The sequence below is a fragment of the Bos javanicus genome, chromosome 2 (assembly GCF_032452875.1).
Source record: "Bos javanicus breed banteng chromosome 2, ARS-OSU_banteng_1.0, whole genome shotgun sequence".
Taxonomy (NCBI): Eukaryota; Metazoa; Chordata; class Mammalia; order Artiodactyla; family Bovidae; genus Bos; species Bos javanicus.
Genome location: NC_083869.1, coordinates 98,277,742 through 98,349,830, shown reverse-complemented (window position 1 = coordinate 98,349,830; position 72,089 = coordinate 98,277,742). Strand labels below are relative to the sequence as shown.

The 72,089-nt window shown below is 40.6% G+C and overlaps 1 protein-coding gene across 2 annotated transcripts; it reads left to right on the top strand.

Annotated features, from left to right (window-relative positions):
* Positions 1-14,794: 14,794 nt before the first annotated feature.
* Positions 14,795-64,245, top strand: LANCL1 (LanC like glutathione S-transferase 1). Of its 2 annotated transcripts, none has more exons than XM_061383804.1 (10): positions 14,795-14,874; positions 15,187-15,283; positions 18,658-18,775; positions 36,587-36,794; positions 48,943-49,078; positions 49,490-49,636; positions 52,720-52,902; positions 59,904-60,080; positions 60,534-60,606; positions 61,201-64,245. In XM_061383804.1, exons 2-10 carry the CDS (start codon positions 15,203-15,205, stop codon positions 61,275-61,277), a joined length of 1,200 nt encoding a protein of 399 aa, XP_061239788.1. In that variant the 5' UTR covers positions 14,795-14,874; positions 15,187-15,202; the 3' UTR covers positions 61,278-64,245. The 2 variants fall into 2 exon arrangements, with proteins under 2 accessions (XP_061239788.1, XP_061239789.1); XM_061383805.1 differs by having other exon boundaries at positions 14,869-14,978.
* The last annotated feature ends 7,844 nt before the right edge of the window (positions 64,246-72,089 follow it).

Below are 72,089 nucleotides of genomic sequence, written 5' to 3'. Positions count from 1 at the left end.
CTTCCCTTGTGGCTCAGCTGCTAAATCCACCTGCAATGTGGAAGACCTGGGTTCAATCCCTGGGTTTGGAAGATTCCCTTCTCCAGGGGAAGGCTACCACTCCAGTATTCTGGCCTGGAAAATTCCATGGACTATATAGTCCATGGGGTCACAAAGACTGAGCAACTTTCACTTTCACTTACATTCTACACAGTCATTCCATTCTTAAGTTTTAAGCCAAGAGAAACAAAAAGAGTGTACTCTTATAAAGACTTGTACATGCCCCTAGCACCTTCATTTGTAAATAGCAAATAACTGGAAATAGCCCAAATAAATGTTCATGAAAAATTACACTCATCTCACATGCTAGTAAAGTAATGCTTAAAATTCTCCAAGCCAGGCTTCAGCAATACATGAACAATGAACTTCCAGATGTTCAAGCTGGTTTTAGAAAAGGCAGAGGAACCAGAGATCAAATTTGCCAATGTCTGTTGGATCATCGAAAAGGCAAGAGAGTTGCAGAAAAACGTCTACTTCTGCTTTATTGACTATACCAAAGCCTTTGACTGTGTGGATCACAATAAACTGTGGGAAATTCTTAAAGAGATGGGAATACCAAACCACCTGACCTGCCTCTTGAGAAACCTGTATGCAGGTCAGGAAACAACAGTTAGAACTGGACATGGAACACCTGATTGGTTCCAATTGGAAAAGGAGTACATCAAGGCTTATATGCAGAGTACATCATGAGAAATGCTGGGCTGGAAGAAGCACAAGCTGGAATGAAGATTGCTGGGAGAAATATTGATAACCTCAGATATGCAGATGACACCACCCTTATGGCAGAAAGTGAAGAAGAACTAAAGAGCCTCTTGATGAAAGTTTAAGAGGAGAGTTAAAAAGTAGTCTTAAAGCTCAACATATAGAAAATGAAGATCATGGCATCTGGTCCCATCACTTCATGGGAAATAGATGGGGAAACAGTGGAAACAGTGACAGACTTTATTTTTCTGGGCTCCAAAATCACTGCAGATGGTGATTGCAGCATGAAATTAAAAGATGCTTACTCCTTGGAAGGAAAGTTATGACCAACCTAGATAGCATATTCAAAAGCAGAGACATTACTTTGCCAACAAAGGTCCATCTAGTCAAGGCTATGGTTTTTCCAGTAGTCATGTATGGATGTGAGAGTTGTACTATAAAGAAAGCTGAGTGCCAAAGAATTGATGCTTTTGAACTGTGGTGTTGGAGAAGACTCTTGAGAGTCCCTTGGACTGCAAGGAGATCCAATCAGTCCATCCCAAAGGAGACCAGTCTTGGATGTTCATTGGAAGGACTGATGTTGAAGCTGAAACTTCAATACTTTGGCCACCTGACTCATTGGAAAAGACCCTGATGCTGGGAAAGATTGAGGGCAGGAGGAGAAGGGGATGACAGAGGATGAGATGGTTGGATGGCATCACCGACTGGATGGACATGGATTTGGACGGGCTCCAGGAGTTGCTGATGGACAGAGAGGCCTGGCGTGCTGGGGTTCATGGGGTCGCAAAGAGTCAGACACAACTGAGCAACCGAACTGAAATGAGGAGATGAATGAAGAAGCAAATTGTGGTATATCCACAGACTAGAATAAAACTGAACATAAAAAAAAGATATTGATATTTTCAATGTGGATAAATCTTAAAACAATTATTTTGGGTGAAAAAAAAAGGCAGAGTATATATGATACAATTCCATATGTATATAGTATAGGAAATGCAACCATTCTAGACTGAAATGATCACCCCTGCTGATTTTTATTTAGCGTATTGTTACACTTCCTTCCAGACTCAGTTCAGGTATCACCTGCCAGGAAACCTCCCAGGCTGCCCCAGGTGGGGTTAGGTGCCTCTCCTATGAGTTCCCATAGGTGCCTGCACATCTTACAGGATAACCTATATGCAGATTGCACTCGTCTCTTTACTTGTTCATCTTCTTACTAGACTGATACTTTAGGTAAAACACCACACCGGTTAGTTTTCTATTCCCAAAACCTAGGAAACAATAGATGTTCCAAAAACATCTACTTGAAACACCTATTTGAAAAGTAAAGAGGTGAATGAATAAACAAAAGAGCCAACCCAAATGTATCAGAGAATATAATTTGGAAGCATTATAGAGGTCCAGCCCTTTACCAGTCCCCACCCCCTACCCCCAGGCAGGGCTAAATCTGAGTACAAATCAACTACACGGAAACAGATAAAATGTGATTTTTGCAGGCAAGTGTAAAATTTTACCTCCCACCACGTACATCTGCATCAGTTTATTTGAACTCAAATATTCAAAGCACCTTACCTTCCTTCTAAGAAACCTGTATGCAGGTCAAGAAGCAACAGTTAGAACAGGACATGGAACAGCAGACTGGTTCAAAATTGGGAAAGAAGTACATCAAGGTTGTATATTGTCACCCTGCTTATTTAACTTATATGCAGAGTACACCATGTGAAATGCCAGGCTTGATGTAGCACAAGCTGGAATCAAGATTGCCAGGAGAAATATCAATAACCTCAGATATGCAGATAACACCACCCTTATGGCATAAAGCAAAGAGGAAATAAAGAGCCTCCTAAAGAAGGTGAAAGAAGGGAGTGAAAAAACTGGTTTGAAACTCAACATTCAAAAAACGAAGATCATGGCATCCGGTCCCATCACTTCATGGCAAATGGATGGGGGAACAATGGAAACAGTGACAGACTTTAGTTTCTTGGGCTCCAAAACCACTGCAGATGGTGACTGCAGCCATGAAATTAAGACATTTGCTCCTTGGAAGTAAAGCTGTGACAAACCTAGACAGCATATTAAAAAGCAGTAGGTTTTTCCAATAGCCATGTATGGATATGAGAGTTGAAACATAAAAAAGGCTGAGTACCAAAGAATTGATGCTTTCTAACTGTGGTATTGGAGAAGACTCGAATCCCTTGGACAGCAAGGAGATCCAACCAGTCAATCCTAAAGGAAATCAACCCTGAATATTCATTGGAAGGACTGATGCTAAAGCTGAAGCGCCAATACTGTGGCCACCTGATATGAAAAGCCAGCTCATTAGAAAAGACCCTGATGCTGGGAAAGATAAAAGGCAGGAGGAGAAGGGGATGACAGAGGATGAGATGGTTGGATGGCATCATGAACTCAATGGACATGAATTTGAGCAAGCTCCAGGAGATGGTAAAGGAGAGGAAAGCCTGGCATGCTACAATCCATGAGGTCACAAAGAGTCAGAGATGACTGAGCAACTGAACAACAAATTCAAAGCAAGAGAAAAACAGATTTGGAGCAGGAAGAATAAATAGGAATTTTTAAGGAATGGCAGGGATAATGAGTAGCTGAGGGGCAGCACTGGAGCCCTAATGTCAGCAGAGGGCAAGGGTGGAAGTGCTGAGGGCTAGAGCTGCCCGAGTCCAAGGACAGGGATCATGTGGGAGCATAGTGGTTCTCCATTTGAAAGGTCCAGGACCACCCCTTGCTCCATGATGGCCTTGGGAAAGTGTCTTCACTTTGTAAGTTTCATCTCCTTCATATGCAAAAGTGGGACATTAATAGTAGTGACAACTCACAAGACTGTTCCAAGTATCAAAGGAAACTCAAGGGAAGCCCCAAGAATACCGGGTCGCCATTCCTTTCTCCAGGGTATCTTCCTGATCCAGGGATCAAAGCCAGGTCTCCTGCATTGCAGGCAGATACTTTACCTTCTGAGCTGCCAGGGAAGCCCAGTAAAGTTCCCAGCACACAGTATAAAGGTTTTGTATACAGTAGATATTATTATTAGAATGGGACTGTGGACCAGTCTCTCTTCCTTGGCCTTTTTATAGCCCTATCAGCAACACCAAATGCTCCAGCAGGTTTATGAGTGGCAGCAACCTCCTGCTCCCTTCAGCACTACCTGCCTGGTTCCCAGCTTGATGAGTCAGGGCTTTATTAAAGAGCTCTTAGTTAGCCCCAATATGAAAAGGTGTAAAACGCAATTATGTAAAATGCTGCCTGAAGAAAAACAAGCTAAAGTTTCAAAAAGACTTGTCCTGACAAGTTGTTCTCCATCTTGCTCAAGACATGCTTAAACTTCTGGTTGAGAAATATGTAGGTTAGATCTAAGAAAGAACTCCTGGAAATACGTGTTTGTACTCAGTTGCTCAGTTATATCTGACTCTTTGTGACCCCATGGACTGTAGCCCACCAGGCTCCTCTATCCATGGGATCCTCCAGGCAAGAATACTGGAGTGGGTTGCCATTTCCTCCTCCAGGAAATCATCTTGACCCAGGGATCAAACCTATATCTACTGCATTAGCAGGAAGATTCTTTACCACTAACACCATCAAAGATGTTTAAAATCCTAATTGGCTGTCAAAAGAAGTTATGATCTGGAAGGTTCTAGGGTGAAATAGCTCCCTCTAAGTGCAGTTTGTATTAGGTTAAAATGAACGGACATTTCTTTTTCCTTTCTGTTTTATTTTTTAAGGGAGTTAGTGGGTGTTGTTTTTCTATTTTTTAACAATAGCCTCAGGAAATACTTTAGTGTTATGATATATCGAATATAAATTGGAGAATATGATAACTCACAAAATTTCAGTCTAATTGTTACCATTTAGAACCATAGTTTTTCTATTCTTCCTCCCTCTTTCTTTCCAGCATTTTTCAAATTTTAGTCTGCAAGAGAATCTATCAAGAACTCATTTTTTAAAAATGCAGATTCAACCCCAAACTCCTGAATCAGTCTCTGGCAGTAAAGTGAGAAAAGCTGCATTTTTAGTAAGTTCCAGAGTCAGACACAACTGAAGTGACTTAGCAGCAGCAAGGTGACATAATTGTATCAATTGCTCTAGAATTTGCAATTACCTGGGGGAAAAGTAACTCCTTAGGCTCCAAGTCCTGTCCCTCAGGGGTCAGGAAACCTGCCTGAGAATTTGCCCCTGGCTTTCTCAGCCACTTCCAAAGAGCAGCTTTGGATCTAGGCTTCAAGGTTCAACCCAGATGTTGTGACAGTGCTGAAGGAGCCAGCCCATCCCCGGACTGCACTCTTCTCTGGACCAAAGCCACTGGTTGACCAGCAATGTGGTCAGTTCCAGATAACCCCACGTGGCAGTGGCAGGGCAAATCAGCTGAATTGTTGTTTACTTTTTATTTTATATTGGATTATAGCTGATTAACAATGTTGTGATCGTTCCAGGTGCACCCCGCTGAATTCTGGAAGTTTCCTTCTAAATCTGTAAGTTGTACAGCAAAGTTCATATACCCTGAAGTAGCAGTTTCTCCCATCTCTTTTTATAAACTAATCTACTCACATAGTTACTCCCCGATCCATCTGAACTGTCACCTCTTATGGCAAATACAAAGGAAAGACGAAGTACAAGTAACGTGGCTACCAGGCAAGTCGGGAAATTGTGAAGTTTCTCTTTTAGATGATTGAAAAGTACCTGCTGTGAGGCAATTCTGGAGCTTAAAATGAAGGACTGTATGAACCAGAGTGTCTCTCTGTTGGGAAGCAGGACTGCCAGAGATGCCAAAAGAACACCTTGAAATGGGACAACATTTTCCAAGGCTTTGGTAATAAATCATTTCATTCCATAGGTGAGTTTTACATGCTTGAGTGGGGATGGAAGCAAATATAAACCGCCTGATTAATGATTCATTGTCATCAGAAGGCTGCTCATTTCTACCTTCCTTATGCATATTAAGCATATAGAAAAATGGAGATCTGCATAATTTTAACAACCAGTAAGGGTTCAACAATAACAGAGAAAACCTCTTTTTTATTTTGCTTGTAAAGACATGAACTAACACTGTTGATCAAGATCCCTTCTCAAATGTGAAGTGTAGAGAGGAAAAGACAGTTTAAATGTTTGTACTTTTTTATCAACTTTCTATACGTAGTCTTTAATCTCACAAGGAAACCCCAGCACATCTGTCTCACATAATAGCAGTTCTCACCCAGCAGGTACATTTAGAGAAAAGAATCTGACAGCACACTAACAACACTCCTGACAAGGGAGGGAGGAAATGCTACCTTAGGAAATACTATCTCTGGGAAATTAAAAGTGTACCGTAGTGCATGTGGTGTATGACTGTTTATGTTCTTGTTTCCTCCTCTGGCAATATAGTTCCTGTCAATCCATGGATTCTGTACTGTAAATAAAATAGAAAATTGTTTTAATATTACACAGTCCCAGATGGATGTTAAACCAATAGCATAGTGATATTAAACTCCAACTTAGATAATGCTTGCTTTATACTTCTTTGAGCTGAAATGAAAATAGGGTACTCTCCACAGAACAGATGATACTTAGGAGAAAAGTAAAAAAAAAAAAATTCATAGCCATTTGCCTGATTTTGTGCATATGTTTCAACCTGTTTTGTTTTGAGAGGGGAGAATCTTCTAGAAAAAAAAAAGATATGGAGTCTTACAATTTGTCTTCTATCATAAGTCAGTGACCCAGTCAATGACCCAGAAAGTTCAAGGGAATATGCAGCAGGAAACACAGATGATGTGGTTGCTAGGAGGTCAGAGGAAAAGGGAACACCACAGAAATTTAAGCATGTTGCCCCTTTGATGGGAGACACAGAGTATCAATAACTAGAATTTCCATTCTGCATTGAAGATCAACTGTCCACCACAGCGAGTCTTCCCTTTCTTTTATTCTAGGTGGGCATTTAGCAGCTCAGCAAAGGACTTCATCCCACAACCACCCAGGCAGCTGGAGGTAGCCATGTGCCTGGATCCTCACAGATGGAATACTGTGGGAAGTGATTGGTTCCACTTCCTGCTGAGGGTGAAGGCATCGGATGGGTACTTCTCTGTTTTCCTGACCTTCCCACAACCTGGAAGAGACATGCCTATGGCCAGCATGGATCCTGCAGGTGAGGATAGCTCATTAATGGTGGAAAAAACAAGAAGGAACCTAAGATGATAAATGGCTACAATGAGCTAAGCTACTCTCAGGTAAGAGAAAAATAAATTTCTAGTTATGTCAGTGATTGTGTTTTTAAGCCTCTTTATAACTGTAACTTAGTGTTCACCCTAATACACATCATAGCATTTTGAAATTAAGATCTTAGAAGACAACTAAGGAGCTGACTGATGATACATGTTTTCTCAATAATATAACTTCCCAGATTTCTAGAGGTATTCTTTTTTAAAGGAAATAATACAATAACTGTTCCCTAAGGGTCCACACAAAACAGATTCACAAATTAAGAGAAAGAACACTATAATGATTTTTTAAAAAATCTAAATTTATCAAAAATGTATGGTCCTTGAATCATTCCAGTATTAACCACAGATGTATCCAGACACCAGTCAGTTCAGTCCAGTCACTCAGTCATGTCCAACTCTTTGCAAACCCATGAATTGCAGCACACCAGGCCTCCCTGTCCATCACCAACTCCCGGAGTTCACCCAAACTAATGTCCATCGAGTTGGTGATGCCATCCAGCCATTTCATCCTCTGTTGTCCCCTTTTCCTCCTGCCCCCAATCCCTCCCACCATCAAGGTCTTTTTCAATGTCAGCTCTTAACATGAGGTGGCCAAAGTATTGGAGCTTCAGCTTCAGCATCAGTCCTTCCAAAGAATACTCAGGACTGATCTCCTTTGACTAACTGGATCTCCTTGCAGTCCAAGGGACTCTCAAGAGTCTTCTCCAACACCACAGTTCAAAAGCATCAATTCTTCGGTGCTCAGCTTTCTTCACAGTCCAACTCTCACATCCATACATGACCACAGGAAAAACCATAGCCTTGACTAGACGGACCTTTGTTGGCAAAGTAATATCTCTGCTTTTGAATATGCCATCTAGGTTGGTCATAACTTTCCTTCCAAGGAGTAAGCGTCTTTTAATTTCATGGCTGCAATCACCATCTGCAGTGATTTTGGAGCTCCAAAAATAAAGTCTGACACTGTTTCCACTGTTTCCCATCTATTTCCCATGAAGTGATGGAACCGGATGCCATGATCTTTGTTTTCTGAATGTTGAGCTTTAAAGCCAACTTTTTCACTCTCCTCTTTCACTTTCATCAAGAGGTTTTTTAGTTCCTCTTCACTTTCTGCCATAAGGGTGGTGTCATCTGCATATCTGAGGTTATTGATATTTCTCCCGGCAATCTTGATTCCAGCTTGTGTTTCTTCCAGCCCAGGGTTTCTCATGATGTTCTCTACATATAAGTTAAACAAGCAGGGTGACAATATACAGCCTTGACGTACACCTTTTCCAATTGGAACCAGTCTGTTGTTCCATGTCCAGTTCTAACTGTTGCTTCCTGACCTGCATATAGGTTTCTTAAGAGGCAGGTCAGGTGGTCTGGTATTCCCATCTCCTTCAGAATTTTCCACAGTTTATTGTGATCCACACAGTCAAAGGCTTTGGTATAGTCAATAAAGCAGAAATAGATGTTCTTCTGGAACTCTCTTGATTTTTCAATGATCCAGCCAATATTGGCAATTTGATCTCTGGTTCCTCTGCCTTTTCTAAAACCAGCTTGAACATCTGGAAGTTTACGGTTCACGTATTGCTGATGCCTGGCTTGGAGAATTGTAAGCATTACTTTACTAGCATGTGAGATGAGTGCAATTGTGCAGTAGTTTGAGCACTCTTTGGCATTGCCTTTCTTTGGGATTGGAATGAAAACTGACCTTTTCCAGTCCTGTGGCCATTGCTGAGTTTTCCAAACTTGCTGACATATTGAGTGCAGCACTTTCACAGCATCATCTTTCAGGGTTTGAAATAGCTCAAATGGAATTCCATCACCCCTACTAGCTTTGTTCCTAGTGATGCTTCCTAAGGCCCACTTGACTTCACATTCCAGGATGTCTGGCTCTAGGTGAGTGATCACACCATTGTGATTATCTGGGTCGTGAAGATCTTTTTTGCACAGTTCTTCCGTGTATTCTTGCCAGTTCTTCTTAATATCTTCTGCTTCTGTTAGGTCCATACCATTTCTGTCCTTTATCAAGCCCATCTTTGCATGAAATGTTCCCTTGGTATCTCTAATTTTCTTGAAGACATCTCTAGTCTTTCTCATTCTGTTGTTTTCCTCTATTTCTTTGCACTGATCACTGAGGAAGGCTTTCTTATCTCTCCTTGCTGTTCTTTGGAACTCTGCATTCAGATGCTTATATCTTTCCTTTTCTCCTTTGCTTTTCGCTTCTCTTCTTTTCACAGCTATTTGTAAGGCCTCCCCAGACAGGCATTTTGCTTTTTTGCATGTCTTTTCCATGGGGATGGTCTTGATCCTTGTCTCCTGTACAATGTCACAAACCTCCGTCCATAGTTCATCAGGCACTCTATCTATCAGATCTAGTCCTTTAAATCTATTTCTCACTGCCACTGTATAATCATAAGGAATTTGATTTAGCTCATACCTGAATGGTCTAATGGTTTTCCCTACTTTCTTCAATTTAAGTCTGAATTTGGCAATAAGGAGTTCATGATCTGAGCCACAGTCAGCTCCCAGTCTTGTTTTTGCTGACTATGTAGAGCTTCTCCATCTTTGGCTGCAAAGAATATAATCAATCTGATTTCGGTGTTGACCGTCTGGTGATGTCCATGTGTAGAGTCTTCTCTTGTGTTGTTGGAAGAGGGTGTTGCTATGACCAGTGCGTTCTCTTGTCAAAACTCTATTAGCCTTTGCCCTGCTTCATTCCGTATTCCAAGGCCAAATTTGCCTGTTACCTCAGGTGTTTCTTGACTTCCTACTTTTGCATTTCAGTCCCCTATAATGAAAAGGACATCTTTTTTGGGTGTTAGTTCTAAAAGGTCTTGTAGGTCTTCATAGAACTGTTCAACTTCAGCTTCTTCAGCGTTACTGGTTGGGGCATAGACTTGGATTGCTGTGATATTGAATGGTCCGCCTTGGAACAGAAATCATCCTGTCATTTTTGAGATTGCATCCAAGTACTGCATTTCAAACTCTTTTGTTTGATGGCTATTCCATTTCTTCTAAGGGATTCCTGCCCACAGTAGTATATATAATGATCATCTGAGTTAAATTCACCCCTTCCAGTCCATTTTAGTCCACGATTCCTAGAATGTCAATGTTCACTCTTGCCATCTCCTTTTGACCACTTCCAATTTGCCTTGATTAATGGACCTAATACTCCAGGTTCCTATGCAATATTGCTCTTTACAGCATCAGACCTTTCTTCTATCACCAGTCACATGCACAGCTGGGTATTGTTTTTGCTTTGGCTCCATCCCTTCATTCTTTCTGGAGTTATTCCTCCACTGATCTCCAGTAGCATATTGGGCACCTACCGAACTGGGGAGTTCCTCTTTCAGTATCCTATCATTTTGCCTTTTCATACTGTTCATGGGGTTCTCAAGGCAAGAATACTGAAGCGGTTTACCATTCCCTTCTCCAGTGGACCACATTCTGTCAGACCTCTCCACCATGACCCGCCCGTCTTGGGTGGCGCCACACGGCATGGCTTAGTTTCACTGAGTTAGACAAGGCTGTGGTCTGTGTGAGCAGACACCATTGCCATATATGAAAACGTAAGCACCATTATGGGTTGAATTGTGTTTCCCCAAATTCATTTGTTGAATTCCTGAATCCCAGTACCTAAGCACATGGCTAAATTTGGAGATGTAGGCTTTTCAAGGAGATAATTAAGGTGAAATGAGGTCATGGGGTGGGTCCTAATCCAGTATGACTGGTGTTCTTATAACAAGAGAAGATTTGTTCGCAGACACTTACAGAGAGAATACGTTAAGAACACGTTAAGACACAGGAGAAAACAACCATGTGCACGGAAGGAGAGAGGATTCAGGAGAGATCAAGCCTGCTGGAACACTGTCTTGGATTTCCAATCTCAGAACTCTGAGATGATAATTCCTGTTGTTTAAACCAACCTGTCTGATTGTACTCTGTTATGGCCACCCCAGAAGGTTATACAGTATGTCAGTGTCAATCACTTTTCTTCTGAGTCAGAATCAAGGAGAAATTCTTTGGGTTGCTTCTAAAACAAGACACATGAGTTCTATTTGATTTCTAGTCATTCCAATCTTTGGTTTTTTTCTGATTAACAAAGAGAGGACTTGTCCTGCTTTGACTATATCTGAACTTTCAAAACAATTCTATACCCTTCCAAAATAATTTTGGATCCAGGCTTTACACTATATTCATAACTTAACTCCAGAGAGATTAAAGACCTAAACATAAAAGTAAAAAACTAAAAAAAAAAAAAAAGTAAAAAGCTAATAAAATAAAATGTAAGTCACCTTTGAAACTTAAGAATGGATAAAGACTTTTTGAGCATGAAGTTAATCCTGAAATTACAATGTTAAAGTTGAATTGGTTTGCCTTCATTCAAATGAAGAATTTTGATTCAATGGAGAAAATCTTAGAAAAAGTTAACAGATGAGAAGATATCTGTAACATCTAAAGCCAAAGGAGATTAATAACTGGAATAAACTCTCCCTCCATCCAAAAACACAAAACAAAAACAAAAAACAGCTGCTGTAAATCAACAAGAAAATAATACAATGCCCAAAGAAAAATGGGTAAAATATGTAGGTAGGTAAATCTTAGGGAAAGGTCAGATTGTCTAACAAGTATACAAAGAACTCAACACTATTAGCAATAAAAATCCTGAAAGTTTAACAATCAATGAGATTCCACATTGCCCATTGGAATTGCAAAAAACAGAATACTAGATAATATCAAGTCTTGGAGAGGACATGGGAATCTCAGAAGCTATTAGATACTGTTGGAGGGAATATAAACTTGTCCATTAGTTCTGGAGAGCAATCTAACAGTACTGGGAAAATTAAGTATGAAGACATCCTATGATCTAGAAATCCATTTACGGTACATATCTCAGAAAAAAATCACAACCAGATCCTTTTAAGCACAAGTGCTTGGATATTCCTGGCTGTATTATTTGTGATACGGAAGTTAGAATCAATGCTTATCCTTGAGGGAAAGGATAAGTAAGATGAGTTGGAGACATGTCATAAAAAACCTGTATGCAGGTCAGGAAGCAACAGTTAGAACTGGACATGGAACAACAGACTGGTTTCAAATAGGGAAAGGAGTACGTCAAGGCTGTATATTGTCACCCTGCTTGTTTAACTTATATGCAGAGAACATCATGAGAAACGCTGGGCTGGAAGAAACACAAGCTGGAATCAAGATTCCCAGGAGAAATATCAATAACCTCAGATATGCAGATGACACCACCCTTATGGCAGAAAGTGAAGAGGAACTAAAAAGCCTCTTGATGAAAGTGAAAGAGGAGAGTGAAAAAGTTGGCTTTAAAGCTCAACATTCAGAAAACAAAGATCATGGCATCCGGTCTCATCACTTCATGGCAAATAGATGGGGAAACAGTGGAAACAGTGGTTGACTTTATTTTGGGGGGCTCCAAAATCACTGCAGATGGCGATTGCAGTCATGAAATTAATAGATGCTTACTCCTTGGAAGGAAAGTTATGACCAACCTAGACAGCATATTCAGAAGCAGAGACATTACTTTGCCAATAAAGGTCCGTCTAGTCAAGGCTATGGTTTTTCCACTGGTCACATATGGATGTGCGAGTTGGACTGTGAAGAAAGCTGAGCGCCGAAGAATTGATGCTTTTGAACTGTGGTGTTGGAGAAGACTCTTGAGAGTCCCTTGGACTGCAAGGAGATCCAACCAGTCCATTCTGAAGGAGATCAGTCCTGGGTGTTCTTTGGAAGGACTGATGCTAAAGCTGAAACTCCAATACTTTGGCCACTTCATGCGAAGAGTTGAGTCATTGGTAAAGACTCTGATGCTGGGAGGGATTGGGGGCAGGAGGAGAAGGGGACGACAGAGGATGAGATGGCTGGATGGCATCACCGACTCAATGGACGTGAGTCTGAGTGAACTCCAGGAGTTGGTGATGGACAGGGAGGCCTGGCGTGCTGCAGTTCATGGGGTCGCAAAGAGTCGGACAGGATTAAATGACTGAACTGAACTGATACAGGTATCTAAAACAACCAAGTATACATAGAGCAACATGAATAGATATAAAACACAAGTTGTTATTTATAGCACTACCCCACTTATTAAAAATGCATACGTACACAACCCCTGACATATTTTCCAAATATTATCTAAAGTAAATATAATGTTGTGACTGCCTCCTTAAGGAGAAAAATGAGTGAGAAAAGGAAATTAAGGGAAAAATTGAAATAGAATATCATCTTTCATGAGTTTCAGTGGTTTACAACCAGGGTCAATTTTGTACTTCTCTTTCCCCAGGGATACTTGGCATTTGGCAAAGTCTGAAAACATTGTTAGTATCACTACTCAGTGACAAGGTACTACTGTCGTCTAATGGGCAGGGGACAGGGATGCTGCTAAGTACACTACAGTGAACAGGATAGCTTCCAGGATAGCTAAGTTGTGTCTGACTCTTTTGCAACCCCATGCACTGGGGCTCACGAGGCTCCTCTGTCCATGGGATTTCCCAGGCAAGAATACTGGTGGGTTGCCATTTCCTTCTCCAGGGGACTCTTCCCGACCCAGAGATAGATTCCTAGTCTTCTGCATTGGCAGGTGGATTCTTTACCGCTGAGCCACCTGGGAAGCCCGACTCCTCTAGTAGTCATGAGTACACATAAATATCACTCTGATTTTAATCTCTCAAAGACTGTGAATAGGATAAACTGGTAGTGAGCCTTAAATAATCAAAGAAAAACAACTGAAAATGGCTCTCATTCCATTTCTTTCCTCTTACAAGTTGCTCCTCCACATACTCATCTATTATAATAAGAGGAGTTCCAATTTAAGATTCACTGAGGGCTTCTACTAAATTTTCATGAATTTGATGAAGGAGCTAACAAGTATCCTAGTAGGGCAGTGGTTCAAAAGAACAAACTGAGCCAGAGCAAGGGCAGGAGGAGACTTCGGGATGACAGCCACAGAGGAACAAGCTTAGGCCAAGGTGGGGGTGGGCTGGGGATTGAGCTTCCACAAGAGGTTTGGGGCTAGGGACCTTCACTGAAACATAAGGAAGGAAAGAGAAGAGAAAATGACTATTTTTGATCATTGAACTGAAATTCAAAATTCTCTGAGCAACAGAATGGACCTAATGTGTACCAGGTGTGATTTAAATGAAAGCAAAATTTTTCAAATACTAGAGACTGTTAAACATTGAAATTGAATGTTATGAATTGAATGTTACGTCTTGCTCTATCGGACACTGTTATCTTTTTAAAGGGCTTGGATATACAGTATTATGGTCTAATTTAAACTAAAGGAGCAGATTAAAGTTCTTAAGAGTTGTGATTTGAGCTTTCATGTTATTTTCCTTTAAGTTTCAGCAGCTGCCATGTGATCCCTGGCCATTGGCCACTCACATTGACTGAGTGCCTTTGAGGTTAAATTATCATAAATTATCTCCAAAGATCTTTGTCTCTAAGAGTGATGACGGTGTTTTATTACATTTTTTGTTTGTTTAAGAAAAAAAAAAAAAAGCTTGGCAAATCTCTGGAGAGACATAATCCTCCTCAATTTTATTCAGTCCTTCAGTCCTAGCAGTAGGACTATGAATGTGTTCAGAACTCAGTTTTCTTCTCTAAATTAAAAAAAAAAAAAAAAATGAATTCTTACGAATCATCTGGACTTGAATTAGCTTACTTGATTTTTTTTTTAATTTAAAGGAGAATAAGGGTAGGAAACATTGCCCACAGTTGCACATTATTCTAAGATATGTTCCCTCTCCAGCTCTCCGGGAATTAAATCACCTGCCCCACCCTTTAGAAACAACACTTCTGTCTCTTTAACAAACTGAAAATGAGACAGGGGCGGGCCTCCGGATTGGCGAAGGCTCTGATTGGTCCAGCTGGCAGGAAGTGGGCAGTGAAAGCGTCGCTTCAGTTTTTGTCCGGAGGCGGCGGGGTGAGTGGCCAGAGGCCGTACAGGGCTTTGGGACCGTGCACGAGCAGTTGCTTGAAATCCCAAGAGTGCGAACGTGGGGTGCAAAACGGAACCCCTTCGTCGCGGTGGGTTGGGAGCCCTGGCAGCCCTTTTGCGGAGGTGCCACACCCTGACGGCTGGGCCGCCGGGGGCCAGGGGTCCACTCGAACCGCCAGGACCGCGCAGTGGCCGAGGGACTGGAAGGAAGGTGCTCCCCGGGTGCTGGCCTCCGCCTTCGCAACGCGGCCTTGGCCCGTATCTCAACGTAGATTCTCTTTTTCCCCTGTTCTGCAGGCTCGTTTCTGGCATCATGGCGCAAAGGGCCTTCCCGAATCCTTATGCTGATTATAACAAATCCCTGGCCGAAGGCTACTTTGATTCTGCTGGGAGGGTGAGTTTGGGAAATATCTGCCTCCATCCCTACCTCCAAACCCCAGTGTTTGGAAAGAAGTTCGATTTTGCCTGAAAGAAAGGGATGACCATCCCTTTTTTAAAAATACATAATTTCAGTATAAACATATAAAATACTTTAAATATATAAAGTACCTATGAAAATAGTTTGAGCTCTAACATGTTGAACTTATATAAGAAGTTGTTGATAATATTTGTAATAGAAATTGATCATTGAAATAACTTCAGTCATTGATATTTAAATTATAAAAATTGGCAGCTCTGCAATTTACTGTGTGATCTTGCCTTTTTTTTTTTTTGATCATTTTGGTTTGTTTTTTAAGAGAGGTGAGAAATCCTGCTGGCTTTTCACATGCGCAGTGTTACTGTTTTATGATTGAACTGGAGTACCGGCAGGATGAGGACGAGAGTAAACCAGAATGCAATGAAGACATCTTTAAACTGCAGCTGCTAAGAGAGGTTTGGGACAGAGGCCTGAAATCTTTGTCCCATTTCCACTCAACCCCACAACTGGAAAATAAATAAATAAATGAATACATGAAAGTGGTCAGCTAAACTGATGGGCACCTCACAAGTCACTGTAAGGTTACAAAGAGAACCTGGGTTTGAGATTCCAGAGGCCTGTGTTTTCTCATGCCTGTGAACATAATTGTTAAGAGAATATACACCTACTCGAGAAATCTTAAGTGTTAAGTGGGAAGAGTGATCTCTTTAAATGTGCACACATTTTCAGATTTTACCAGCTAATTTCTTCTAGGCTCATCAGCCATACAAAAAGCATTTTGCTTGTGATTGAAGGGCCTTAGAGATTCCATATCTGCCAAGTGAACTTTCAGTAATTCTGTTGATTCTTTCCTTAAAAAACTTAGCATTGTAGTTTAACTTGAATAGTGCAAGTAGGAGGAATGAAAGAGATGGCAGAGAGTTGTAAGATAGAGGGCTGCCTAAGTGTATATGGAGCTGGAATCAATATTCTTTTAAGACCAGAATTAACTGCTGAAACAAAGCTTCTAATCATTACCTTGAAGCCAGATGGCTTCCTTTTGGCTTTTTGGACCTGTGTTCTGACTAGCTCTGCAGATCTTGAAGCTGAACCATTTGTCTTGTCTTGTCTTGTCTTTTTGGAGGAAGATCTGAAGCTTCATGTTTCTTGGCAAAGAGAACAGTTGAATATACATCCTAATGACAGAACCCTTCAATGGAACGTAGCTCGCTGTTTAGGATGTTTATAAAGTAAATGCTAATTACAAATTTAAGTCTGTATCTAAGGGAGAAAAAAAACAATACTCATAAATTTGAACTCTGGCCCCAAAATAATAGTGTAATTTATTGCCTGTCACATGGTTTTTGGACAGTCCTCCTCCCACTTCTAAAATTGTTTAATGTTGAACACTAAGGAACAGACCCTGGAGATCTGTCCTCCTTAACTTGTTAATGCGAATATTTCAATAAGAAACTGCTCTGTTTTCTGGCATCTATTGAAAAAGGGCTTTTAGAAACTCTTCATATTATTGCTAGATTTGAATAATTTTTTGGTCTGCCACAAGCAATCAATATTCTTAGGCAGGTCGCTTTTATTAAATGCAATTATGTGCCAAATAGAAGGTAATGTCCCTTCTTGAGGCTGAGGCATTCTCATTATTCTTTGTCGCTTACAGTAAGGTCAGGCAAGATGATAAATTATCCATGATCTACGAACAGAATATGACATGTTCTTATGTAGATGCACTCTTCTATCTAGTTAAGATTTATAGGCCTTTTATATTAATACTGAAGTATATTTTATCTTACTAAATGTATTTTTAAGGTTTGTTGAAATCTTAACGTCTTGGCAGACATTGTTAAATGATGGGAGTGTGTCCGTCGAACAATGTGGTTTCTTCTTCAGAGTGAGAAATAAGGGATCATAGTGATGCTTTATAATAAATAACCCAGATATGGTTGATCATCTGATTTGCCTTATTAGATGATTTGCCTTAAGTTATCAGTAAAATTTAATGTCTTTTATTACCAGTAATAATTCTGATACTGCCTTTCCTACATTTTTTTCCTACTGCCTTCCTACATTTTTAAAAAATGCCCTTTTTAAAAAAAACGAGGTTATGATGCCTGCAGGTCATTGTTACATATGTTTTTACCGTCCTTATGTGATGAAATGTTTGTACCTTTGTAATGTTCCCCAACATTATTTCACTATTTTACTGCTTGGTGAAATCCAAATCTGAGAATCAGAGCAGATTACTAAAAATAGAGGTATATATTAAACTGACCTTTGAAGACACTTCATGATTCAGTGTATCCAGAACTTTCTAAATGTTTTCCAGTTATTAGAACAAATAACATAACTTCTTGGTAACCCTCACCATTTGCCCTTCACCTGTGGTCCTTTATATGGATATCACCAACTCCACACCCCAGTCTTAGTGTGTTTTCAGTCTATAGCCAAAATATTTTTATAGACCATTGGATTGCTTAAAATAGTAAAAATGTCAGCATTTGAATCCCTGAAGGCAAAGGGTATGAGACCCACGGTCTCATTTGGTCCTCAGTGCACCTTTGACATTGGTAGTCAGGTGTTATTATCCTAACTTTACAAGGCAGCTGAAGCATAAAGAAGTTACAGGTTGAGCGTGGTCACTCAGCTAATAGCAGACAAGGATGTGGCCTGGCTCATTCACTGAGCGATATTTGTGAGGCCCGTAGCCTGCCAGGCACTGTGCTGGGCGTGGGTTTTTGTGTCTTGATCCAGTGTTCTTTCCACTCTGCTGAAGGCTCCTAATATCTGTGAATTTATTTAGCTTTTCTTATGCTACTTCTACAGTTTTTTTTTTAATGTTTATACATTTTTTTCTAAATGGATTTTTTTATAAATAATTATCATCATTTTTTAAACAACAGAAGCAATTAGTATTTCTTTAGGGAATTAACATTGCATCTGAATACTGAAAATCCAGTTGCTTGAAAACAGCAAATATCTTCTGTTTTATGCTTAGTTTAATAAAATCATTTTTATTATAAAAAATATTGATTTAGATAATAGATGATTCCTAGTAAATGGAAATTACCGTGATCCTGTTTATCACTGGCAGTCTAATATTTGATTAAAATTTTTATGTAAAACATTTAAGTTACATCAAAAATATTTCCTCACTTGAGTAAGAAAATACAGTAGTACTTTTACATTTTGTTAATTCATCCTTGTTGTTTAAAAATAAAGTAATTGTCCCATTCTCTCAGGCAAAAAAACTGCAGCTTGAAAGGAAATGAAGCACCCTCCTATTTCTAACAGCCTATAGTCTAGGACACCAAGTGGCATATATTGTTTGATACTTGTTTTCCCTTTACTATCTACAGCTGACTCCTGAGTTTTCACAACGCTTGAACAATAAGATTCGAGAGCTTCTTCAGCAAATGGAGAGAGGCCTGAAGTCAGCAGACCCTCGGGATAGCACTGTTTACACTGGCTGGGCAGGTATGAAGTGCTGACTGGGCGCTGGCACAAGCATAGGAGAGGAGAGCTGCCTGGCTGAATGGTACACCCTTAAGTGCTTCCTGCATCTGCATAGGCGTAATTGCTTCTGGCGAGAATGCTATGCTCTCAGCCTAACCTGGTATCTTCTGGATCTTTAACGGTGTCCAGAATTTAGAGCAGAGTAAGCATATTTGTAGAATTCATGCCTGACACAAATTTGGATGGCTTTCGTACTTGGGTGAAAAATTGATGTTCAGTGTTACATAGTTAATTCAGAAACAGAATTTCACTTAGAAGAGTTGGGAAGATTCCCAAAATGCAGTGCATGAAACAGGAGAATTTACCCATGGAAACTAAAACATGTCCAAAATTGTCATTTTTTTTTTTTTTTAAGTTACCATGGAACAGGTGTCCATACAGGAACTCAGGATAGAGTATAGATTCCATGAACTAATCCTCCAATATAGTCATTGCTCATTGATGTACATTCACTGTTTTGCTGGTCATTGAGAGGTTGAGAAAGTTTGGGAGGAAACTGTACATAGATGTCAAAAAAGTGAGAAAGAGGGAAACCAAAGAAGGAAAGTTGAACTGCAGCTAGCTTACAAATGCCGAGAGCAGGAAGACAGCTTTCTAATCTTAAAGGAAACACAGCTTGGAGACTTAGTGTTTCCCAGTTATTCTGAAAAGCAGATAAGGAGGAATAGGTTTTTAGCTTAAGGAGTTTGGATTTGATTTTAAGGCAATGGTGCTTATCATAAAAATGCAGGTTCTTAGGCCTCACGGCAAGATTCTGCTTCAGTAGTCTTGAGCAGGACCCAGGAATCTGCAGTTTACAAGCCTCCATGGTCCTGATGCAGATGGTGATGGTCTTTCTCAGAGCATACTTTGAGAGCTTTTCTAGGAGAGGAATTTACTGTTAATAATAGCAGTCTCTTAGTAATCCTCTGTTATGGCAAGTGATTCTGTTCCTTCTCCTGAGTATGGGAAGGCAGAGAAAATCAGTAAAATTTTAATCTCTCGGGGACATTTAAAGTCAGTATTTTATAAAATAAAAGGAGTGGTCTAGATAGTGTTATTATTAGTTGCTCAGTTATGTCTGACTCTTTGAGACCCCATAGACTATGGCCTGCCAGGATCCTCTGTCCATAGGATTTTCCAGGCAAGAATACTGGAGGGATTGCCATTCCCTTCTCCAGAGGATCTTCCCAAACCAGAGGTCGAACCTGGGTTTCCTGCATTGCAGGCAAATTCTTTACTATCTGAGCTACATTTTGGACCCTCCCTTTTATAGCATAGTGTTATAATTTTTGTGGATTTAGAAGCTTAACACAAATGTTAAGATGAGAATAAAATGAAAGTATTTTGTTTCAAGAGAGACATTATAGCAACAGCTGTCATTTATCGAGTAGCTATACTGTGTTCCAGGAGTATAGTCATTGGTAAATGAATCTTATTGATTAGTATTACTCTTCTTTATTTAAAATTATGAAGATTTGAACATAACAGGACAACTGAGACAGATGGTTGGATTTCATTCCATAACTGATCGTTAAAAGAATGACATAAATCTGTAACTCACCTCCTTCAGGTGAGCTTATATTATTATATATCATAAGGTACCTTGCTTTAGGAGCAAAAGAAGTGGTGATTGATTTCAAGTTTGAATTGATCGTTTGACAACATAAGGAAAATCTTCACTATTGGCAGAGCTGGTTGAGAATCAAAGGAAATTAAAATTTCCTTGAAAATAGAAAAAAGAAAAAGTTACTCCAAAGTAGAATGCAAGTTTGTTTAAAATTTTTCTGGCAATATGGAGTTTTGGGCATCATTTTCTTTGAATTGCCTGTGTCTTTCAACTCTCTTATCCTTCAGTATCTGATATTCATTGCTGTCTCCTGAAAGCAGGGGTAAATCGGCATAGTAAGCAGGTAAGGATTGCTTCAGTCGCTGGTTATTTTATGATACAGCATAGGGTTTTCTAGATAAATTTGATAATGGCTTTCAAGGCAAGGTTCCTAATGCCTCCTGATCAAGCACTGTTATAAAGCCATTGTTCCCACATAGAATGGATTGTCTCCTCCAGTGTTTTCCTAAGTAAAATGTTTTCCTATGCAAATGTTCCATCTGAATAACATAAAATTTGTTGGGAGAGAAACTAAAGCTGATTCAACCACAGAATATCATAATATCATATTATATCTTATCAAGTATCATCTATTCATAGTTGCAATTTTATTAGCAAAAATACATTCATGACCATCTTAACACAATAAAAACACTTTGTGTTCTGTCTCAAAGCAGTGTTTACATAATAATGGGTGGCTTTGTATGCTACTTTTGTGCCTCATTATCTTTCAAAAAGTAACTCTTTTGAGGAAAAGAGGATTATGTATTTTTAACCTTGTTCACCAAATTTAGGGTCATATTTCTATAAACATTATTATTTGCTCTTGTTATTAATTTTTCCAAAATAACATTCCTTTGGGAAACACTAATTATAGAAATTTTTTAAAACTTTATTTCCTTCTTCAGCATTCACATCTATTAAATATTTATTATCACATACAGTGAAACTCTTTTCATATAATATGTAGTTTATTTGAGAAACTATGATTGTTACAATTAGAACCTTAAATTTCTATCTTATTTTGTTAAGTTTCATTCCCCAGTAGAAATACGGTCTGCTTTCTGTGCTGATTTGGATAGGATTGTTTTTGGAATAGGATTGGGTTCAGTTTCATATACCCAAAATAATCAAAATTACAGTGGCTCAAGCACCATAACATTTTTTTTCCTCTGATGTAAAAGAAGAGTCATCGCTTTGCTGAGAAAGGTCTGTGTAGTCAAAGCTATGGCTTTTCCAGTAGTGAAGTGCAGATGTGAGAGTTGCATCATAAAGAAAGCTGAGTGCCAAAGAATTGATGCTTTTGAGCTGTAGTGCTGGAGAAGACTCTTGAGAGTCCCTTGGACAGCAAGTAGATCAAACCAATCAATCCTAAAGGAAATCAACCCTGAATATTCATTGAAAGGACTGATGCTGAAGCTCTAATACTTTGGCCACCTGATGCGAAGAGCCAACTCATTGGAAAAGACCCTGATTCTGGGAAAGATGGAGGGCAAGAGGAGAAGAGGGAAGTAAAGGTTGAGATGGTTAGATAGCATCACCAACTCAATGGACATGAGTTTGAGCAAACTCAGGAAGATAGTGAAGGACAGGGAAGCCTGGCATGCTGCAGTCTATGGGGTAGCAAAGAGTCAGACATGACTTAGCAACTGAACAAAACAAAAAAGATGTAAAAGAAAGCCAGAGGGAGGTGGTCCAGAGCTATGGTGCTGGCCTCAGGATGTCAGAAGGAACCCAGGCTCATTTCTTTCTCTCCATCATCCCTCAGCCAATCCTCTGGCATGGCCCTTTTTTGGATTTCAGAGAGTCAAGACACCACTTAGCGACTCAGCAATAGCTACAACATCCCTCAGCACTAGCTTCTCTCCTTTGACCAAATAGCAACTGAATATCCAGCCATTATATCGGCTTTTCAAGGCTGCAGGGAGGAAAAAGGCAAAGAAAACATGCATTTCTTTCCTTTAAAATAAATAAGACTTCCAGGAAGTCCTACTCAGCATTTCAATTCTACGTTCTTTCCATTGGGTAGAACTTAGTCACATGGTCATACCCTTAACAAGGAAGGATGGTGAATGTAGTTTAAGCTGGGGTCTGTTACTGAAGGAAAGAGGAGCGTGGATTTGGGGTAAGACCTAGCACTCTCTCCTATAAGTTCTGTACAACATGAAAAAGGATCCTTTTTTGTTCCTGTGTTTGCACAAGGCATGTAGACAGTAAGCCACAATTTTTCTATCTGCAAAAGGCTCTCTAACCTGGCTGTCTAATTTGGGAGAATTTTTATAAGGATAAATTTATCATTAACATGAGTTTGAGTAAGCTCTGAGGGTTGGCAATGGACGGGGAAGCCTGGCATGCTGCAGTCCGTGGAGTCACGAAGAGTCCGACTGTTTCTCAGACTGAACTTCTGAACTGAACTGATAAATGTTTGAAATATGCTAAGCAATATTTTGCCTACTCTGTATGTCTAGGGAGATTACTATTTGGATTTTGATTGAAAATTTCTTACAAATTTCTTACTCACTTACTCACAAATTAAGTTCCTTATTTTCTGTAAGTAATAGTCTTTTCATAAAGCCTGCAATAGAAAGGAAGTATTCTAGAAATGCCAAATCATAAATCATTTTTCTAGAGCCAAGTGTAGCTTAAACTTAGAAATGGGGCTCCAGCAGGCTCTAAACACTGTGAAACATTAGTGGTTTCTCAGCCTGAGTAAATAGCTCTCTGCCTCTCCTTTCCGCTTCCTCTCAAAGTCTCACTGGCTTGTCACAGGGTTATGAAGTCCTTAATTTGTTTGTAACATTTATCAATCCACAGTACACCCTGTAGTCATGTATCTGTGTTTCTGGTTCATGACTCCAAAGAAAACCACAGGGCTAGGCTGCCCAACTTCATGGTACTTCATTCATGCTATGCCTAGATTTGTCTCAGTTGTTCAGCTTGATCTTGAAAGAGTTTCAGTGAAGAGAAAAAGCACCCATATGTTTTTAATGTTACATATGAACTTAAAACTGAAAAACGGGATTCGCATCATTTTTTAATTTTCCAACAAAAACTGAGACTAATAGTGATAGATTACTTTTCTGCTAGAGTACCTCTGTGTGTTGTATGTGCTTTAGAAAACACGATACTGCTTTACTGGTAAGGGGGAAAATACAAGTTTAAATTGACACTCAAAAGAAGCAGATCATTGCTTTAGAAAGTACTTAACATACACTTTACAAACTCTTTTACAGCTAAAATTACCTTGGCTTTTATTTTTAAATAAAAGCAGAGGATATAATATGGTGATGCGAGTGATTAACATAAACTTTTAATAGGATTCAGATATCATCTCTGAAGCTTTTATTTATCCCTGTGGGTTGTCATAGTGCAGTTTTACAAGCTGTATTCTTTGGCGTTTATCTTTTTTTATACACCGCAGAGAGATAATATGCTTTGATCCTTAAGTAGGAAAGAAAGAATAATTTTAAAATCCCATAACTATCTCTTATTGGCAAATGAAGCAATTTTTACCACAAATCCCTCTGGTCTCTTTTTTGCTTATTCAGGAATGAAGTGTTATGAATAATCAATTTTTTCAGTCAGTAATTGAGAGTTAACACATTATTACTATACATTAATGTTCAAAAAACAATTCAATACTTTAATAATAAAATACATTGATTGAATGAATTTTGGCTTCTAAAGGAATGAGGATCATCAGTATATAATTTCATGATTATTTGACTGTGGAAAGATAAGAGGAAAAATTAAAATTTGATTCTTGTTAATAAAATGCTAATAGGATTTACATTTGAATGACAGGAGCTGGTGTGTGTGTGCACGTATGCCAGTCACTGATGTTATATGCCAGTCTCCACACTAGTGCTTTGCATTAAATAACGCGTCTACATCTCAAAACAACTCCATGGCATGCATACTATTCATACCCTGATTTTGCAGATGAGAAAACTGAATCAAAGAGAGGCTGAGTACCTTGTTCAAGGTTACACAGCTAGTTAGTGACAAAGATAGAGCCCTGCTCTTTAGTCCCTGAGAGTGTGTGTGTGTGTGTATGTGTGTGTGTGTGTGTGGTGGTGGGAGGCAGGGCGAAGGTTGGAGTTTACTCTCCACTCCTACATTTGGGTTTACTGCATACATTTGATAGGTAAAAAAGTGAAGAAGACCAACACATAAGCTAGGAAATGAAGTAATGTGAACCATACCAACTTTTTAGAAATGGCTAATGACTAGTCAGTTATAAGTGTTTTAGAAAAAATCAGAATAAGCCCTGCAAAAACATGACAGGAATTTGGAAAGATTGAGGGAATCATGGCTTGTTAGAAAGGCAAGAATAACTACTATTAAAATGTCTATAGGAAAAAGTTATTTGAGACTGGACATAGAGTAAAAACCCTAGAAAGATTTATGGGCATTTGCAGCTAGAAAAGTGTAATCTTCGGCTTTGTTCCTTAGAGCGTTCTTCCCCTTTCTAATCCTAAATTAATATATTCAGAGCATGGCTTCAGGATAGAAAATTAACTGGGCCGAAACAGAAGCTTTTCCTTATAATTGCTTGTATTTGAAAAGGCTTGTTGAGGATCCTCTTGTGTAAAACATTACCCATAGTCTGAAAGCAATCAGTAGCTCTTGGAACTGTTAATACGCGATATTTGAAATGAACAGCCTCAGTTCTTTTCACTGAAATCCTCCTCTGTAAAATCGAATACACTGAAGTATACTGCATCATGATATTGATGTATGACAAACACCAGCAGTAAGCACTGAGTTGTTCATTTTTAGCTTTATTCCTTACCCAATAGAGTTTTAAGAGTTCTTTGCTATACACTCCCAGCTTGGGAGGCAAGGGAAGCCATTTAGATCTTTAGGTGCCCTGTCAAGAACCTTTCAGTGTGCCCATGCACACAGCAGATAGTGTAGAAAAATAGCAAGCATGGAAACCCCTTAAGATCAAATCTGAAGTCCAGCTATTAAGTGATGGTAGGTGATGCCCCTGCCAGGGACTGAACCCATGCCCCCTGCAGTGGAATCATGGGATCCTAACCACTGGACCGCCATGAAATTCCTATACTAGTAAATATACTTAATCACAAATTGTGATTGTTTTCAAAGGTTATTTTTCAGAGATAACTCCAGATCAAAGACCCAGCAAGGGTTAATCTATTTCTGTCCAGTAGCTTGTTTTTTGAACTATCCTGAAGCACTAACAGAAGACAAGGTATCAATAACTTTTAAGTAAATTATGGGTAAATGAGTTAACTTAAAAAAAATTCATCTAATAACTTGCTCGCATTTTTAAAATGAATAGGGACTTCCTTGACAGTGGGCTTCCCATGTGTCTCAGTAGGGAAGAATCTGCCTGCCACTGCAAGAGGTGCAGGAGACACGGGTTCAGTCCCTGGGTCAGGAAGAAGGAAATGGCAACCCACTCCAGTATTCTTGCCTGGGAAATCCCATGGACAGGGGAACCTGGTGGGCTACAGTCTAGGGTCCCAAAGAGTCATACAGGACTGAGCAAGTATGCACATGGGTGATGTCCAGGAATCTATGGGGACTCACCAGAGGACATGACTCCCCCTGCCATCTGGGTTTTGCTCCAAGTAGATTTGTTCTAGGAGGGAGAAGATTGTAAAGTGCTTTATAAAGTGGAAAACATGAAGCACTGCTGAGGTACTGTTATTACAAAGGATTAAGTGAGCAGATAAAGTTCTCTCACGTTAGAAATTAGCGTTTAGTAGGAAAGATTGCTTCCCTTGCAGATAACAAAGTAAGAAAAGTAAGCCCAGGGGACGGCTGATCTCTAGTGTCTTAAGAGGGAATGAGGAGAAGTGCTAGCCCTCATTTAGTTTCATTTTTTCCCACTCTCAACTATGATAATTCCCAAGGAAAATAATGATCAACTCACACTTAAAAAATACACACAGGACTCTAGCAGCTTTAGTTCTAAAAGACATGACCCAATCTTCTGTACCAACTCGCAAAGTTAATGAGGCTAAGATTGGCATATATTTCCTCTTTTCAAGTGTTAGATAACATTTTAAACAAGAGGATGTGCAGCATAATCCCTAAAGTAATATTAACTCACGCTCTAAATGCAAGTTATTAAAGTGTTTCAAGATGCTGTTCCTCTGATCTGCCAAATGTATAGCCTCTGAGCTACAGTTTTAGCATGTGGGTCTTAGTTTCTGCTGATGCCAGATATTTGAAAGGAATTGCTCTGGCCAGGTGTCTTTTCTTTGCAATTTGATATTCTTCTAACTAGCTCTTCATCAGAGCCAGCATTTCAGTGTCTAATTTGAGCCTTGACCAAGTGTCCTTCGCCATCATGAGAGGCATCTGTGCCTCCCACCCAGCACTGTGAGGACAAATGGAAGGAATCAGTGGCGTGGATCTCCACTGGGTCTGTGAGGGCCCTTCACAATGATCACTAGATAGATGAATGCACCATGAATGTTGCCTGCTTTCTTTTTGCCTACAATTTATAAGGTGCTGATGTCATTGTGCTGTCAGTGATCTTATTAATAAATGGCTGACACACAGGCTTGAAACAGCTGTAGGGTTTAGATATCACCAGTGTGCTTGGGTGAAGCACAGAGCAGGATGTAAGTGTTTGTAGGTAGGTCAGAAGAACTGACAGCAGGTAAAGAAAGAAGACATATATCTAAGCATTTGATTTTTACCCACAATACCAGGTGGCATGTCTTGTCAATTTCATTCCATTAACTTTAGCAGTTAACACAATGCCAGGTCCATAGTTGGTGCTTAATAAATATTTGTTGAATGAATGAATGGATGAATGAAAGGGAAATAACCTCTTTTACTACTCTAGCTACCATCTGTGTAAACTAAAAACAATAACAAAACTAGGCAGAATGGGGAAAGTGTGAGAATCCAACTCATTTCGTGTCTCAAGGGTGTGAAGAGTTAATCACATCCCATTCCCTTCAACCTCTGATGCAGTTGAGAAGTGAACTCAGCAATGAGACAGGGCTCATATATAATACTCACTCTATACGTGTCAGAGTTGGATACAGAGCATATCGCTTAGACCTGGCCATGAGGCGGGCTTCCTCCTTCTCGACCCCAGTTTACACTTACCTGCTCTCATGTGCACATGTGCTCAGTTGTGTCCAGGTCTTTGCGACCCAGTGGACTATAGCCCACCTAGCTCCTCTGACCAAGGGGTTCTCCAGGCAAGAATACTGGAGTGTGTTGCCATTTCCTGCTCCAGAGGATCTTCCTGACCCAGGGATCAAAACCGAAGTTACCTGCATCTCCTGCATTGTTAGGTGGATTCTTTACCACCATGCCAGCTGAGAACTCCCTAGACTTAAAGAGCCTCTGGACAGCCAAAGAGTGGATGACAACATGAAAACAGGATTGAGGAGAAGAGAGACGGCCTGATGCGGGGAAGATTTTCAGAACATGTGCAGGGAACACTTTGCTAACCCTCCTCAGAGGAGCCAGTGAGAGAGGAGAGAGGCAGGAGATAGGAGGAGGAAGAAGAATATGGTTCCGTCTGTATTTATGTCCCTTTAGATAAGGCATCAGTGATGAGACAAAGCAACTCATTCAGCACTCAGAATCACAAACTATTGGGGGTTGGGCATTTATTGAGTAGTTACTGGGTGCTGGAGACTATTGTACTTATCAGAATGATTTACAGTAACTATGGAGTAGCTGGGCTTCCCAGATAATGCTAGTGTTAAAGAACCTGCCTGCCAGTGCAGGAGATGTAAGAGACACAGGTTCAATCCCTGGGTCTGGAAGATCCCCTGGAGGAGGCATAGCAACCCACTCTAGTATTCTTGCATGGAGAATCCCATGGACAGAGGAGCCTAGCAGGCTATAGTCCATGGAGTCACAAAGAGTCGGACATGACTGAAGCGACTTAGCACGCACACACACATATATGGAGTAGCTACTGTTATTTAATACATAAAGATGCTCAGGCACAGAGAGGTTTAGTAAGTGGGGTAAGATCACACAGCTAGGAAGTAGCATAGATAGGCTTCGATCTCAAGCAGTGATTCATGAACCTGAATTAAGTTACTCTTAATAACTATTGTGTTAAAGGATTTATCACCTATTGCCTGGAAAATTCCATAGATGGAGGAGCCTGGTAGGCTACATACAGTCCATGGGGTTGCAAAGAGTCGGACACAACTGAGTGACTTCACTTTCTTTCTTTCTATAGTTCCTTTTGGAGAAGGAAATGGCAACCCACTCCAGTGTTCTTACCTGGAGAATCCCATGGGCAGAGGGGCCTGGTGGGCTGCCGTCTATGGGGTTGCAAGGAGTCGGACACGACTGAGCAACTAACACACACACACACACACACGGTAGTCTAAGGCCTACTGGGTGGCTCAAACGGTAAAGAATCTTCCTGCAATGTGGGAGACCCCATTCTATCCCTGGGTCAGGAAGACCCTCTGGAGAAGGGAATGGCAACCCACCCCAGTATTCTTGCCTGGAGAATCCCGTGCATAGAGGAGCCTAGCGGGCTGCAGTGCATGGGGTCACAAAGAGTCGGATACAACTGAGTGACTAACACTTTCACTTTTCATGGTAGTCTGAATAACAGAATAGGAGCACTTCCTAATTTGACAGTTAGGAAGCAGTACACTGCAAGGCACTAAGGGAAGGAAGGAGGAAAGTATAATATCCCCCTTTTTAAAAATTTTAATCCCTTTTCCTGTTTAGCTCTGGAAATAGATAATGGAGAAAAGAAGACACCTCTTCAGCTCATTTGCCTTTTTTTATTTACAATTCCACCTCTTCATTTGGGTCAATATTTTTAAATTAAGGATTTAAAGTCACAGCTAGTTTCCTCCTCAGATTACCTGTATTAAAAGTACTGGAGTATTTGGAAAGCCAGCACTATGCCCAGCTTTAATCTGAAGACAGGCTGGATGTACTAGTCAGTGCAGTGTTCACATCCAGGCTTTGTGGAGAATAACTTCAAGGACTGGGAACCCTGCACTAAAGACATTGTCATTTTGTTGAGGAAATGGAAACACACACACGCAAAACACACACAAGGTTAAGATAATTATTAAAAATACTGCATTAGTAAATACCAGCCTGCTTAGAAAGCAGGTGAACATACTATATGGGGTTATTTAGAGAAAACTTGCATTTCTCATATTTCCATTAATCTGAATGAAAAAAAAATTGATGAGCTTTAAAAATTTCACCTAGGGAACAGTTTGTTTGAAACTTAGGGTGAAGCAACCCATCCCCCCTCCTTTAGGAAGTCCTTGTCTCTGTATCACTCAAAACTATTAAGACCCGTTCTTGGCCGTTGATAGAACATCTCCAGTGGTTGCAGCAGTATCCATAATCTGAACGTGATTTTTCCCACCAGAGCATACATGAAGAAGAGTCTTCAAAAGCACCTAACCTATGAGGAAATAACTTGCAGAACTGAAGTACCATGGCAGAGGTTTTTATATCAGTGTAGGCTGGTTGTAAAATAAATAAATAATGTTAGGGAATAATCTCAAATGCAGAATTACAGAGAAGTGCTTTGAGAGCTTCATACATCTGTGGAGATTTTTATCATCTCCATAGACATTTGAGATGCATCAAGGTCTTGATTGGTCAAGATGAATAGGACTAATGATCCCTCAGAAATTCAAAGGCTTCCTATTAATTACCTCTCAACAGCTGGCTATATTTATAGTGCTGCTGGGGATAAGTAGCTGAGTAAGGAAATTGCAGATTTAGAAGTGTCCCTAAACAATTCACCCTCCCTTGCCAGAGTTGTAGCTACAGAAGGAAACAGAACAGAAAAAAATCTGGTTCAGAGCATCTATACTGAAAGCCAGGATGGATTCTGTTACAACAAAGTTTTATTTGTTTTTTGTCTTTCAAGTAAATTAGTTTTCAACAGTTTAAAGCCAGGAGATTCCTGGGATGATCTGTGAGCAGTGCCAGACATCTGAACTTTTTATATAAAGAAGGACATCTGTCCCTAATGCAGTAATGTCCTTGAACCTTTCTGCAGTGATGAATCTCTTTCTTTGCTGTCCATTCAGCAGCCACTAGCCATGTGTTAATTACACTAGCCATATGTTAATTACATTTCCAAGTGTTGGAAATGTGGCCAATGTGACTGGGAAACTGAATTTTAAATTTGTTAATTTTAACTACCTTAGGTTTCTGTAGATACTTATGGTTGCAGTCTGTCATAGTGAACACTGTAGTTTTGAGCAACCAGACAGATTCCACAAGTTATTGGATCAAAGTAATAGGTATCTGGGTTTCTACTGGCCTCTGAGATCACAGGAGATATGTAGGTTCTTTTTTTTTATTTTCTGGAGGACATTTGTCCAACCTCTCTTCCCTAAACTCAGACCCATGCATCCTGCTGCCTACTTGATATCTCCACTGAGATGTCTAATGAGCATCTCAGAACTGACCTGTCCAAGATTCGGCTTCCTCTTTCTGTCACTTTCCTGCCACGCCCTGTGTCAGACACTTCTGGTGCTCATTCATATCTGGTTGTCCCTCTCCTTCTTGGTTTCCAGGAGGGTTAGACCTCTCAACTTCTTTCTGGTTAGGTGAGGCCACCTCTTGTGGTCCAGGGGCCGCACGTGGAAGCAGCATGCAGTTGCTGGCATGATGCCCTGCAGTCCCCTTCATGTTATGTATGTCCCTAGTGAAGTCCTACATGTTCAGTCCCATCTTGCAGGACCTAGACTAACACATATAGCTAAATTTATCTTTGAAAAATACTGTTTTTGAATACTTCTTCTTCACATAAATTGACAATTGCTGCTAAGTCACTTCAGTCGTGTCTGACTCTGTTAGATTAGCATTAAATCTAAATTTCTGTGTCTAGTTTTTAACAATTTGAACCCCCAAGGAGTCCAGTCTTACTAGCCCGGTCATCCCCTAGTCTTCTTGTCCACGTGGATTTGCTTAGATGATTCCACGTGCTGGGAGCACTCTCTGCATTTGCTCTGTTTCAGGCTTCCCACAAATGAAGCTTCCCTTTCAGTCCACACTCTTCCCATACCTACTTCCTGATGATGATTTTTTATCTCTGCGGTAGAAGAGGGTACTGTGTCCACCTGTCTGTTCCTTCTCCACCAAGTCAGCATCCGAGGCTATGGATAACTACAGAATTAACATGCGCTTTCTAAAACAATTACTGACTTACCATGCTTGCTTCTAAAGGACACTTTATTGATTCATTTTTACTGATATTACTTAAATGTGTCTGATTTTACATGTAAACTAGAGTTGGCAGCCCAGTAACAACTTTCCTGTACTCTTTGGGAAATAAAGACACCATCCAGAGTAGGAATGGTCTCTTGTTCCTGAAGAAAAGTACTCATTACTTAACAGAATTAGAATATTATCCCCAATACTTCTTATAAAGTCACCTTTAATGACTTGAAGATTAATGGGGAAATAATGGATTCGATTTTGCTTTACTAATAATCTCAGTGTATAGTTTCATGTGGATTATTTTCTCTTTTAAAATAGGTCAGTATGTTTCCTAACCAGATAGTCAAATTAAGACCAAAAAGCATTAGTTTTCATAGTTTAGTGACATGGTTATCATGGAGTGGACCAACTAAAATAATAGAAGAATATTTTAACTTAAATTTTATATCAATGAAAACTTCATCCAGATTCATAAAAGGTGGGGCAGTCTTTCCTTTTTCTTAAAAACATAATTCTAAAGTCTAAAGCAATCTGGAGCATATTTTTACAATTAACTGCAAACAGATTTTAAATCTCATTTCAGTCTTTTCTGGTCTAGAATTTTCTTCTAGAAAATTCTGCCTTTTCGGTGAAAGGGTAGAAAAAGGAAGGAAATCTTGATTATTCTACCATTTGCTTACCAAACAGTAGAGAAGGACATTTTATCTGCTGCTTAAATTTGAACCCAAGGATAGTCTTGATTATGTAACATATTCTGTGATTGATGAAAACATTAAAAAGTTTAAACTCCATATATCATCCTGCATTGAGCCTCATGACCAGTTCTGATGGGTGTTATTCTAGAAACCACTAAAAAACATTTTTTCTCATTACATTAAATGTCCGATAGGAATTGGAATTATATTTGGGGGTGAGTTTATGAATGGATATAGCTGTAGTCTTCCCTCCTAAGTGGCCCTCCCCTTGCACCATCGCCCATCCAGCCACTGAAGTTAGGCATCTGGGAGTCATCTTGATATTTCCCTCTCAGTCATTCCCCAACAGGTTCTGTTGACTTGTACCTTCCGGACAGGTATCTTTCCCATTCAGTCTTACTTCATCTCCACTACAGCCACTCTGCCTCTCACTTGTACTCCTCAGCGATCCTCCTAACTGCTCCTCCTGCATCCACTGTTCCATATATTCTTTTCCAAATCTTACAGTGCAATTGCAGTGAATTTTTTTTTGTATAAAATATTTGTTTATTTTTAACTGAAGGATAATTGCTTTATAGTATTACATTGGTTTCTACCAAACATCAACATGCATCAGCCATAGGTTTACCCATGTCCCTCCCACTTGAACATCCTTCCCACCTCCCTCTGCAGTGAAATATAAAAAACGCAAATTTAGTTGTGCTCTTAAATGTTGCTTTTCAAATAAAACCCCAAATCCTTAACTGGTTTACAAGACCCTGTGTGGTCTACCTTCTGCCTACCTCCTGAGCTTTGAAGAGAGCTATGTTCTTTAGGATTAGGCTTGCTCGCATAAAGGGAATACACCTAAAATAACAGTGGCTTTAACACAACAGAATTTCTGTCTTGTGTAAGATAGTCATGGTGTGGCACCTTCACAGCCCTCTGGGTTCTAAACTTCTTTGATCTTGATGTTTTACCATCCTCATCACAGAACTACCACTTCATGGTCTGAAATGGCTACTCTAGGTACACCATCACCTCTACATTCCAACCAGGAAAAAAGAAACAGCCGGTCTGCTCCCTTCAAGAACATTTTCTGAAGTTACCCCTATTATTTGCACTCCGTCTCATTGGTCAGAACTCACCCATGCACACGTTCTTACCCAGATTGTTCCTGGTAACCGTGTGCCTAGCTAAAATCCAAGGCATTATTGTTTACAGAAAAGGGAGATAAATTTCGGGGTTCCACTTAGCTGTCTCTATTGCAAGAGTTAAATCCTTATTTTCTGGAGTGAAATGTGAATCAGAAGTATTTGATGAAGAAAAATCAAGAGAAAGCACATAGCATATTATCGGAAATATGGAGGCAGATACTACAGGAAATAACTAAAATTATTGAAAGTGGTTGCTTCTGGGAGGCAGGAATAGAAGTAGGGCAAGAGACTGCAAATGTATATTAAGGGTTGCAGTACTGTTTGACTTTTTCCATGAAGAACACATTTTGATTTAAGAATTCCATTTGAAAAGAGAGTTTAAAAGCCTGGATTGAGGCCAGGGTTGTGAGGAAATGTAAGGACTCGAGTTTACTCTGAGAGCATTGAGGTTATATCTTTTATTTCCCACCTTGCCAGTTATCAGTCAGCCTTCAGTATTATGCAAAGATGATGATGTATACATGACTGTTGTCAAAGGTTACAAGATCATAATCAAGTTCAAGATGTTTGGTCACAGACAGTTCCCTCATTTTTTCTATTATTAGGCTCCCTGGGGTATAAAATATTGATGGGACATTAAATGTCTTTGATTTAATGCATCTTGCCTTATTTTCCTGACCTAGACTGATTTATGCTTCCCTGGTAACTCAGATGGTAAAGAAATCTGCCTGCAATGTAGGAGACCTGGGTTCAATCCCTGGGTCAGGGAAGATCCCCTGAAGAAGGAAATAGCAGTCCACTCCAGTATTCTTTCCTGGAGAGTCCCCATGGACAGAGGAGCCTGGTGAGCTACAGTCCACGGGGTCTCAAAGAGTCTGACACGACTGATGACTACCACACACACACAGACTGATTTATAATAAGCTTGGCCAGGTAGATTTTTCTAATTGGCAGTAGCACTCCTTACTCGAAACCCTTTTCACCTTGAGTGTCTCATAGCAGGGAAGAAGGTAGTTAGTGTAAACGATAAACCTGCAGAAGATTGGTTAATCAAAATATGTGGACACAGAGGCCCAGAATGAAAACACAGAAACAGAAGCTGAAGCTGTGGAAAGGTAATTTTCTGCTGATCAAAAAGAAATTTAAAAAATTTCCATCTAAGTGAAGTATCATGAGACTTGTAAATGATTACGTTTTTTCACGAGAAATGCATTAGATTTTAAAATTGAACATACCTTTAATGAGTTTTGTTTGTTAAATGTTCAGTCCAAAAGGAATTGTTGATGAGAGACAAAGGTCTGAAAAGGAAAACAATCATTGGGCTTGTATTTAATCACTTTTTATTTTCTCAGATCTCAGTCATGTCATTATCTGGCTTTGGTGCCTGCATAACTTAATTAAGGGAGTTCAGGCAGTGATGGGAACAGGAGGGCAAAATCAAAGAGTAACAGTTTAAACAGATTGTCTGCAGACGCCTGGTATGGATGGAGATGAAGCCTATTAAGAACCTAATTCTAGAAGAAGCTCTTGACGTTGATCATTTGTGAAAAGGAGAATTTTTTTTTTCTAACCCACATGCATGGTTTTGTACACTTACATCTACAAACCTTAAGTATTGGTATGTCTGATCAGCAGCTTGTGGAATTACTAACACCAGGCCACTTTGAAAGAGCAGACAAGGTTATTAACTTTGGCAGGAAATGAAAATTTGGCCTTAATATACATGCGAAATTGAATTGTCTGTAGCACAAAGCTTTGGAGGTTACCCATGCAAAATGAGAAAACTATCTAAATTTAAAATTATCCTCAGTACAGTGAAAAGTAATTTTGCAGACTGCATTTTTACAGCCCCAAAATCCATGAAGAGATTGGCTCTATTAATTTAGATTTAAACAGAGGCTCTGTATCATCTAAAAATGGTAAATGAGATGGAAAATGTACTTTAAGGGAAGAAATGAGTTTCTGGAAATGCTGCAGGCAGGCAGGCTCTCTACCCCACCTCTCTGAGTCTGCCCTGAGACCAGTCGGCTTCCGAGAAAAGGCTCTATCTACTGTGACAGGCGTTTGGAATGAGGACATGCACACAAGGCCTCAGTTACATATAACAGCCTTCAAGAGCAGGATAAGAAGCAAATCAAAGCCCAAAGCAAAAGTTATTGGCAGCTTTTCTAGTATAGTTCCTAAAGTGGCTGGGTCTTCAACAGGGTTAAAAAAAAAAATTGAGAAACTGAATTTATTTTCTTAGATCTCAAATAACTTAATAGTTTTCATATAATCCCTGCCTGGAACCGTACTGGGTTGGAGGATTTGGTTATTACTCTACCTACCTTCTCATGCAAAAAATGATCTTCTATACAAAGAAAAACTGAGTTTTTCATTCCCCAGTCTTTGAATTTTTTCAGCTCATAAGAACAAACGTTTCTTGTTTATTATTAAGGAAATTATTATTTGTAAAATAGATAGGTGATGATTTATTATACCAAAAATTGGTGACGTATAATTTTGCTATCAAAAACAATACATCAGGGGCTTCCCTGGTGACTCAGTGTTAAAGAATCCACCTGCCATTGCAGGAGACGCAAGTTTCAACCCTGATCTGGGAAGATCCCACGTGCCATGGGGCAACTAAGCCCATGCACCACAACTCTTGAGCCTGCGCTCCATAGCCCCGGAGCCACAGCTACTGAGCCCATGTGCCGCAACTACTGGAACTCAAGTGCCCTGAAGTCCATGCTCCACAGCACAAGAGCCACCACCGTGAGAAGCCAGAGCACTGCAACCAGAGAGCAGCCCCCGCTCGCCGCAACTACAGAAAAGCCCCTGCGGCAGTGAAGACCCACGACGGCCAAAAATAAATAAATAGAATAGGAGGACTCTCAGAAAACGAACACAATAGCTGGAGTGTAACCAGGGTTCATAGTAAATTGGGTTTAGAGTTCCTATTTTAATTTTGAATTGATGAGGAAACTGAGAAAAAGTGAGTATTTTCCTACTGTTCTTAGAGCTGCTGAGTAATAAAGTTGAGTCTAGAACTAAGGTCATCTGAATTTCCAGATAATTTATATATTTGCTGTTAGCTTATCAAAAATCAACACTGCTGAGTAGACGGTACCCCAGAATAATACAGTCAGCTGCTCTTTCCTTATCTGTACATGATCTTCTTTTTGCTTTTCAGGTATTGCTGTGCTTTACTTACACCTCTACGACGTGTTCGGGGACCCTAACTACCTACAGATGGCACATGGCTACGTAAAGCAAAGTCTGAACTCTTTGAGCAAGCATTCCATAACCTTCCTCTGCGGGGACGGGGGCCCCCTGGCAGTGGCTGCTGTGGTGCATCACAAGATGAACAATGAGAAGCAGGCGGAAGAGTGCATCACCCGGTAATCAGGTTTCTTTTTGAGAACTACTGTCTAGACATTTTGCCGTAACTCTGTGTGTGTGAGCAGAAAAACATTTTATTGAATGTACTTTTCTCTCAGCAGTAAATCTTAACTGCTGTCATTTGATCAATTCCCACATTATTCCTGAATTGTAGTTAAGAAACAATCTTTGTAATCCTTATTTATTGCCAAATGTAATGACACTGACATGTTCCAGATCAAACATCAGTTCCTTAACATAAATGAGATCAAAAGCCTAGTCATGTGATTACTAGTCCAGGGTGCTATCCAGGATCAGTAATTGGAAGAAATGTGGTGCATGTGCTGTAGTGGGCTGGGAGAGGCCTCCCAACGGATCACAGCCAAAATGGCTCTTCTTACAGAAATAACAACTTGCAAATCCAGTTTCATTTTAGTATAAATCAGGGCAGCCCGGAGAAGCTTGTGAATAATGAAAAATTATGAAACTTTTATACCAACAAACTACAGTTTTTGCTTTAGTAAAGTTTATTGAACACTTTCAGAATTCTACTAAGAAGTCTGTCTGCTGTGCAACTCTGCATGCCATACCGTTAAAGTGAAAGTCGCTCAGTCATGTGTGACTCTTTGAGACCCCATGGACTGTAGTCCATGGAATTCTCCAGGCCAGAGTACTGGAGTGGGTAGCCTCTCCCTTCTCCAGGGGATCTTCCCAACCCAGGGATCGAACCCAGGTCTCTCACATTGCAGGCGGATTCTTTACCAGCTGAGCCACCAGGGAAGCCCAAGAATACTGGCGTGGGTAGCCTATCCCTTCTCCAGGGGTCTTCCCAACCCAGGAATCGAACCAGGATCTCCTGCGTTGCAGGCGGATTCTTTACCAGCTGAGCTACCAGGGAAGCCCAAGGCTCCCCCTAAATATTCTAACACAGAGAGAGTTGCAATTCCAGCAAAGGTTTTTGTTTTGTTTTGTTGTTTACCAGACCTGACTTTTCAGAGCAGTTTTCTGTTCACAGCAAAACTGAGAGGAAGGTACAGAAACTTCCCATACATCCTCTGCTCTGTACATGCATAGCACCACCGCACCCCCCACCATTATTGACATCCTCCGCAGAGCACACTAGCCACAGGTGATGAACCTGTGTTGACACACCATATCACCCAAAGGGTAGTTTACTCTCGGCTTTGTACGTTTTATGGGATTGGGTAAGTGTATAATGACATGTATACATCGTACAGTATCATACAGAGTAGTTTCACTGCCCTTGAAATCCTCTGTGCTGTGCCTATTAACCTCTCCTCCCTTCTTCCTATTGTTCTTTTTACCATGTCCATGGTTTTGCCTTTTCCAGAGTGTTAGAGTTGGAATCGTATAGTATATAGCGTTTTCAGATTGGCTCCTTTCATTAGTATGCATTTAGACTTCTCCATGTCTGTTCATGGCTTGATAGCTCTTATTTGTAGCACTGAATAATATTCCACTGTCTAAAGGTACCATAGTTTATGTATTCATTCACCTATTGAAGAACATTTTGGTTTCTTTCAAGTTTTACCAACTATAAACAAAGCTATGAAAAACATCCATATTCAAGTTTTTGTGTGGACGTATATTTCCAGCTCTTTGCGGTGAAATACCAAGGATCATAATTGCTGGATTGTGCAGCAAAGGTCCATCTAGTCAAGGCTATGGTTCTTCCAGTGGTCATGTATGGATGTGAGAGTTGGACTGTGAAGAAGGCTGAGCGCCGAAGAATTGATGGTTTTGAACTGTGGTGTTGGAGAAGACTCTTGAGAGTCCCTTGGACTGCAAGGAGATCCAACCAGCCCATTCTGAAGGAGATCAACCCTGGGATTTCTTTGGAAGGCATGATGCTAATGCTGAAACTCCAGTACTTTGGCCACCTCATGCGAAGAGTTGACTCATTGGAAAAGACTCTGATGCTGGGAGGGATTGGGGGCAGGAGGAGAAGGGGACGACATAGGATGAGATGGCTGGATGGCATCACTGACTCGATGGACATGAGTCTGGGTGAACTCTGGGAGTTGGTGATGGACAGGGAGGCCTGGCGTGCTGCAATTCATGGGGTCGCAAAGAGTCGGAGTGACTGAACTGAACTGATGATAAGACTATGTTTCGTTTTGGAAAAAACTGTCTTCCAGAGGGCTGTACCATTTTGCATTCCCACCATCTTTGTCAGCATTTGGTGTTGTCAGTGTTCCAAATTTTGGCCATTTAAATAGATGTGTATTGGTATCTCATTGTCTTAATTTGCATTTCTGTGATGACATATGTTGAGGGGCATCTTTTCATATACTTACATGCCATTTTTTTTAATAATTTTAAATTGGAGGCTAATTACTTTACAGTATTGAAGTGGTTTTTGCCAAACACTGACATGAATCAGCCATGGGTATATATGTGTCCCCCATCCTGAAGCCCCTTCCCACGTCCCTCCCCATCTCATCCCTCAGGGTCATCCCAGTGCACCATTTGTATATCTTCTTTGGTAAAGGTTTAGCCCATTTTTCAAGTGGATCCAAGATTTTAATGAGTGATCATCTCCAAATTGACCATGGGTTTTGATTCCCACTCTTCATTCCTATAAATTATTGTTAGAATAGCATTAGTATTTCTGGTTTTATTTGCTGAGGATCCCTCTGCTTTAGAGGTTTGCAAGAAAGTCTCATTCAATAAATCATTCTTAAGTTTCATAAAAATAAATTGTAGTAGCCTTGAAAACTCAGCAGTGGCTATAGGACTGGAAAAGGTCAGTTTTCATTCCAATCCCAAAAAAAAGCAATGCCAAATAATGCTCAAACTACCACACGATTGCACTCATCTCACATGCTAGCAAAGTAATGCTCAAAATTCTCCAACCCAGGCTTCAACACTATGTGAACCATGAACTTCCAGATGTTCAAGCTGGATTTAGAAAAGGCAGAGGAACGAGAGATCAAATTTGCCAATGTCTGCTGGATCATCGAAAAAGCAAGAGAGTTGCAGAAGAACATCTGCTTTATTGACTATGCCAAAGCCTTTGACTGTGTGGATCACAACAAACTGTGGAAAATTCTTAAACAGATGGAAATACCAGAGCACCCGACCTGCCTCCTGAGAAATCTGTACGCAGGTCAAGAAGCAGCAGTTAGAACTGGACATAGAACAACAGACTGGTTCCAAATCAGGAAAGGAGTACGTCAAGGCTGTATATTGTCAGCCTGCTTATTTAACTTATATGCAGAGTACATCATGAGAAATGCTGGGTTGGAAGAAGCACAAGCTGGAATCAGATTGCCAGGAGAAATATCAATAACCTCAGATATGCAGATGACACCACCCTTATGGCAGACAGCAAAGAAGAGCTAAAGAGCCTCTTGATGAAAGTGAAAGAGGAGAGTGAAAAAGTTGGCTTAAAGCTCAGCATTCAGAAAACTAAGATCATGGCATCTGGTCCCATCACTTCATGGGAAGTAGATGGGGAAACAATGGAAACAGTGACAGACTTTATTTTGGGGGGCTCCAGAATCACTGAAAACAGTGACTGCAGCCATGAAATTAAAAGACGCCTGCTCCTTGGAAGAAAAGTTATGACCAACCTAGACAGCATATTCAAAAGCAGAGACATTACTTTGCCAACAAAGGTACATCTAGTCAAAGCTATGGTTTTTCCTGTGGTCATGTATGGATGTGAGAGTTGGACTATAAAGAAAGCTGAGCGCTGAAGAATTAATGCTTTTGAACTGTGGTGTTGGAAAAGACTCTTGAGAGTCCCTTGGACTGCAAGGCGATCCAACCAGTCCATCCTAAAGGAAGTCAGTCCTGAATACTCATTGGAAGGACTGATGCTGAAGCTGAAGCCCCAATACTTCGGCCACCTGATGCGAAGAACTGACTCATTAGAAAAGACCCTGATGCTGGCAAAGATTGAAGGCAGGAGGAAAAAGGGACAACAGAGGTTGAGATGGTTGGATGGCATCACCGACTCAATGGACATGAGTTTGAGTAACCTCCAGGAGTTGGTGATGGACAGGGAGGCCTGGTATGCTGCAGTCCATGGGGTCACAAAGAGTCGGAAACGACTAAGCAACTGAACTGAAATTCTACATATAATGTCAACCTATCTCAAAATATGTACAGCCAAACAGTAATAGTTTCATAAGTGACGAATGTTATGAGGCATTAAATGAAAACAAGATTTGTGTATTCAGATGCAGTGTGGAAATACTAATTAAAGTTACATGCATTTACTGGCTGCTGAGAGTCTTTAGTAGCTTTTAAACACAGGGGAAACTCAGGTGACTGTAGGGAGCAGAATTTGCCACAGTTGTCTCTTAGGCCACCTTAGGACATCTTAGGGTCTATTGTTCTAAGAAACACTCTTTGGGGAATAATACCATTTATTAATATTGGCTTATTATAAAACACTTAGAATAAAATTTCTTTTTTCTTGATACTTTGGTATTAAAAGTGTTATTTATATCATTTTTTGTTTTATGACATTTCAGCAATATTTTATTTATAGACTTAAGGTTAAAAATATAGAATGCAGGCGTATGATAGGAAATTACCTCTTTTGGGCCTCAGGTTTGATTTTTTAGATTCCTGAAGTTCATCGCAGACCAAAAAGAAACAGAATTATTTATAAATTACTTTCACATCTCCTCCCTTTTAAGAGAAAAGTTTCAAAGTCTTTTCAGTTTAACTTCAGGAAATCCAAAATTACTTGATGACATGACATCAGTTATATAATAAACCTGCTCACTTGTTTATTAAACTTGGAGGCTTCCTTGGTAGCTCAGTCAGTAAAGAATCTGCCTGCAGTGCAGGACACCTGCGTTCGACTCCTGATCAGGAAGATCCCCTGGAGGTGGAAATGGCACCCACTCCAGCATTCTTGCCTGGTAAATCCTATGGATAGAGGAGCCTGGTGGGCTCCAGTCCATGGGGTCTCAAGAGTTGGACACAACCTGGTGACTAAACCACCACCACTTACTTGTTTTACTTTGTGCCTAACCTTCTTCCTCTCATCACACAGTCCTTTTGTGTCCAGAGACATTCATATTCTCCATGTGCCATCCATGTACTCCACTGCCAGCATGTATTTCAGCTTACCATTCCTATATTTTCTTAATATAGCAGTCTTCCAGAACCATGGTTTGAGTTTTAGAAACCAAAGGGACTTTGGGATTAATCCTTAGACGAATTGAAATCTAAAGAAATCAGTGTTTCCTTAAGGTAGAGCTTCTTAGCTTTGGGATCTTGAGAAACTTAGGGCTTCCGGGGATATATAGAAAACTCCTAAATTATATACTGTACTTTTCTTGGAGGGGTCTGTGACTCCCCAAAAGGAATGTGTGTACACGTGTGTGTGCTTGTTCAAAACTGCCCGGCAGTTGGCTGAGGCAGGTGGAGAGGAAGATAGCAAATAGTGCTGGTTCTTCCACTGCTTGATTTATACTGTCTTCTCCCTCCCTTCTACACAGAGATAGTTGGTGCTACTACACGAATAAAGAGCGTTGCCTGTTTTGTGCCCAGTTAAGTGACTTACCCTCACACACAGCATGCTTTCAAGCTAGTACTTAGAGTGACAAAGAACTTTGGATTTCTGGTCAGAAGATGTATACCCTTTCTCTTTTGTAGTGATGAATAAGAAAAGGACTTCTTTTTTAAAAGTTACAAACCTTTTGATGATAAAAGGCAAAAACTCTTCCCAGTAACACTCTGGGGAAATACTGCTAGTAGTGGAACAGAATTATCCTGTTTTTATGTCTTTATTCTTGCTTCAGTGACATTTCAATGATTTGTCTCTTCTAAAGATCAGTTGCTATTAATATCCACATAGCAAAACAAATACAGGGAGCTGCAATGATGTGTTTCTGGGTTTGAGAGTTTCTGAAAACACATAAAATAACCATTACGATCGATAAATGCTATCATTTCTTCATTTTGTCTTAATAATATAGCATCTAAAGCATGATGTTAAAAGTCCTAATTTTAGTGATTGTTTTAGTCTCTTTCTGACTTTGTTTTTAATTGTTATTGAAGTATAGCGTGTGTTAGTCACTCAATTGTGTCCGACTCTTTGCGACCCCATGGACTGCAGCCCACCAGGCTCCTCTGTCCATGGAATTTTCCAGACGAGGATATTGGCGTGGGTAGCCATTCCCTTCTCCAGAGGATCTTCCCGACCCAGGGATCAATCCTGGGTCTCCAGCATTGCAGGCAGATTCTTACTGTCTGAGCCTCCAGGGAAGCACTTATTGACGTATACTTGATTTTATATACACATGGGCTTCCCAGGTGGCTCAGTGGTAAAGAATCTGCCTGCTAAGCAGGAGACACAGGTTCAGTCTCTGGATCAGAAAGATCCCCTAGAGAAAGAAATGGCAATCCACTCCAGTATTCTTACCTGGGAAATCCCATGGACAGAGGAACCTGGTGGGCTACAGTCTGTGGGGTTACAAAAGAGTCAGACACGACTTAATGATTAAATATATATATATATATATACCCACACACACACACATACATACATATATATATGTATGTATGTATATGAGTTCCCTGTGCTACATAGTATATCCTTGTTGATTGTCTATTTTATCTATAGTAGTGTTTATATTTTAACCCCAAACTCCTAATTAATTCCTCCCTGACCCTTTCCCCTTTGGTAACCATATGTTTGTTAACTGTGTTTGTGAGACTGTTTCTGTTTTGTAAATAAATTCGTTGATATCATTTTTTAGATTCCACATATAAGGGATACCATATAATGTTTGTCTTTCTCTGCCCAACTTCATTTAGTATGGTAATCTCTAGGTCCGCCCATGTTGCTGCAGATGGCATCATTTCATCCTTTTTATGACTGAGTGATATTCCATTGTATATATGTACTACATCTTCTTTATCCATTCATCTATGCCTGGACTCTGAGGTGGCTTCCATGTCTTGGTTATTGTAAATAGTGCTCTATGAACACTGTGTTCAGTTCAGCTCAGTTCAGTCGCTCAGTCGTGTCCAACTCTTTGCGACCCCATGAATCACAGCACACCAGGCCTCCCTGTCCATCACCAACTCCCGGAATTCACTCAGACTCAGGTCCATTGAGTCGGTGATGCCATCCAGCCATCTCATCCTCTGTCGTCCCCTTCTCCTCCTGCCTCCAACCCCTCCCAGCATCAGAGTCTTTTCCATTGAGTCAACTCTTCGCATGAGGTGGCCAAAGTACTGGAGTTTCAGCTTTAGCATCATTCCTTCCAAAGAACACCCAGGACTGATCTCCTTTAGAATGGACTGGTTGGATCTCCTTGCAGTTCAAGGGACTCTCAAGAGTCTTCTCCAACACCACAGTTCAAAAGCATCAATTCTTCGGCGCTCAGCTTTCTTCACAGTTAAATAAATGCAACTAGTGAGTTTTATGGAGAAGGAAATGGCAACCCACTCCAGTGTTCCTGCCTAGAGAATCCAGGGACGGGGGAGCCTAGTGGGCTGCCGTCTATGGGGTCGCACAGAGTCAGACACAACTGAAGTGACTCAGCAGCAGCAGCAGCAGCAGTGAGTTTTAATTAATTCAAATCCATAAAAAAATGAGGTACTTCCTTCTTAAGTACTTCCTTCTTAAGTACTCATTATAATGAGATGCACTGAACAGTACTTTCATTTTCAAGTATTTGAAAATAAGTACTTTCGGTCTCCTTTGAACAACCAAATGTTTGGTTGCAAAATAATTGGTGTGCTAATTATATATCGCCACCTAGTGGTTCCTTGTGGAAGCTACCGGGCTTTCCTGGTGGCTCAAACAATAAAGAATCTGCTGGCAATGTGGGAGATTTGGGTTGGATCCCTGGGTTGCGAAGGTCCCCTGGAGAAGGGCATGGCAAGCCACTCCAGTATTCTTGCCTGGAGAATCCCCATGGACAGAGGAGCCTGGTGGGCTACAGTCCATGGGGTCACAAAGAGTCGGACACGACTGAGAGACCAAGCACATACCTAGTGTGATACAGGTCATGACAATGGCAAGTAAAAGAATGGTATTTTCTAATTCAGTGGTTCAAACACATTTTATTTAGATGAGAACATCATTGGAATTATTGCAATATGTAGTAATTGTTTTTAGTAACTTCCATAGAGCAGTGTTTATTTAAAAAATTGCTAGTGATTTCACTCTTTGAATAGTTCTTTCAATAATACCCTTTACAAAAATCAAAAGTGCTTTTCTATCTCTAAATTCTATATAGTTTGATGCATTTATATTAATACTTTATAATAAATTCTTATGAAAACTCTGGGATGTTTATTCTGTTTACTGCAACAGTTGAGTTTGTATCTAGTTAACAGATTTTATTTATTAAGTTCTCAACATTACTGAGCTTCCAGTTCTGGAGTGAGAAAAAAAATAAAATTTTTCTTAATAAATGTTTTTAAATTATTTAAAATTATTAGCGATTTGTGGGGATGAGGGAGAGTATTAAAGTAGAAAAAAACCACCCTGTGGTTATAGATCAGATAACCCTGTTGGCATTGGAGAGGGAAAAAATCAAGCAAGGTATTACGAGAAAATTGAAAGCAACCTCTGACCACTGTGTCCCTATTACTGATAGCCATTATTCCACTGAGAGTTTAATGCCTGTGTTTGTAATAGAAAAGAAATGCATGAGCCAGCATTTGCATGTTTAACCAATTTGATTGAGATGACTCCATTTGTTGAGGTATAAATATGGAAACTCTAACTTTGTCAGTAACTGCAACCAGCCAAGCTCTTGCAAACCTCTCTTTCCTATAGGGGAGTAGGTCACCTTAAGGATGCTTGCCTAACTTTTTCTCAGTTATTGTTTCATAACTGTCAGCCCTTCTTACTCACTAAAGTCATCTCATTCCTCTGGATGCGCCACAGTTCGCTTTTCCACCTCACCTACTGATGGACAGCTTGGTTGATTCTGAGTTTTGGTAATTGTGAATAAAACTGCTGTAAACAGCAACAAAAAAACCAATTCATTCTGCTTATTAAAGTGTGTCTTCTTCATTTTTAATCCTAAGAGTTCCCCTCCCACCACAGTCTTGTGGAGGTGGTTGGGGAGGGTTCAGGAGAGGAGAGTTGTTTTCTCTTCACAAGTACCTTCCTTTCAGAGCTAGGACTCTATCTACTGATGTATAGCCTGGTGGTAGCAATTGTTAGATTCTTGTTTTACTGTTTGTCTTTGTTGTTTGTAGATACTGGTGGCCTCCAGAAATCAGAGGTAGGGGGCTGTGCACCCTCTCAGCTATGACCTTCATTTTACCACTGAGTAAATGAAGGCACAAGCAGTTAAGCAAACTCTACCAAATGTACAAACATTTATTAGGAAGAAGACTCACACACAGTTAGTCCTCTGCCCTGTTCTGTGGCTCAGATAAAGCCACATCCTCCTCTGATCCTTCTTGGATCTTACTCATCAAACAGTGGCTGGAGCCTGTACCATCTCCCAAACATCCCACCCATCTTCACCACTCACTCCACCAATATTTCCTAACGTTCTTTTCTGCCCATGTTATCAAATCCTCTGGTGTAAATTTTGATAAAGTTATTTGAAGTGCCAGGTATCTCTGAATGTTGATTCCTTACTAGAATACTTCAGTTCACTCACTCGTGTCCAACTCTTTGTGACCCCATGGACTGCAGCACTCCAGGCTTTCCTGTCCATCATCAACTCCCAGAGCTTACTCAAACTCATGTCCATTGAGTCAGTGATGCCATCCAACCATCTCATGCTCTGTCATCCCCGTCTCCTCCCATCAGCGTCTTTTCCAGTGAGTCAGCTCTTTGCATCAGGTGGCCAAAATATTGGAGCTTCAGCTTCAGCATCAGTCCTTCCGATGAATATTCAGGACTGATTTCCTTTAGGATGGACTGGTTTGATCTCCTTGCAGTCCAAGGGACTCTCAAGTCTTCTCCCACACCACAGTTCAAACGCATCAAATTTTTTGGCACTCAGCTTTCTTTATAAAATACTTGAGATATAACCAATCACTCTAGGGGTATGATTTTTTTGTTACTTCAAATGCTTATTAAACATTTTTAGTATGTAGACTAAAGTTAGATAATATATATGCAGGCATTATTTATACTTCACTGCTTTAAAAATAAATGTTTAAATTGGAAGCCATCATTCATTTTATAGTTGAGAAATTTAAAGTATAGAGATTAAATAGCATCTTTAGTATCATAAGCTACCTGATGACAAGATCATTTTTTTTTGGTAAGACTGATGTCCTCTCATTACTCCTCTTTTCCAGAAGTCCCCTGACTCTCTCCCTCCATGCTTTTTTGGTATACTAAAATCATTTTGTCAAGTTTCATCAAAACCTAAATCATTTTAATAATAAAAATGATCTCACATTGAATTTGTAGGATAATTTAGGGATAATTGAGATGTGCTGTCAAAATTTCATGTGATGAAAAATGTAAAATAGCATGGACATTTTCCCTCACTGTCATATTTCCTGCCCCTCACCAAAAGAGAAAAAGAAAAAAAAAGTTCATTGTCAGAGTTCAGACAACAAGTATAGCCGCTTCTCTTAGCTCTTATCCCTCTGTGAACTCCACCTGCTTTCTGGTTCCCTGGAGCTTCCTTTTTTGATTCTCCAGAAAGAAATGAGGCTTTGGTTACCCTACTCAGCCACACACTTCCCACGATTGTGTCTGTATCTGGAGGTTCAAGTGATGGGAGGCTGGAAAGAGAAGTGAGGCAAAGGGCCTCCTGCGCCCTCAACACTCCTGGGACTACAGCCTCTCCAGGATATGTGGACAGGTCCCTCTCTCAGAGTTGTGGCCCCTGTGGGCTCCAGTTGCCTTCACTTCTGCTGCCAGCATGAGATTGCTTGTGGCCTGGGGAGTGAACAGAAAAATGAAGTGTTTTACCACTCTCTGCTATTAAGAGTTCCCTTTCCTCTTCTTTTCTGAGACAGAACTGAAGGGCTTCTTCCAGGACTCTTTCAGCCCACTGATGCACACTTCCAGGCTTCAAGCAGCACTGAGTTCAGGCCAGGGAAACATCAGAGGGGAAAATGTGGTAAACTCACCACTGGTTTGGCAGTACTTCAAGCTCTGGTCATCCGCATTCTGCTGGCTACTCTTTATTTTTCAGGGTTTTCAAAGAGCTTCACTCATTCTCTGTAGGTTCTGGACCTACATGTGCTGTGAGAGGCAGGATGGTATAGGCTTAGTCCATCTCGCCTAGGACCAGAACCAAAAATAACTTTTTTGGGGGGGAAGCTGAACTGAGTCTATCAATAGGGAACTAATAAGTTATAATCATTCAATGGAATACTATGCACCTATGATAAAGAAGATTACTCTGTGTGTGCTGATCAGGAATGATTGTCAAGATGAATTGTTAAGTAGAGTCATGAAACATTTGGGGAAATATGTTTATAAATAAGTTTATGTATTCTTATCTGTGCATAAAATAATTCTTGGACTATACAAGAAATTGGTAACCAGGGTTATTTCTGAAAGGAAGGACCAGATGCTGGGAGACCGAGGAAGCAGGGAGCCTGACTGATCCCCTTGTGCTGTTTGTATGTGTAACTGATAGTGGTGGGTCAGGCTGCTGTACAAACACTTCAGCCAGGCCACATGACACATTTCAGAAGTAAACCAGGAAAGTGCAGCAGGCATTGCATTTTATGGAAACAGATGGCCCTTTGAGTGTTGACTTTTGTCATTTCTTCAGACTGAATGTTATAATAGCCAGTAGTTCTTGGCTTCTCGGATATCAATTGCTGGTCTCCAGGTATACTGCCATGAGGGGCTAGGGAAACTGTAGGTGGTCCCAGCCATAATCATGTGTCCTTCATTCTTTGAATTTCTTGTTTGTCAGTGAACTGAAGAAAAGAAATGTAGTTGATGGTTAATCACTGACCCCTGATTACCCCTTTATGGTCTGGCCCAGCTTACTTAATATTTAGAGTATACTATTGTAAGTTATATGTAAATATATTTAAGTATTATATTTTATGTAAATATATTTAAATATTATATTTTATATATTATAATAATCCCACATATGTGTGTATATATATAACTCTCTGTATATATTTGTATGTGTGTGTTTTAATTGTACCATTTTTAAGTAACTATCTCTATTCAATCCCTTTCACATTGTCTTAGGCATGTATTTTTATTCCCAGGCTAATTCACTTAAATAAGATTGATCCCCATGCTCCAAGTGAGATGCTCTATGGACGAATGGGCTATATCAGTGCTCTCCTGTTTGTTAATAAGAACTTTGGAGAGGAAAAGATTCCTCAGAGCCATATTCAGCAGGTACAACGTTTTGTGCTTTCTGGCGTCTTTTTACGACCCCACTTCCTGTCTGCCTAAACTGTTGGTTTCCCTGTTGGCACATCCCAGGTAGCTGGCCAGGAAGGTGTATCTTGACCTCTGAAGGTCAGGCATGATCCCAGCACCACCAGCTTCACATGGGGTGCTGTGGGACACTGAAGGGAGTGACTCAGAGTAAGAAGTCCAGCTGCTCCATTTGCGAGTTCAGGGGCCATTCAGAGGAAGATAAGGGCCAGAATAATCCCGTGTGCTTCTCTGAGTACAGAGTCAAACTGTGCCCATTCATGGCCATAAGGTGATGTCTAACTTGTCATGTTCCCCAGTACCTGTTAGCAAAAATCCCTTGTCTCCATTCTAATTCTTTCCTTATTCTGGTTGGGTTTCTCTCTGTAGATTTGTGAAACTGTCTTAACTTCTGGAGAAGATCTAGCTAGAAAGAGAAGGTTCACAGGAAAGACTCCACTGATGTATGAATGGTACCAAGAATATTACGTGGGGGCTGCTCATGGCCTGGCAGGAATTTATTACTACCTGATGCAGGTAAGAGGTGGTAACGATGAAACTAGAATGTGGTTCCTATGGTACTGTCTAGGGTGAGAAGACAGGTGCTCCAGCTCAGTTTTTTCATTCTGTCAACTGCTTCATCACTCTTCTGGTAATTACCTGGCCTAGATAAACAAGAGTAGTGCCTGCCAAGGGCTTCCCTGGTGACTCAGTGGTAAAGAACCTGCCTGCCAATGCAGGAGATACAGGTTCGATCCCTGGGTCAGGAAGATCCCCTGGAGAAGGAAATCACAACCCACTGTAGTTTCTTGCCTGGGAAATCCCATGGACAGAGGAGCCTGGCAGGCTACAGTCCATGGGGTTGCAAAGAGTCAGACACAATGCAATGACTTAATAACAACAGCACTTGCCAAAGTGTATTTGAAGTGTATTAGCGTAAAAGGCGCTGTGCTTTGAGATGATGTTTGATTTGTAGGTGACCATACTTGCCCACCTCATGCCACTTGTGCAGAGTAAGTGTTTTGACCTATTCTTCTATATGAAGTGCCCTCTGCTCTGCTCTGCTCTTTCAGCAGATGCCTTGAATTAATACTGCTCCTCATTATAACGTACAACCCATTGAAAGAAGTTGCAGGAGTAAGAAAAAAATCAGTAGAAAACAAGGAAGGATCTGCTGCCTAAAGCGCAGTTAGACAGCAAAACTGAGGAGCCTTTTCAGTGGATTTTGTGTAATTTACCTGAAAAATAGCTGAATATGCCATGTTCCGGGATTTCCCTGGTAGCTCAACTGCTAAAGAATCTTCCTGCAATGCAGGAGATCCCAGTTCAATTCCTGGGTCGGGAAGATCCCCTGGAGAAGGGATAGGCTACCCGCTCTAGTATTTTGGGGCTTCCCTGGTGGCTCAGATGGTAAAGAATCTGCCTGCAATGTGGGAGACCTGGGTTGGATCCCTGGTTTGGGAAGATCCGCTGGAGGAGGGCATGGCAACCCACTCCAATATTCTTGCCTGGAGAATCCCCATGGACAGAGGAGCCTGGCAGGCAGTAGTCCAAAGGGTTGTAAAGAATTGTACATGACTGAGCGACTAAGCCATGTTCAACAGTTCTTTGGTGCTAATACTGTTGGGAGACATCAGCCAAAGCCAGATAGACCGAGGGCAAATAGAGTATTACAGCAAGCATAACCTGGAAGGGGAGGTCAGAAGAGGGCTCCTCATGAGAGCATCATTTCCAGGGGCTTGTCTAGCTCTGCTGAAGGAGATATCGGCACTTGTGCTTAAGAATAAGAATTCATGGCAAAAGAATACTGATTTTTAATGATGGTAAAGGTGCCCCCCCCTCAATTTCCCAAACTACAGTGTAACATAACGAAAAATGTTTCGTTAATACATTCAACAAGAGAGCTTGGATATAAATGCCCATAGCTGGTTGAGCAGCTGTAATAATGCCAAATCAACCTCACACCTGTCATTTCCCTATAACTAAACAAGAACAGCAGAGCTGAAAAATAAAACCTTGTTATTGCTTTTGAATGCATAACCATACTTGGAGTGTTACTGGCAGTAAGAGACCAGCAGTGACGTTTATTCTGCACTTCTCAAATCAGAGTTATATAATTAGGGGTTTTGACATTTTAAGCTTAAATTCTTTTTTCTGGCACACTTCCCTCACTGACTCTCTATTTCCGGAAGTAAATACAGATTCTTCAAAGTTTTCAGGAAAGAAGAACAACTTCGATGTGCCAAGGTGAGTTAGAGTCATACGTGTCAGTGACGATGGCTTCATGACCTTTCTTCGAAGCAGATCATCAGGAGGTGTCTTACCCTCGGCTTCCATGCATTTGGTTATAATAAGAAATCTGGAAACCCAAGTATTGCATTTTCCATTTGTACATTATTATCTATTTGAAATGATTTAATTTTTAATCCTCAAAGTCCATTCTGATAGGTGCATAAGTATCAACATGAAATGTAGTTTTTAGGCCATTTTGAGAACTTCTGCAAGTTTAAGGAGAATCCAGCCATTCAGCTCTCACACTTTAAACTGCGCTTGAACAATGTTCTTTGCATAAAGTGGAATCTGAGTGTGTCTGCAGAACTTAGTGCATGTTCAGTGTCCATGAAAGCCTATGGTCGGTATCGTCTCATGCCCTGCCACAACTGCTTCCTGCCTGACTTCACAGCACTGCCTCCCTCCCACCCCAAATGCCCGGCCCCTGCCTGGCAAAGACAGCACTGCATTTGTTGTTTAAAAGAAGTATGAGGTACACTGAATTAGGACCAGGACCAAAACTAAAAATTATATCAAAAGTATAGGCTCATATGCCATATGACACCAAATCCTGTAATTCTGTTCATTATTGTATCTAAATAAGCCTTCATAAGTATCAGTTCCAAATCTTTTGCAGAAAGACTTAATCTAGAGTCACACCAATTGGGGATTTAGATCCTAGGTCTCCCAACTTGTTAGCATCTTCTGTTTGAAATATCACCCACCATTACTCTAAATGGGCTTCACTGGTGGCTCAGTCAGTGAAGAATCTGCCTGTAATGCAGGAGACCCAGGTTCAGTACCTGGGTCGGGAATATTCCCTGCAGAAAGAAATGACAACCCACTCCAGTATTCTTGCCTGGGAAATCCCATGGACAGAGGGGCCTGATGGGCTACAGTCCATGGGGTCTCGAAGAGTTGGACATGATTTAGCAACTAAACACTGCTACTACTTTAGATGAAAGTTGTACCTGATGTATCTAATGCACCTCTTTGTGGTCCTTAAACTGTGCTTAAGGTACTAAGACCTTAGGAAACTTCTCTTAGCTCACATTCTTAAGCATTGGCTTTGGACATTTTTATATGTATCTAGATAAAAATAAATATTGAAAATAATATGTATATAAGGTTCCAGATGTAAACTGATAGCCTAATTTTGGTTTGTGCCAGTAGGTGAAAAAATGGGCTGGAATCCAAAACCATTTAATGACTTCCAATTCATTTTGGTCATCTTTTCCTCTCTTTTTAAACCCATCCCTGACAGGACTGAGTGACTAACTCTTTGACTTGGAGCGTTAAAAAGGACTGTTTGTTTCAGCAAAACTAATAATTCTCATTTTTGTTTCTAGCCCAGCCTTCAAGTGAGCCATGCGAAGCTACATAATTTGGTCAAGCCCAGTGTAGACTACGTCTGCCAACTGAAATTCCCTTCAGGCAATTACCCTCCTTGCGTGGACGACAGTCGTGATCTGCTGATCCACTGGTGCCACGGTGCTCCCGGGGTAATCTACATGCTCACTCAGGCCTACAAGGTAATACGAGCTTTCTCATGTTTAGAGATAAGTTAGCAAACAGAGTATAAAATTCTATCACCTTAATTAGTTTCCTGTATAATTCTTCAAGGATACATAGACAAACCATTTGTTGGACCTAACCTCATTTGGCTATATGAGTTATAATTCATTCTCACAGTATCCTTTTATACCATAGCACACATTATTTCACAGAACAGGGAACCACTTCACTTGACGGGTAGAGTAGCCAAGATCTATAGTGTTAGTGGCAAAGACAAGATAAATATCCCAGGAGCTCAATTAAAAATAGAAAGGATTCTCCCTGGACATTGATGGTGGCAATATAAAATGGTACAGCTACTATAAAAAGCAGTTTGACAGTTCATCAAAAAATGAAACACAGGATTAAACATATGCTCAAGCAATTCCACTCCTTGGTATATACCCAGAAGAAGTGAAAATGAGGTTTCAAACAGATATATGTACACCAATGTTCCCTAGCAGCATTGTTCACAGTAGCCAAAAAGTGGAAACAATCCAAGTGTCCATCAGCAGATAAATGGTTGGGCAAAATACGGTGTCTATATGCAACAGAATATGATTTATCCCTAAAAAAGAATTAACTTCTGATCCATACTACAACATGCATGAACGTTGAAAACATGATGCCAAGTGAAACACGCCAGAAACAAAAGGGCAGATCCAGTATAACTCCACTTACTTGCTGTGATGGGTAATGTGAGATATATAAAATAGACATATTCATAGTGAGAGAGTAGCGTAAAAGTTACCAAAGGCTAGGAGGCTGAGAATGATTACTTCATGGGTACAGAGTTTCTGTTTGGGATGTGGAAAAGGTTTTAGAAATAGATAATGGGGATGGTTGTATTAATACAACATCAGTTCAGTTCAGTCGGTTAGTCATGTCCAACTGCAAACCCATGGATTGCAGCACGCCCATAACCAACTCCTGGAGCCTACTCAGACTCATGTCCATCGTGTCAGTGATGCCATCCAACCATCTAATCCTCTGTCATCCCCTTCTCCTCCTGCCTTCAGTCTTTCCCAGCATCAGGGTCTTTTCCAGTGAGTTGGTTCTTGACATCATGGGGCCAAAGTATTAGAGTTTCTGCTTCAGCATCAGTCCTTCCAATGAATATTCAGGACTGATTTCCTTTAGGATGGACTGGTTGGATCTCCTTGCAGTCCAAGGGACTCTCAAGAGTCTTCTCCAACACCACACTTCAAAAGCATCAATTCTTCCGCGCTCAGCTTTCTTTATAGTCCAACTCTCACATCCATGCATGACTAATGGAAAAACCATAGCTTTGACTAGACGGACCTTTGTTGGTAAAGTAATGTCTCTGCTTTCTAATATGCTGTCTAGGTTGGTCATAACTTTTCTTCCAAGGAGCAGGCATCTTTTAATTTCATGGCTGCAGTCATCACCTGCAGTGATTTTGGAGCCCCCCAAAATAAAGTCTCTTGGTGTTTCCATTGCTTCCCCATCTATTTGCCATGAAGTAATGGGACCATCACTTCGTGAACTAAGATGCCATGATCTTAGTTTTCTGAATGTTGAGTTTTAAACCAACGTTTTCGCTCTCCTCTTTGACTTTAATCAAGGCGCTCTTTAGTTCTTCACTTTCTGCCCTAAGGGTGGTGTCATCTGCATATCTGAGGTTATTGATATTTCTCCCAGCAATCTTGATTCCAGCTTGGGCTTCATCCAGCCCAGCATTTCACATGATGTACTCTGCATAGAAGTTAAATAAGCAGAGTAACAGTATACAGCCTTGATGTACTCCTTTCCCGATATGGAACCAGTCTGTTGTTCCCAGTCTGTTGCTCCATGTCCAGTTCTAACTGTTGCTTCTTGACTTGCATACAGATTTCTCAGGAAGCAGGTCTGGTAGTCTAGTATTCCCATCTCTTTAAGAATTTTCCAGCTTGTTGTGATCCATACAGTCAAAGACTTTGGCATAGTCAGTAAAACAAAAGTAGATGTTTTTCTGGAACTCTCTTGCTTTTTCGATGATCCAACAGATGTTGGCAATTTAATCTCTGGTTCCTATGCCTTTTCTAATACCAGCATGAACATCTGGAAGTTCACTGTTCACATTACTGTTGAAGCTTGGCTTGGAGAATTTTGAGCATTACTTTGCTAGCATGTGAGATGAGTGCATTTGTGCGGTAGTTTGAACATTCTTTGGCATTGCCTTTCTTTGGGATCAGGAGACTCAATATGCAAAATTTGCTGGCATACTGAGTGCAGCACTTTCACAGCATCATCTTTTAGGATTTGAAATCGCTCAGCTGGAATGCTGTCATTTCCACTAGCTTTGTTCATAGTGATGCTTCCTAAGGCCCACTTGACTTCGCATTCCAGGATGTCTGGCTCTAGGTGAGTGATCACACCATCGTGATTATCTGGGTCATGAAGATCTTTTTTGTATAGTTCTTCTGTGTATTCTTGCCACCTCTTCTTAATATCTTCTGCTTCTGTTAGGTCCGTACCATTTCTGTCCTTTATTGTGCTCAACTTTGCATGAAATGTTCCCTTGGTATCTCTAATTTTCTTGAAGAGATCTCTAGTCTTTCCCATGCTATTGTTTTCCTCTGTTTCTTTGCATTGATCACCGAGGAAGGCTTTCTTATCTCTCCTTGCTATTCTTTAGAACTCTGCATTCAAATGGGTATATCTTTCCTTTTCTCCTTTGCCTTTAGCTTCTCTTCTTTTCTCAGCTATTTGTAATGCCTCCTCAGACAGCCATTTTGCCTTTTTGCATTTCTTTTTCTTAGGGATGGTCTTGATCACTGCATCTGGTACAATGTCACAAACCTCTGTCCATAGTTCTTCAGGCACTCTGTCTATCAGTTCTAATCCCTTGAATCTATTTGTCACTTTCACTGTATAATCGTAAGGGATTTGATTTAGGTCATACCTGAATGGTCTAGTGGTTTTCCCTACTTTGTTCAATTTCAGTCTGAATTTGGCAAATAGGTGTTCATTATCTGAGCCACAGTCAGCTCCCAGTCTTGTTTTTGCTGACTGTATAGAGCTTCTCCATCTTTGGCTACAAAGAATACAATCAATCTGATTTCAGTGTGGACCATCTGGTGATGTCCATGTGTAGAGTCTTCTCTTGTATTGTTGGAAGAGGGTGTTTGCTATGACCAGTGTGTTCCCTTGCCAAAACTCTGTTAGCCTTTGACCTGTTTATTTGTATTCCACAGCCAAATTTGCCTGTTATTCCAGGTAGTTCTTGACTTCCAACTGTTGCATTCCAGACCCTATAACAAAGAGGACATTTTTTTTGGTGTTAGTTCTAGAAGGTCTAATAGGTATTCATAGAACCATTCAGCTTCAGCTTCTTCAGCATTATTGGTCAGGGCCTAGACTTGGATTACTGTTATATTGCATGGTTTGCCTTGGAAACGAACAGAGATCATTCTCTCGTTTTTGAGATTACAAACAAGTACTGCATTCTGGACTCTTTTAGCTAACTGTGATGGCTACTCCATTTCTTCTAAGGGATTCTTGCCCGCTGTAGTAGATATAATGGTCATCTGAGTTAAATCACCCATTCCAGTTCATTTTAGTTCATTGATTCCTAAAATGTCAATGTTCACTCTTGCCATCTCCTGTTTGACCACTTCCAATTTGCCTTGATTCATAGACGTAACATTCAAGGTTCCTATGCAATATTGCTCTTTACAGCATTGGACCTTGCTTCCATCACCCTTCACATCCACAACTGGGTGTTGTGTTTGTTTTGGCTCCATTTCTTCATTGTTTTTGGAGTTATTTCTCCATTCTTCTCTAGTAGCATATCGGGCATCTACCGCCCTGGGGAGTTCATCTATCACTGTCCTGTCTTTTTGCCTTTTCATACTATTCATGGGGTTCTCAGGGCAAGAATACTGAAGTGGTTTGCATTCCCTTCTTCAGTGGACCACACTTTGTCAGAACTCTCCACCATGACCCGTCCATCTTGGGTGGCCCTACAGGCTGGCTCATAGTTTCATTGAGCTAGACCAAGCTGTGGTCCATGTGATCAGATTGGTTAGTTTACTCTGATTGTGCTTTTCATTCTGTCTGTCCTCTGATGGATAAGGATAAGAGGCTTATGGAAGCTTCCTGATGGAGAGACTGGCTGTGGGGGAAACTGGGTCTTGTCCTGATGTGTGGGGCCATGTTCAGTAAATCTTTAATCTGGTTTTTGTTGGTGGGCTGGGCTGTGTTCCCTCTCTGTTGCTTGACCTGAAGCCAAACTATGGTGGAGGTTTTGAAGATAATGGTGACCTCCTTCAAAAGGTCCGAAGCAGTCACTGCTGCACTCAGTGCCCCCAACCTTGCCACAGGCCACCACCGACCCACACCTCTGCCAGAGACTCCTGGACACTCATGGGCATATCTGGGTCAGTTTCTTACAGGGTCACTGCTCCTTTCTCCTGGGTCCTGGTGTGCACAAGATTTTATTTGTGCCCTCCAAGAATCTCTTTCCGCAATCCTGTGTAAGTTCTGGTAGTTCTTTGGTGGGGTTACTGGTAACCTCCTCCTAGAGTTCTGCCATATCCAGGTCTGCTGCACCCAGAGCCCCTGTCCCTGCAGCAGGCCACATACCTCCTCAGGAGACACTCAGACACAGTTCTGGCTCAGTCTCTGTGGGTTGGGCCTGCGTTTTGTGCCCTTTTCCAGATCTGGGCAGCTCAGATGACCAGGTTCTTGGTGAGTGCGCTGTCCAAGGTGGGCCATGCGTCTTAATCACCTCCCCGGTCCTGGCCTCTTGGTTTCCCAGGTGTGCCACAAGAACTCCATCTCAGATGTGCTGTATGTCTCCTCTGTAGACCTGATCTCAGGCTGTGACCCACCTGGCAGGTGTCAGCCATCCAGAATTTCAGGAAGATTAGGTTAGCAGCTGGGAGCCTGCTCACAGTTTGGTGGAAGATGCCATCTCTGTGGCTGAGGTTGCAGCAGGCCCTTGCCTCTGGCTCAAGCCTGCCTCTCTGCCTCTGGGCGGGGAGGGGCCAGTGTGCAGGGGGCTAGCTGTACTTTGGTATTCCCTCAATCCTTTGTTCTGTGAGCAGGCCAGACTGTGCATTAGGGGTTAGGTTAGGTTGGGCTTCCCTGGTGGCTCAGATGTTAAAGCGTCTGCCTGCAATGTGAGAGACCTGGGTTCGACCCTGGGTTGGGAAGATCCCCTGGAGAAGGAAATGGCAACCCACTCCAGTATTCTGGCCTGGAGAATCCCATGGACGGAGGAGCCTGGTGGGCTACAGTCCAGGAGGATCCTGGTGGGCTGCAGTCCACGAGGTCGCAAACAGTCCGACACAGCTGAGCGACTTCACTTTCACTTCCACTTGGAGCCTTTCATGGGCTAGTTCTTTTCCGCAGTTGCAGTTAGGCATGTTTTCTGTGATTTGTTTGTTTTTTTCTTTTCTCCCGGTTATGTTGCTTTCTGAGATTCCAAAACTCCCCATGGACCCACCTGTGAGAGCATTTCCTACTGTATGGAAACTTCTCCCTCATGACTCCTTCCCCAGGACAGGTCTCCATCCCTAGCTCTTTTGTCTCTCCTTTTGTCTTTTATATTTTGTCCTACCTCCTTTCCAAGAGAATGGGCTGCCTTTCTGCCTGTTGTCCTCCGCCAGTGTTCAGAAGTTGTTTTGTGCAAGTTGCTCAGCATTCACACAATCTTTTGATGAATTTGTGGGGGAGAAAGTGGTCTGCCCGTCCTATTCTTAAACCATCTTGAAACAACACAGGGGATGTAATTAATGCCATTGAACTGTCCACTTTATAAAATGGTAACTTTCATACATATATTTCACCATAATTTTTAAAATGCAAGTATCACTTCTGAAAAAGTATTTTATGACAGAGCCATAATCAAAGAAACAAAGGTTTTTATTTGAGGGGGGAAAAAAATGGAAGTACACCAAGATATTGATGTTCATTGGTACGTGTTCTACAAATGACAGTTTTATAGACTCTAAATAGTCTCTGGCATCTTATGGTCTGAATAAGCCCTCAGATTTTGCCTTCAGAAAGTCAAATATAATACAAAAATTTTTTTAAACTGTCTTGCTCTACTTTTATACTGTAATGAGATATTAAAAATATCTACTCAGAAAATATTTCTCAGGAATTCCCTGGCAGTCCAGTGGTTGGGACTGTGTCCTATTGCAGAGGATATGGGTTCAGTCCCTGGTTGGGAAACTAAGATCCCACAAGCTACATGGCATGGGAAAAAAATACACACACAAACACACACACATATTTTTCACATCTTTAATCAAGAGTTAGGAGGTCACAAAGATTGTAAAGATGTATCTCTATTTTTCTGACAAAGTATAGTGTTTTATAATCAATTTTATAAACAGTTTCTTCTTCAGGGTATAAAGAAACTTTCTAATAGTGAAGAGCATCATTGTTACAGAGAAAATAGTGTTTATCCTTTGCAAAGTGACTAAGGATAATAGCAAGTTGCAAGTAAATAAGGCTACTTCGCCAGTAACATTCAGTTATACAAACACCATGGCTCCATGGTAAAGAATCCACCTGCCAATGCAGGAGAAATGGGTTTGATCCCTGGGTTGGGAAGATCCCCTGGAAAAGGAAATGGCAACCCACTCCAGCATTCTTATGTGGGAAATCCCATGGACAGAGGATCCTGGTGGGCTGCAGTCCATGGGGTCACAGAGAGTCTGAAAAGACTTAGCAACTAAAAAACAGCAACAACACAAACACACATGCATATAAAACTTAGATCATATGGACGAGATCATGTCCAGTTATGTATTTAAAAACAAAAAAAATGCTAATAAATTATTGTAATTTTTCCCCACCAATATAACATATCTCTGTGTCTCTGAATTCTTTACCCTTTCTTACTAAGCCACCTCCCTTTCTCTTCCTCCCTTTTCCCATTTCCTTTTGTCTCCTATCAGGAAGGAAGGTCAATAGAAGTGTCTTTTATATCCCTTATACTAAACTCTGTCCCTTGACTCTGCAGGTGTTCAAAGAAGAACGGTATCTCAATGATGCCTATCAGTGTGCGGACGTGATCTGGCAGTACGGCTTGCTGAAGAAGGGGTATGGGCTGTGCCACGGCACTGCAGGGAATGCCTACGCCTTCCTGTCGCTGTACAGCCTCACGCAGGATGCGAAGTACCTGTACAGGGCCTGTAAGGTAGGATTCAGGACCGCCAAACACAGCACACCTTTGCAGAAATGGCTCTGGTTAATCTGATTTAATTCATTTATTTTTTTAAACCATAAGTCTATAGAACAGACACAGTTTAAGAAAAACCATTCAATTGAATTAGGTGTTTGTTTTTGTTTTTTTTAAAAGATATAATTCTACTCAACAGCATTGGTGGGGGATGTTGTTTTGCTGGAAGCTGTAAGGTGGTTTTGTTCCTTTCTTCTTTGATAGCCCTGGAGACGTGACTCAGAAGCTCATTAAATTCCTCCCATGCTTTGTAGTTTCTTTTTAGACCATCCATTTCTCTGGATTAAACCCTTTCCCTGCCTTGAGAATAGTTTTTGACTTTTCAGAGTAAATCTTAGAGACAACCTCTGTCAACTTTTAGGAGTCTCTAGAAGAAGTCATTTCAATAATTTAACTTGGTCTCGTTTTTAGTTTGCTGAATGGTGCTTAGATTATGGAGAACACGGATGCCGGACACCAGACACCCCCTTCTCCCTCTTTGAAGGTATTTTCCACACATTACTTATTTGACTTATAATATCAGCATCCACTTCTCTCCTTAGTAATATGTTGCATTTTATCAAGTTAATTTTATAGTTATTTCTTAAACTACTTCTTTATTTCCTAATATGATAGCTCAGTATTAAAAATCCATTAGCACCCAGACCACTGTGGATCCAATAGTAGTAATTATGATGACTGCTGTTTATGGAGCCAGGCACATGCTAGGCGTTTTGTAGATGTCATCATAAATCATCTCATCAGAAATATGTATTATTATCCTCATGTCATAGATGAGATCTCTGAGGCTCAAACAGGGAAGTCAGGCCATGAAGAAGGAGCTCACATATGGTAGATGGTAGGGCCGTGCCTTAAACCAGTCTGGCTCCACTCCCCCTCCTGTCTCCTACCTGCATAAAGAGGCTGGGCACCTTACTAGTGTTCCCCTCTAATGAGCTGTAACATATAAAAACAGACACCTGCTTCATTCAAATCGTATAAATTACATTGTCATGTTGTTTATGATGCAAAATGAAGCCACTCTATAAAAAATATCATCTTTTGGTGTAATAACTTCTGACTCTTTCTTTTCCTTCAGGAATGGCTGGAACAATATATTTCTTGGCTGACCTCCTAGTGCCCACAAAAGCCAGGTTCCCCGCATTTGAACTGTAAAAGGAAAGCTCCCCCTCTGCGCCTCACTGCATGAACCTCTCTTATCAAACCTTGGCTAAAGCAACAATAGAGTCAGGCTCTGTATGTAATTTAGTTGACTGTTTTTTCAGAATATGTCTTTAGTTCAGTTCCTTTTTGTTATTGACTTTTATTTTAAAGTATCCAAGGAAATCTTAAGTAACTTCAGTTTCTTCTAAAGGGAAGGTAGGTGATATGTATAGTATTTTGAGGGCATATTTGTATATATTTCAGAACTTAGGGGCAATTGTATTCTTACTTAAGCTTATGAATATAATCATCTGTTACTGTTCTAAAAATATTTAAAAGAAACTAAATGTAGATAAAGACATGCTTCTTGTTTGATAGTGCCCTCCACCTCTTCTCTTTAGTATTTTAATAACAGTTTTATGACTTTGCTTTTCTCTAAGTGGTTGATTATGAAAGGGGACAAAATTTGGAAAAGTTGTCAACTGGGCTAGGGACCTAAGCACCATTTTTCAAATTCACAATCTTTACCTAAACATACTTTCAAATTTGCCCCTTTTAGGGAGCATTCAGGCTCTATAATCCAACGCCTTTATCAAAAACTTCTAAAATGGGATGGTCGTTATATGAAAATTATGATTTGATGGTTATTTCAAGATAAACTAACAAAAAGGTTGTTTTTTCCAGATAAGCTAATATGTTTTGGAATTACTTAATATAAATGTGTTCCTTCTTTGGAATTATTAAGATCAGGAAATGAGATTTCTATGTGTGAATATATTATGACCCAGGATTTGAGTCCACCCTTTCTGACTGACCTTCTAAACTTTAACTTGTGTTCTACTTATCTTGCAAAGACTATGCTTTGTAAAGTGTTGCCTGCTTGATACAAGCCATCAGATATTTTCCTTCCTATCTATCTAGATGTTGGTCTTTTCACTAAATAGTAGAGCATTCTACTTGTTTAAAGAGGGAAGACAGGATGCTATATGGCAGAATCGCTAAGCTTTTGATAGAAATGCTGTTTATTGAGACAGTATTACCCAGTGATCGTTCTTAGAACAAATAGCTTTTGTCTCTTTGCATACTCTAGGCTTTAACACTCATCAGTTTCTGAGCCCTCAGGATCGGTTATTTATATGGTAGGTGAAGAATTCCTGGTGCTTTAAATTCCATACCAATGTTTTGACTTATCAGCTCCCATTCCTCCTCCTTCCATTGCTGATTTTCCCAGGCTTGTTTCGTCTTTTCTGTGTATATCCACTGATTTTGAAACATTTCGCCACTTTAAAAAACAGGGTCTAAGAATTTTAAATGTGCCTATTTCACAGCTCTCTGGGTCACAAAAATATGCTATTTTTAACTGGAACTTTGAACCAAATTCCCACTGAGTGTATGTTGATTCCTGCGAGTAGAAATCCCCTATTATTTTCCATGTAGCACCAAAATAGCTAATTTTGTTGGAAACTGCCTGACCCTTTAAAGGCTAATGACAGTGGGATCTAAGACACAGTCCACTGGCTCAGTTCCCAGGATTAGCTTACTCTGTGACTTGTGTTAGTCAGGACAACCTTGTGCTTCTCAGATTTTGAAGTGCTGCTGGTAAGCTATGTGCCAGCTTTGCCTTTCTCTTGAGCGTGAGCATTTCAGATCAAAGGGGTCAGTATTCACCGTAAAGCTAATTTGCCTTTGGCTGGGTGTCCAACTTGAAAGAACAGAGCCCGTATGGTTTAGTTACATGTCTTACTATACGCTACCTGCACTTTCAGCTTCTGTATTTACTAACCAAGGGAGAAAGAACAAAAAACACTCTCTACTAACCAGAGGACAGTGATCACAGTGCTTCACCAAACATCTTAATTAGTTTAACTCCAGGAAGACATCAAGGCAGGGAGTAGAACGTTTTGAGTAAGATTCTTATGTGTATTTCGATTGCAGTTTAGCTACTGTCATCCATTAGCAAATTTATCAATATTGACATTAAGTTTCAGTTATTAAACAGGCAAGATTTTATACTTGTGCCATTGTTTGTTTTATTTATGTTTATGAGCGCAGAAAGTTTGATAGGATTTTAAACTCAGGCAAAGGGTATAAAACTCAGACTAATAACCTAACAGCATGGAAGAAACTGAAATTTTATACTAGTTTTCTTAGTTTTGAAAGGAAGAGGCATCATTTCAGTTCTGTTTCTGTTATATCATTTTTCCCTCAGATATTTTTCTCCTTGTTAAAAAAGCAAAACAAAATGAAAAACTTCTCAAAATTGCTTTCCAGAAAACTCAGTAGTATCTTTTATCTCTATGTAAAAACTAGGTAGTAAAACCTTAAAACTGTGTCAGGCAGTATTCATTTATCCTCTCGTGTGTTTCTGTGAGTGTCACATCAATTATTTACATCAATCCTATTGATCTGTGGTCCCATCAAGAAGTCAGTCTTTAATCCTTAGAGTCATTTGACTCCCTTTTCATCTTTGATGTCAGTTCCAATTACTTGGCATCAAAAGCCTTCACGGTAGGTAGAGTTTTAGGTAAAAGTGGCTATTTTCTCTCTTTTATTACAGCGTCCCTGTATAACTTAATTGAGAGATATGCTTTGCTCTTATGTCCTCGAGTTAATTTGTGTCTGATTTTATAATGCCTTGCCTTCTCTTGACTGAGTTTGAAGTACACGATGAGAAGAGTGAACATTTATTCATCTACTCTTTCAGCCACTTGAACTCATCTGTAGTCCTCCTTTATTCATGCCGAGTTCTGTCTCCAGTGCTGCCCACCCTAAATAGGTCAGAGCACCCCACTTCTGTGTTGTTAAGCTGTAGAAGAACTGCTTCTCTCCAACAGGTACAAAACAAAGCATTTGGGATATTCAGGAATCCTACGCCAATGTTACATTGCCGTTTATTGGAAAGGGCTGGAATTGTATGTATTTCTATGTTCTATAAAGGATTTATCGTACTGCTTCTCAATAAAATTTTATTACGACCATACATTGTCATCTGCTTCTTGTTTACTTTGGTTTAAACTTAAGAAATATTTTCTTTCAGTGGTAAATGATGGCTTTTTCTTTATACTCATTCCCTAGGACTTGCTGCTGACTTTTTCTTCATTGTTGAGTCAAACAAGATTTGAAGTACTTTATGAATATAAAGAGGAAAACATTTTAAAATCTGATCATTAATAGAATTAAGAAGAATCTACTAGGCTTCAAGCAGGGCAGTATATTAACGATCCCATACGTATGAGAATCCACCCTGTGGTTAATAAAAGTCTCATTCTAGAAATTGATTTCCCTGCTGACCAGTTCTGAAGGGCACTTTGAATGGAGGGGGAGATTAAATGAGGCATAATTATAAAATGTGTGTACAGAGGTTGGAAAGGAGTTCTGGTCAGTCACCTGGCATGACTGTACTACTTCCTTTCATGACTCAGCCATTTAGTGTCACTTAGCACACCAGAATTTGCCAAATTATAAAATACTTTTTTCCAACCCCAAGTTACATTTTGTTCCCTGTACCTCTGATTAAAATGCCCTTCATTCCCCTTGTCTATCATTTGAATGACTTATATTACTAAGGCTAAATTTAGTTATTTTTATTTTGCTCCTTTGATGAAATGAAGGTAGAGATGAGGGCACCCCATCTTGAGATGTGGGTACAGGGCTGTGGAGAGGATGGTGCTTTGCAGAGGCCACCCAGAGACTCCAAAGTTATGTGTGGAGCATTCCCCCTGCCTTTTCACAAGATTACATTTCAATTGGTAAGGCAGCTAGCTTTGTTCTCTGGTTTACCATTTCCTGGCTCATCTTCCTACCAGAAGAAAAACAATGATAAGCACTTTCAGTTGCACCACAGTTGTAATCTCATGAGCAAACAAAACTTGAAGAAGTAATTCATCTCCTGCAACTTAGCCACAGTGGTTTATTTTTTCCTACACTTTGCATTCAAAAAAGCCTTTGACCCCCTGCTTCCCATACTCTCTGAATAGAATAACCAGTTTTGTGTCATTTCTTTTTCCCCAAGATAGTTCCCACTGTGGACTGTGTCATAAAGTCTCATGTATTTTCGACTCTTACAGGCATCATTTAAAGTAAGAAAAAGTACAAGTCAGTCCCCTGATAATTTGCTTTCTCATTCTGTTTCCTATCCAGATTCACCCTCTTCCTTCTGAAGCCGAGGGTCAGTTAACAAGGCAAGAGAACACTGGGCTTTTTCACATGTTGGCTTCATTGGTCCCATTATGTAAGCTTTGCAAACACTGTTTTCCAGAAGAAGCCATGTGCCAGTGAATCTTCTGGGACTTATTTGACAATTTTGTGAGTAATGGAAGAAAGCAGCAAACACAGTAAGCCACGAGGTGAAATAATGAGGATAGATGAATGGATCTTAGCAGGACTGCTGCTCATAGTCGACCAGTTTAATTTCACATTTCTACATTATGTTAACTTTTCATCCATATGCAAATCACAACCATGGTGACATTAAATCTGCAGCAAATGTTCTATCACTCTACAAGTAAGCGGCAGAGAAAGTATTTGTAAGGCACTTAGTCATTATGCAGAGAAAAGCGGGACTCTTGATAAATCAGTTTATAAAGTAGTTGCATAATTTCTCTTCTCTAATGGAGCTGGGGTATTAAGAAAGGTATCTGTAACCAGAGAAAGACTGATAACGGCTCACAGTGAAAGTTGATGGTTAATTTTGATTGAGTATCTGGCATTCAGGTATTAACATCACCCCCTTGCTGGTATAATCTGAACTGCTGGCAAAATTCATATGCTTCAGACTGCCGTTTTATTTAATCATACCTGAGAAATGCTTTAAAACCATTCTATTCCCCAAGTTCATTAAGCATATATGTTATAAGCAAGATGTCTGGCGGAGGATTCTGTGTGCATGAGACACGTCCCCACCCTGACAACTCAGTCTGGTGAAGAAGATGGGGGAAGAGACAACTGATTACAAGGAAATATTTTTAAATATTCCTGTTCACCTTCCAACTAGTCTTTCCCTTATTCCACAAATTTCAAGCGTGTCCAAGTTTCTCCTATGACCTATGGTTTCTATCTGTATTTGTAGATAACTGAGTTCAGTACTAGGAGTACTGAATTCAGAGAGTTGTTATTTTTAGTCACTAAATCTTTGTGACCCCATGGACTGCAGCCTGCCAGGCTCCTCTATGGGATTCTCCAGGGAAGCATACTGGAGTAGGTAGCCATTTTCTTCTCCAGGGGACCTTCCAGATCCAGGGATCCAACCTGGGTCTCCTACATTGCAGGCAGATTCTTTACCGTCTAAATCACCAGGGAATCCCACCTTATCTGCATACGAATCATTAGGAATCTTGTTAAGATGATTCTAAAATGCCAGTCTGGTGAGCCCTCAGAGTCTGCATGTCTAACAAGCTCCCAGACAATGCCCATGCTGCTGGCCACAGAGCATTTGAGTACCACGGGACTAGACAATGCATCACAGAATCCTGACTCTAGAGAAGAAGGAAGGAAGGTCAGGAGTTGGCTGATGAATTGAGAGAACTGATTGATGTTTTGATCAAAGAGCACATGCACTAATAGCAAGAGCATCAAAGAGCTGGGATGATTGGAGTCTGATTACTGATGTGACACAACTCCAAACCATGTCAGAGCAAAGGGTACAGCCTTGAAGAGATCAATTGTCTGTGATATAGATTGTAGCAAGGGAAAGGAATGAACTTAGAACAAATATGTGTTTACAGTTCTAATAGAAAAGTTGCCAAGGGTTTGGAATCTTTCAATTCAGAGTCCTAAGCTTCTGGTAATATGAGAATCATGTGGAAGATAATCTATACTAAATAATTAATTTGAATCATCTGGAATCAAGATTTGTATGAGGAAAATTAGACCCTTGCCATTGTTTAGAGTTTATAAGGACCCACGACTAGTCAACTAATTGTTCAGTTCAGTTCAGTTGCTCAGTCGTGTCCGACTCTTTGCAACCCCATGAATTGCAGCACACCAGGCCTCCCTGTCCATCACCAACTCCCGGAGTTCACTCAGACTCAACGTCCATCAAGTCAGTGATGCCATCCAGCCATCTCATCCTGTCATCCCCTTCTCCTGCCCCCAATCCCTCCCAGCATCAGAGTCTTTTCCAATGAGTCAACTCGTTGCATAAGGTGGCCAAAGTACTGGAGTTTCAGCTTCAGCATCATTCCCTCCAAAGAAATCCCAGGGCTGATCTCCTTCAGAATGGACTGGTTGGATCTCCATGCAGTCCAAGGGACTCTCAAGAGTCTTCTCCAAAACCTCAGTTCAAAAGCATCAGTTCTTCGGTGCTCAGCTTTCTTCACAGTCCAGCTCTCACATCCATACATGACCACTGGAAAAACCATAGCCTTGGTTAGACGGACCTTTATTGGCAAAGTAATGTCTCTGCTTTTGAATATGCTATCTAGGTTGGTCATAACTTTCCTTCCAAGGAGTGTCTTTTAATTTCATGGCTGCAGTCACCATCTGCAGTGATTTTGGAGCCCCCAAAAATAAAGTCTGACACTGTTTCCACTGTTTCCCCATCTATTTGCCATGAAGTGATGGGACCAGATGCCATGATCTTTGTTTTCTGAATTTTGAGCTTTAAACCAACTTTTTCACTCTCCACTTTTCGCTTTCATCAAGAGGCTTTTTAGTTCCTCTCCACTTTCTGCCAATAAGGGTGGTGTTAAAGGTATTTAAAAAAAAAAAAATCACATCCCTTTCTCCAGTTTTTTTTTTCCTTAGCATGTTCTGAGTAATAAATGTACACCAGAGGTGTCATTTACACTTTATTTGCCACCATCTGTCATTTGCCATGTTTCCTAAATGAGAATTTCATAAAGTGATGTGTAGTGTCACAGAGGTCATTTTTCCAAGGACACTTCAGTGCATAAGAACAGGGCTGAACCAGGAAGCTTGGAAATGTCACTAGAAATAGGAAAATCTCATTCATTTTTAACTTCTAAATTGAAACTGATACAAGTAAGCCTAGGCAGACACTCTTATTCACATTAGTGTGTTCCCTGCATGTTCTGTACTCAGGCTTGTGATGATGATTAGTCACTCAGTCGTGTCCAACTTGTTGTAACCCCATTAACTGTAGCCTGCCAAACTCCTCTGTCCATGGGATTATTTCCAGGCAAGAATATTGGAGTGGGTTGCCAGTTTGCTCCTGCAGGGGATGTTCTGTACTAGAAATTGATGTAAGATTAGATGACTCACATCACCAATGTATTGTTTACCACTTACTATAGTGAAAGAACAGCATGTTGTAATTTACCTTTCACCAGTTCTCACCTGTCCCGTTAAGAATTAGCTTCATTTGCATATTACTGAAATATATTAATGACTATCTGATTTTGATGGTGTTTTCTTCTGTTTACTTGAAAAAGCCAAATTCATCATCTTTCTACCAGTCACTTCAAATTGCCCTTTTTGCTGAGTTTCCTAATTCACTTAATGATTTCCTAATTCACTTACAGGTGCTCAAGCCAATAAACGTGAATTAACATTCTCAGATTGTTGGTTCTCAAAGTGCAATCTCTGGCCCAATAAGGTTAATTAGCATAACCTGGAACTTGTTAGAAATGCAAACTTTAGGACCCAACCAAGACAAACTAAGTCAGATATGCTGACATAGAAAGCAATCTGCTTTAACAACCCCAGATGATTCTGATCAAGCTTGAGAAAAATTTTAAAATAATGAGGTTAACATTACATATTCTGTAGCCATGTAACTTAAACTTTAGTGTTTTCAATTTTCTGTTTTCTTGTTGTATTTTACAACACACACACAAATCTGTTGGCCCATGAAAAATACCGCGGGGCGGTCCCAAGATGGCGAAGGAATAGGACAGGAGACCACTTTCTCTCCCACAAATTCATCAAAAGCTCATTTGGATGTTGAACGACTTCCACAAAACAATGCTGGCAGAGGACACCAGGCACCCAGAAAGGCAACCCATTCTCTTCAAAAGGAGGTAGGACAAAATAGAAAAAAAAAAAAACAGAAACAAAAGTCAGCAACCTGGGGAGGAAGTTGTGAAGGAGGAGAAGTTTCCACAATAGGAAACCCTTCGATGGGTCTGTGGGGAGTTTTGGAATCTCAGAGGGCAACATAACTGGAGGAAAAAAAAAAACAAAAACCCACAGAATACATGCCTAACCGCAACTGCCAGCGGAGAAGTAGCCCAGAGGCTCAAGTCCCCCACCAGGGAGGCAGGAGTTGCATCATTGGACCTTAGGGTAAGAACTGGGCCTGAATTCCCCAAGGATGATCCAAGGGCGCTAACATGAGATAGCAACCCAAATCATGGGATCGCCAGAGAGAAGAAAAAAAAAAACTTTGCCACAAATGCTCTAACGCACACCCTGGCATGCTCACAGAACAAAGGATTGAGCGAATACCAAAAGAGAGCTAGCTGGCTGCATATAGGCCCCTCCCCAGCTGGAGGCAGAGAGGGAGGCTTGTGAAAGCCAGAGCCAGAAGATGAGGGCTGCTGCAATCTCGGCCCCAGAGACAGCATCTTCCACCAAACTGTGAGCAGGCTCCCAGTTGCTAACGATGTCTTCCTGGGATCCTGGACGGTTGACATGTGCCAGGAGTGTCACAGCCTGAGACCAGCTCCCCAGAGGAGACACATGGCACACCTGAGACAGTGCTCTCATGGGGCACTCGGGAAACCATGCGGCTGGACCAGGGAGGTGATTGAGACACGTGGCCTACCTGGGACAGGGCGCTTGCCAAGCATCCAGTCACCTGAGCTGCTCAGACCTGAGAAGGGCACAAAATGCACACCCCAACAGGGTCTGAGCCCTTGCAGAGTACCCAAGGACCTGAGCGGCTTTGACCTGGGGAGGGCACAAAATGCGGGGCCCACTTGGGACAGTGCCCTTGCAGAGCACCCTGAAGCCTAAGCAGTGGAGACATGGGAAGCACACGCCACCTTGGCATGTGGCAAACAAACCCAGTGTGGTCCCTACACTGCAAGCACTCCCCACACATGCCAGCAACATTTGTTTGCAGTGTCCCTCCCTCCCCACAACACAACTGAACCTAAATAAGTGACCACCTAGCCTCCTTGTGTCAGGGCAGAAATTTGACACTGAAGAGACTGGCAGACAGAGGAAGCCAAAATAAACAAAGAAGAGGGAACTACTCTGGAAGCACAATATCAATATCAGTTGATATTGACTGAGCATTGGAGGGGCCTATAGACCTTGAGAACAAGTACAAGCTGGAACAAGGAACTATCTGAAACTGAACTGACCCCACACTGCTCACAACAGCTCCAGAGAAATTCCTAGATATGTTTTTACTATTGTCACTTAAAAAAATTTTTTTTAATTTAAGTTCTTTATTACTCCTTCAATTTTCATTTTTATACCCTACTATTACCTTGCCAAAAAAGACTCTATTTTTAAAGCAAATTTTATAAATATATATATTAATTTTGTGACTGACTTTGTTTTGTTTTTTCATATTGTATTTTTGAGAGTCTGAACTCTATTCTAGATTTTTAATCTTTGCTTTTTGATATTTGTTATCAATTTTGAATTTTTAAGAATCTAATCTTCAAGTATCCATTTTTCACTTAGGGATTTGATTACTGGCTTGATTGCTGTCTCCCCTTTTCATTCTCTCTTTTCTCCCCCAACATCAGTTGGATCATCAAAAAAACAAGAGAGTTCCAAAAAAACCTTCTACTTCTGCTTTATTGACTAGTCAAAGCCCTTGGTTGTGTGGATCACAACAAACTGTGGAAAATTCTTAAAGAGATGGGAATACCAGGTCACCTGACCTGCCTCTTGAGAAATCTATATGCAGATTAGGAAGCAACAGTTAGAACTGGACAAGGAACAACAGACTGGGAGAGGAGTATGTCAAGGCTGTATATTGTCACCCTGCTTATTTAACTTATATGCAGAATACATCATGAGAAAAGCTGGGCTGGAAGAAGCACAAGCTGGAATCAAGATTGCTGGGAGAAATATCAATAACCTCAGATATGCAGATGACACCACCCTTATGGCAGAAAGTGAAGAGGAACTAAAAAGCCTCTTGATGAAAGTGAAAGTGGAGAGTGAAAATGTTGGCTTAAAGTTCAACATTCAGAAAACAAAGATCATGGCATCTGGTCCCATCACTTCATGGCAAATAGATGGGGAAACAATGGAAACAGTGACAGAATTTATTATTAAGGGCTCCAAAATCACTGCAGCTGGTGACTGCAGCCATGAAATTAAAAGATGCCTACTGCTTGGAAGGAAAGTTATGACCAACCTAGATAGCCTACTCAAAAGCAGAGACATTACTTTGCCAACAAAGATCCGTCTAATCAAAGCTATGGTTTTTCCAGTAGTCATATATGGATGTGTGAGTTGGACTATAAAGAAAGCTGAGTGCCAAAGAACTGATACTTTTGAACTGTGGTGTTGGAGAAGACTCTTGAGAGTCCCTTGGACTGCAAGGAGATCCAACCAGTCAATTCTAAAGGGAATCAGTCCTGAATATTCATTGGAAGGACTGATGCTGAAGCTGAAACTCCAATACTTTGGCTACCTGATGTGAAGAACTGACTCATTTGAAAAGACCTTGATGCTGGGAAAGATTGAAAGTGGGAGGAGAAGGGGATGATAGAAGATGAGATCATTGGATGGCATCACCAACTCAATGGACATGAGTTTGAGTAAACTCCAGGAGTTGGTGTTGGACCAACAGGGAGGCCTGCTGTGCTGCAGTCCATGGGGTTGCAAAGAGTCAGGACACGAGTGAGCGACTCAACTGATCTTTCCCCCAGGTCACGTCTATCTCCTTTCTCCCTC

Bases quoted from the DNA above. Each gene is read 5' to 3' on its own strand.
- LANCL1 (XM_061383804.1), top strand. From the start codon at position 15,203: ATGGCGCAAAGGGCCTTCCCGAATCCTTATGCTGATTATAACAAATCC. The intron at 18,776-36,586 runs GTATGAAGTGCT...TTTGCTTTTCAG, and splicing joins TGTTTACACTGGCTGGGCAG to GTATTGCTGTGCTTTACTTA. The intron at 60,607-61,200 runs GTATTTTCCACA...CTTTTCCTTCAG, and splicing joins CCCCTTCTCCCTCTTTGAAG to GAATGGCTGGAACAATATAT.